This window comes from Phascolarctos cinereus, unplaced genomic scaffold, assembly GCF_003287225.1.
Source record: "Phascolarctos cinereus isolate Bilbo 61053 unplaced genomic scaffold, phaCin_HiC Scaffold_4;HRSCAF=312, whole genome shotgun sequence".
NCBI classification, from domain to species: Eukaryota; Metazoa; Chordata; class Mammalia; order Diprotodontia; family Phascolarctidae; genus Phascolarctos; species Phascolarctos cinereus.
The window spans coordinates 290,914,680-290,975,627 of record NW_027555847.1 but is presented as its reverse complement, the minus strand read 5'-3'; the positions used below and the strand labels follow the sequence as shown (position 1 = coordinate 290,975,627).

Below are 60,948 nucleotides of genomic sequence, written 5' to 3'. Positions count from 1 at the left end.
TCTCTGGCATATGTGTCCTCTCTTGGGAGACGTTTCTCTCATTTTGAAATTAAGCTTCTGTTTGATTCCTGACTCTCCTGCTTCCAGCCTGCTTTGTTCAGCTCTGGCCACCCATAAGTTAGAGGCCGGTTCCATTCAGTTGGGAGATTGTAAGCTCTTTTAGGGCAGGGACTGTCTTATTAATTGTACTCCCAGCACTTAGCACAGTACCTGACACATAATAGATGCTTAATAAATGTTTATTGGATTGGTTTATCCTAGCCACATGTAGACTTCACTTTTAAACAATGAGAGAGGGCTGAATCCAGAGTGCTCCTTTCCAATCTAATAATCCAGTTGTAGAGTACTGTAGGAAACAGAGACCTCCCACAGGAGACTCTGATAGTCTGGACCATCTACAAATTCAGAATTAGGAGTACAGGTCAGTAAGTTTATGAATGTTGGCAGCCTTTCCCAAGCTTAGGTTTCATTCTGTGTACCAAGAGATCTGTGGTCTCCATCCTGGATATTGGTCCTGGGCCACTCACAAGCTCAGGAGGTCAAGGTAGAAATGCCAGGCCCATTTGGCTACTGACCAAGCTTATTCACAATGCTCCAGGAAGAGAAAGAGACATAGAGAGCCAGACAGTCAGAGCCAGAAACAGAGACAGACAGACAGACACACACACACACACACACATACACACACAGAGAAGAGAGAGAGAGAGAGAGAGAGAGAGAGAGAGAGAGAGAGAGAGAGAGAGAGAGAGAGAGAGAGAGAGCGCTAGACAGCTGGAGCCAGAGTCAGACAGAAAGAGTCAGAGAAACAGAGCCAGAGCCAGAGACACAGAGAGAGAGAGAGAGAGACAGAGAGACAGAGACACAGAGAGAGACAGAGGGAGACAGAGAGAGAGAGGCAGAGGGAGACACAGAGAAAGAGAGAGAGACAAAGAAAGAATAAAGAAAGAGAGAGAGAGCCTACCTATTGGAAACCAGAAGGATCAGGCTTAGTGGGAGCACATGAAATGAATGGAAGACATCAGTGGCACTAGAGTATTGGAGACTTGAGTTGCCTCTGCTCAGGTTCCGGGGCCACCTATGTACCCTACACATGAGTTCCTGTACATATGCTCCCCAGTCATGGGCGTTCCTTACCTATGTGACTCTATGTGTCTATTTTCCCACTGATGTTATTACGTGTGTCTGTGGGAGAGTGTGCCCTACCTTAATGGCCAAAATGTTATATTGATACTTTTCAAACTTTCCCATTATTAAATGCCTTTACTCTGAACCAATTGTGTTTTCTGACAGACTATTATAAGCAAACATATCAGAAGAGGTTTGTGTGCTGTGGCTTTAAGGGTTTTCTGACCCAGAGAGTACCTTGAACCTGGGGCGGATTTATCCGAGGAATCTACTCTTCCAGTTCAGGGGTGTCCCCAGGTACTACAGACCATTTGATCTTTTGAAGAAATACGTGATTTAGTGTTGTAAGACCTTAGTGGTCATTTTATAGCTGAGAAAATTGAAGCTACTTCATTTGAAGACTGGCTCAGTCAATGAGGATAAGTGACTTGCTCCAGGTAGTAAGGTTTGAACCCAGGACTAGATCCAATATCCTTCCTACTGTACTTCTCTGCCTCTCTAATCCTCTTAGAAAAATAAAGAATTTATTTCAGAGAATAGCGAATTTAAAAAATTTTTATTACAAAATGAAAATATAACTGTTTATGCTGAAGGTTTTTGGCTTATCTAACTATGGCTTCTCCTTGGTGTTTTTTGAGGGGAAGCATAGTAGATAGAGTATAGGACTTGAAACCAGAAAGACCTTACTTTGAATCCCGCCTTATACACTTACTAGCTCTGTGACCTGGAACAAGTCATTCAACCTTTATTTGTCTCAGTTTCCTCTTTTGTAAAATTGAGATGACAAGAGCACTTACCTTCCAAGATTGTTTTGAAGATCAAATGAGATAATTTTTTCTCTTTTTAAAAAAAATTATTTATTTTTAGTTTTCAACATTCGCTTTCACAAGATTTCAAGTTCCAAGTTTTCTCCCCACCTCTCCCCTCCCCCCACCCCAACGTGGCATGCATTCTGAGTACCCCTTCTCCCAATCTACTCTCCCTTCTATCATCCTCCTTCCCTTATCCCCTTCCCTTTCTATTTTCCTGTAGGGCAGAACAGATTTCTATGCCCCATTGCCTATACATCTTATTTCCCAGTTGCATGTAAAAACAATTTTTAGCATTTGTTTTTATAACTTTGGGTTCCAAATTTTCTCCCTTCCTCCCTACCCACCCTCATTGAGAAGGCAAGCAACTCGATACAGGTTATATACACATGTAGTCATGTAAAACACTTCCATAGTAATGTTGTGAAAAACTAACTGTATTTACCTTCATCCTCTCCCGCCCCCCTGTTTATTCTATTCTCTCTTTTAACCCTGTCCCTCCTCAGAAGTGTTTGCTTCTGATTACCCCCCTCCTCCAGTCTACCCTCCCCTTTATTATCCCCCCTCTTATCCCCTCCCCCCCCATTTTCCTGTAGGGTAACAGAGATTTAGATACCCAACTGAGTGTGTGTGATGTTCCCTCCTTAAGCCAAATCTGATGAGACTAAGATCAAATGAGATAATATTTATAAAGTACTTTACAACCCTTAAAACACCACACAAATGTTAGCTATTATTTCCATAGGAAAAAAATGTACATGTTGCTCATTTAATTCAATTCTCTTTATTTGTTGAATGCCACCATGTTACATGATGCGTCACTAGCTGATTATTCTTTGGGAAACTCTTGTCACCAAATCTTTTGTGAAGTTTATCAATAAAATCCTCTAGAGTTGAGATTTGTTTCTTCTTAGGTTATACAACCCTATATTGTAGCTCATCAAAGTCTATGTCAGACTCAGTAGCTCTGAAGTATCTATTCTGTAGGGTTTCAATGACTCATTGAAAAATATCTTTCAAATAATCTTCTCCCTCCCCATCTATGAGACAAATAGGTGGCACAATGGAGAGACCATGGGAATTGAAGTCAGGCAGACTTAGGTTTAAATCTTCTGGCACTTGATAACTCTACAATCTTGGGGAGTCACTTAATCTCTCTCAGTCCCAATTTACTAATGTTCAAAAAAGGGATATCAATAGCATCTCCCTCACAGGTTTATTGTGAGGAACAAATGAGAAAATATGTAAAGCACTTATTCTTTTCCTCTCCTTTCTTCGCAATTTAGTCCTAAGTTAATAGGGGAGAAAAGATTCCTGTATTGGTTGAGAGACTGGGTTAGATGATCCCTGAGGTCCTTTTCATCTCTAAGGTTCCATAATGTGATGGGGCTGGAGTCAGGATGGGGTAGGGTGCAAATGGAGTGAAACTTCAATTTAGCAGCTACATTTCTCTAAAACTGTAACTGTAAGTGACCAACTTACGTGGTCCATCAAAATACCAAAGGATTTGCATTTTCTAGTTCAGCACTTGATGGGTCCATTGGAGTTCTGGTTTCATCTAGTGGTAGCCACATAAAGCAGCCAGACTCATCTGATCGTCCCTTGGCGAAGAGGTATTTTGGTCACTGCAGAGCTGAGCTAGGGCTAAACTCAGGATTTCTTTCTTTTCTTTGTAGAATCGAAGCTCTTGTCCAGCTCTTCTGGCTTCTTCCAACTCCCTCAGGGCCATCTGCAGCTCTTGAGAGATAATCCCTGGTGAATCTTGTTCCTTCATGATCCAGTCCAGGGCCATGTGACTCCTCATCCTTTCATCTAAAGAATACTGGGAATAGTAGGAAATCACCTCCTGTGATGCAAGAAACAAAACCAGAGCAAAGATAGTGAGAAACCAATGTATGTCTGGTATTTGTGGTTCACATCCTCCTTCCATTTTTCTCTCCTATCCCTTCTGCCGCAAGCCAGAAAGGTTTTTTCTAATAATTATGTTCCACATTGTGCTTATGGTAATAATATACAATGCTTACATGACACTGAGAAGTAGCATAGTGCAGAGGAAAGAATGTTGAGTTTGGAGTTGGAGAACTTGGAATCAGATCCCGACTCTAAATCTTGAAACCTGTTACCTGGGTCACTTGCCCTCTCTGAGACTTGGTTTCCTCATCTGTACAATGAGAGGGCTGAACTAGATGACTTTAAGCTCAAACAAATAACACTCCAGTTGTCTTACTGACAAAGTGGCATGGTAGATAGAGCGCTGGGTCTGGAGTCAGGAAGATTCATCTTCCTGAATTCAAATCTAGTCTCAGACACTTACTAGTTGTGTGACCCTGGGCAAGTCACTTTTAACCCTGTTTGCCTCAGTTTCTTCTTCTATAAAATGATCTGGAAAAGGAAATGGCAAACCACTCTAGTATCTTTGCTAAGAGAACTCCACAATGGAGTCACCAAGAGCTAGACAACAACTGTCTTACTGGTCCATCAACCATTCCTGTCCAGCATGATTCTCATTTTGTTTTATTTTTTAGAAATTTATTTTTTTGTTGTTTTCAACATTCACATTTATAAGATTTTGAGCTCTAAAATTTTCCCCCTCCCTCCACCCCACCCTCCCCAAGATGGCATGCAATCTGATACAGGCTATACATGTGTGTTCATATTAAACATAATTCCACATTAGTCATGTTGCATGATTCTCATTTTATAGCAAAGAGACAAGGAGAAAGCTAATTAGAAGAAGTCTGGGGCAAAATCAGTATAGGAATTAATTCATCCATTCCTATTCCTACCTACCTTTGTGGTGCAAGCCCTCATTGCTTCACACCTGGTCATTGCAATAGCCTGCTGGTTGGTCTCCATGCCACAACCCTCTTCCCACTCCAGTCCATCTTTCTCTCTGCATCAAAATGATCTTCCCAAGACTAAGCTTAACCATATAACTTCCCCCCACCCTGCCCAATTCAATGAACTCCTGGGACTTCCTGTCACCTCCAGGATCAAATATAAAATCTGTTTGGCATTCAACGTCCTTCATAACCTGCCACCCCCACCCCCACACTTTTTGGTCCTCTTAGACTCCCCCTCCCCTATATACTTTGCAATCCAGTGATTATTGCTATTTCTCAAACAAGATACTCTGTCCCCTGACTTCATGTATTTTCACTGGTTTTCCTCCATGCCTGGAATTCCCTCTCTCTTTATCTCTGCCTCCTAAATTCCTTCAAGTCCCAGCTAAAATCCTACATTTTATAGGAAACTTTTCCTGATCCTCTTTAATCCTAGTGCCTTTCCTATGTTGATTATTTCCTATTTATTCTACCTAAATATAACTTGTTTGTACATTTGCATGTTGTCTCCCCCCTTAGACTATGAGCAGGAACTGGTTTTTTTTTTTTGCTTTTTTTTGGTAAAGTTTTATTCCCAGTGCTTAGTATAATGCTGGGCACATAATAGCCAGGCTTAATGATAATAATAACCTGATAAATGTTTATGGACTGACTGACTAAAGCTGGAGCAGAGAGACCTCAGCAGAAGAATGAAGTATCAGCAAGCTTGGAGGTTTATCCAGGAGGGTACAAGTTACTAAATAACTTTATCATTAGTGGAGGGAGTGTGATATTCATAATGGCTCACCTCTCAGACAGTAGTAATAATGAAAAGCAGTGACAATATGTTATGATGTATAAATACTGGCTCTTATAAATATGATCATAGAAGCCTTATGATATGAGGGATGTGGAATTAAGAAGACGAGAATTGAGGCTCTGCCTTGATCACATCCCTGCTCTGTGGCCATGGACAAGCCTAATACTAACTATAAGCTCAAGTTGTGATCTGCATCAAAGGAGGAGTTCCCATACTGGGAGTTCCCTAAAATGAAGACATCATGTGTCTGGAAAAAATAAAAACATATTCATGCTTAAAGAGCTTCTTTTTCAAAGATTTGAATATTAGTCCCCATCTGACATCTCCTTTATGTAAGAATTCTCAGTAATGCCTTTTAACAGACTGTGTAGTTTTTATGAGTATGCTTAAAACTGATGATGTGGGCCGAATGACTTGTTTATTTTTATTTCTATAGACACATGGTATTTATTTACAATGTTAACAAAATTAAAAATTACCATGGAATCATGTTTACAGCAAGTCCAATGTATTTCAAAGTCCTTTTATAAAATCAAAGAGAAGAAGAAAAAATCCAAAGCTTTTGTAAATTACTTACTTCTTTCCCTTCTTTGATAGTCAGAATACTAGGCTTTTTGTAGCAAACAGCACAGAGAAATATTGGATCTAAAGTAAACATCCATTGCTAAATCTTCATCACTTATATTTGCCCTGATGCCAGATGTTTCATATACAGTATGATTTAAAATGCCCAAAAAGAAAAAAAAAACTGCAGCCTTGCTGCCCTGAAGATATTTCACTGAATAAACTTGTGTCACTCACCACGATTTCCCTATTTTCCTCTTCTACTCATCTCATGCCACAAAGATCTAATAGCTATTCTACTGTATGCCAGGTACCGTATTAAGCACTTAACAAAGATTATCTCATTTGATCCTCACAACAACCTTTCAAGGTCTCTGGTGGTGGTGGTGGTAATAAGTATTTATATGGCGCTTACTATGTGCTAGGCACTATGCTAAGTGCTTTTACAAATACTATCTCATTTGATTCCAAAAACAACCCTGAAAGGTAGTTGGCATATTGTAGCCTAAATTTTAAAAAAAGCATCCTGCTATTATTATCTCCATTTTACAGATGAGGAAACTGAGGCAAACAGAGATTAAGTGACTTGCCCAAGCAAATACCTGAGGCCAGATTTAAACTCGGGTTTTCCTTACTCTAGGCCCAGCTCTCCAACCACTGGGCCTCCTCTCTGCCTCTATCACTATCCTCCTTCATCCCTGTCTCATATAAAGAGGTGGGCCTTCTACATGAACAAGTGATCCCATTCCATTCTATCTTCTCCAGCAGATTTCCCCTTCTATCATCCCTATACTCTCACTTATCTTCAATCTTTCCTTGTCTACTGGCTACCTCCCTACTGCCTCCATCCATGCCCATATCCTTCCCCCATCTTCAAAAAGCCCTCATTTGACCCATCCATCCCTATTGGCTATTGTTCCATGTCTCTCCTCCCTTTTGTAGCTAAACTCCTTGAGAAAGCCATCTATAACCAATGCTTTTACTTCCTTTCCTCTCACTCTCTTCTTAACTCTCTCTATAATCTGGCTTCCAACATCATTCAACAGCAACTGTTCTCTTCCAAGTTACCAATGATCTTTCACTTGCCAAATTTAATGGCCTTTTCTCAATCCTCATGGTTCTTGACCTCTCGTTAGCCCCTGGCAATGTCAATCATCCTCCTCTCCTTGATACTCTTCTCTCTAGGTTTTCATGAGACTGCTTCTCAGTCTCCTTTTTTTGATCTTGGTTCAAGCAAACCCATTAACTGGGAGTGGGGGTCCCCAAGGGCTTGGTCCTGAGTCCTCTACTCTTCTTCTTCTAATGATTTCTCTTGATGATCTTACCAATTCCCATGGATTCAATTGTCTATATGATTATGATTCTCTGATAAACTTAACTTAATCTCCAGAATTGCATATCCAATTGCTTATTGGACATCTAAAACTGGATGTCTCACTGGCATCTTGAACCTCAACATGTCAAAAGCTGAATTCATTTTCTTTCCCTCAAACCCTTCCCTCTTCCCATATTACTGTTGAAGGCACCACTGTCTTCTAATGTAGGTATCATTCTCAACTACTCACATTCTGTCCCACTGCCCCCCCACCATATCTAATCTGCTGTCAAGTAACCTCTCTCATGTTTACCCCTTTCTCTCCTCTGATGCTGCCACCACCCTGATATAGGTTTTATCACCTCATGCCTGGACTATTGCAGTAGCCTGCTGGTTGGGCTCCCTGGCCCAAGTCTCTCCCCACTCCAGTCCATCCTCCACTCAGCTGTCAAAGTGATCTTCCTAAATAGCAGATCTAACCATGTTTACTACTGTTCCTGTTCTCCTCCTGCCCCATTCAATTAACTTCTGTGATTCCCTGTCAGCTCCAGGATAAAAAAAAATTCTCTTTTTGGTGTTCAAAGTCCTTCATAATCTGCCCCACTTTGACCTTTCCAGTCTCCTTACCCCTTACTCCTCCGTACATGCTTTTCAATTCAGTGACACAGACCTCTTTTCTGCTCTTGAAACAAGATACTTCCTCTCCCAACTCCAGGCATTTTCACTGCCTCTGCCCTATGCCTGGAATGGTCTCCCTTCTCATCTCCGCCTCCTGGCTTACCTGGTTTCCTTCAAGTCACAGCTAAAATCCTACCTTCTACAAGAAGCCTTCCTGATCCCTCCTTAATGTTAATGTCCTCCCTCTGTTGATAATCTCTATTTATCTTGCACATGTCATGTTTGTACATAGTTGTCTGCATACTGTCTCCCCCATTAGACTGTGAGCTTCTTGAGAGCAGGGACTGACATTTCCCCAGTGCTTAGTACAGAGCCTAGCACATAGGAGGCTCTTAATAAATGCTTGTTGACTGTTTGAAGATGAGGAAGGTGAAAATGAAATTTAGGAAATGCACAGTTAGGATTTTGTCTTTCTGTGGAGCAGTGTCAAAGCAGGCAAAGGATGGTTATAAAAATGAGTAGTCCAAAGGGGCTAGAGGTTTTTAAGAAAATCTGGGGGAACTACTTGTCTCCTCTATTATACAAGTGATGGTTGTTTGGGTATGGATTACCACTGAGACTATATCTCTGTGATAATGCACCACCCCTGGGAAAATGTCCTGATAGACCAGTTCATCTCCTTGGTTCATGCCAAGCCAGCCAATTCTGTCCACCTTCCTTAGGTGGGTATATCTTACCTGTCGAGAACATCTGGTTTCCCGAAGGGCTTTCAGGCTTCCATTCCAGTGCAGTAGCTGGAAAACAATCATCAGCTCCTGCAGAGAGAGAACTATCTGTTACTGACTGGCTTTTGTGAAATCTGAGTGGAAGGGAGAGATTCTCCAACCAGGTGGTGGCAGAGTTTGAGAACACTCTTTCCTCCTCAGTTCCCTGGAGGTCTCAGTGGGGTAAAGAGCATGAAGCTGTCAAAAAAAAAAATCCAAAACAAAAAACAACTCCAAACCACAGCACTTTTCAAACTCCAAAGACCTCAGATTTCTGAAATGTGCAACCCAGCATAGAATATTGATACTTGCAGCAATAGCAGAATTCTAAGTAAATTTCAAAGGAAGTAAATAGTCATAAAAGTAAGTTTAACTGGGAAATCATGGTTCTTATTGAAATATGACTTCACACTTGTCCACGTTCAAGGTCTGGTTGTATAATATTTCTTTCAGAATGTCAGCCACAATTCAATAGTGCAAGGTATATTTATGTAGTTCTTTAAGGTTTATGAAGTGCTTTCTCCGTGATATTCTCCATAGGAGAGGTAGTGCAAGTACTGAACACATAGATGTAAGACTGTGAGGCAGCAGTTGATTGGATGCTGCACTTGGGTTCAGGGAGAAGTGGGTTCAAATCCTGCAGTAAACATTTAGTATCTGTGACCCTGGACATATCACTCAACTTACTCTCCATTTGCAGTTTTGCTTGGTTTGGACTCCAGGAACATGATGCTCCAACCCAGGATAAACAGATCCACCTGAAATCTCATCATGCTGGTCAATTGCATTTTGGATGTTCAACAACTTTTTCAGTTCCCTCCCCCCAAATTGATAGGCTGGGTGCCAAACGTCTCCCAAAGCTTTCCTTTGTAGAGGGCTGGGATCTAAACTTTTGCTAATTCTCCACTTTCGTCACCAGCTCTGCTTCGTTTGGACTTCAGCAATGTTACCTCTCCTCCCCCCACCCCCAATTCCCCACTTTCCTGCTTCCTTTCCTGTGCATCTTTCTTTATTAGACTGTAAACTCCTTGAGGGCAGAGACTTTATTTTTCTTATTTGTATCCTAAGCACTTAGCACAGTGCCTAGCACATGGCAGGCACTTAATAAATGCTTATTGAATTGAGATGAATTTTTCTGAGCCTTAGTTTTCTCATCTGTAAAATGGGGATAAAACCACTTAACTTATAGGGGTATTCTGAGGATCAAATGCATGGAAAGTACTTTGTTAACCTAAAGGTACTATATAAATGTAAATCCACATTTTATGGCCAAGGATACTGAGGCTCAGAGAGGTTGAATGAATTTCCATTTTTGGAAAAGACACTTTAAAGGGGGCATTTTGTCCTACCAAATCAAACACTTGTTTTTATAGTCAATAAGCAATAAGTGTAGTAGGATCTTTGCTAGATCTTTTAGCCAATTATGTGTCTGATAAGAGGTGATATACTGAAATATGTAATTAGCAAAAGCACACCTGTTCCTTACTGTTGATAAACATATGAATTATATATATATGTACGTATAGATAAATACATAGATATATAGATGTTGTTCAGTCATTTTCGCTGTGTCTGGCTCTTCGTGACCCTATTTGGAGTTTTCTTGGCAAGGATCCTGGAATAATATGCCATTTCCTCCTCCAGCTCATTTTACAGACGAGGAACTGGTAAGGGGATTGGACAATTAGTTAGAAAGATATTACAGGGGACCCTGTGCTAGCACTTGACATAGGACAAGGTATTTTTTGGCAACTCCATTGCCGATACACAGTTCTGGGTCACAGTTCCAAGGCAGAAAGAAGTGTTGGTGCTTACAGCTTCAAGGGAGCTAAAAAATAATCCGGAAAGCAGTTTGGTAGAAATTATGTCCAGACCAACATCTCACATTGTATACTAAGATATGGTCAAAATGGGTAAATGATTTAGACATAAAGGGTAATATCATAAGCAAATTAGGAGAGCATGGAAAAATGTACCTGTCAGATCTATGGAAAAGGGAAGAGTTTATGACCAAACAGACAAAAAGTCAGAAACAGACGTATGCATGCCCAAGAAAGGAATTCTAACCTTGGGGGTTGCCTGGGAAGTGGCTCCAAGTTTAAGATTTTAGGAATCAGACTGTTGAAAAAGAGATAGGAATTTCATAATAATAGGCTCTCATGTAATTCTAAACAGCATCCTACATAGACAGCAAAGCCAGTGTGTGGATTGTACAGAGCAGGTTCCAGGGAAGGGTATGGGTTGTGCTGTGAAATTTAGATTATTGATCGATCAATAGTTAAGAGTTATAGTTAATCACTGGAAATACTACAAATGAGTCAGATTCATTTAGATTTGATCATACAGGCCTAAGTAGAAGAGTTTGTAAGAGTTTATGCTCCTCAATCATCTGTGCTACAACCTGGACTTAATAGCCCAGAAAGAAGGAGAGAGATAAGGAAAATGAGTCAATCTAGTCATAAGATGTTTCTACCCAGCACTTGGTCTCTGGTTCTGGGTGATGCTTGATATGGGAGTTTCCAAAGGATGTTGACCAACTCTGTGTTTTCCCTATGGTGATGGATTCTGGAGATCTTGTCTTTTGAGTGAGCATGAATAAGTAAAAAAGCACACCTTCACCTTTGCTATAGACCAATCACATTCTTAGTTTAGTTTGTATCACTGGACCTTATGTAACCAACTGTACAAAAAGCTGCACTGACTGCTGGGTGTGTCTTTGGCTACTGAGGATCCATTGACCACCTTTTATTAGCAATTGCTAGCCTTGCTTATAAATTTATTATGTGTGGAACTTTGTGCTTCAATTTCTCTTTATTGCATATTTTTATTGTGACAGTGCAAAAGCCTCAGAATGTGTATGCCTTCTGGGAAGAGGCCAAAGTACAGGGTGATACAAATCTGGGAGGGACTGTATAGGACCATAAGAGGGAGAGGGAGAGAGCAGATGGTCAAAAGCTAGCCCCAAAGGCAACCTTAAATGTAGATCCCTTCTAAAGGGTACTGAAGAGTTATTTGAAGGATTTATGTTTCTCTACCTGTTGGTGCATTCCTGTGAGCCCTGTACAGTTTCTGCATTTTCTTGTGGGGCAACATAAATGCTTTCCTATCCATACACATTGCTACCTTGAGTGCTTAATTAGGATCCCAGTATAAGCCAGATGTTACAGATTTGTCCTGCAGTAACTCCAGGTAAGAACAGTGAGACAAAGAAAGAAAATGATGGTTTCTGTCCCCAGGATCAGACCTCAACCATGTGAGCCTCGAGTCTTTGGGGGATAGGGAGAATCCTGGATTATACCTCTCTGTGTACATGTTCTATTCCTCTCAGCAAAATGTTAAATCTCATTAGGGCAAGGAATGATTAGGAACTGTTTTGTTTTATTTTTACGTCCCCAATGCCTTGCACAGAGGAGAAACCTAATAAATGTTTTTCAACTTGAGCTTTTAAAAATGTGTCCTCTTCCTAAAAAAAGACTCTCACTGGAAAAGAAATACACATAATGACTGAGTATGATATCTGTTCTACTTGGAATTCTCTGTGTAACACACTCTTTGCATGGTAGACCAGACTAGAAGCTGATCTTTTTAATTTCTCCCAGGGAATTGATTTTTTTTTTTTAGAAGACTGCGGATTAGGCCCTGGGTCTTCCCTTTAGGGAAAAAAATAGCCGTGGTCCTAACTATACCAGACTTCCTGGTTCACTCTGTCATTCATTCATTTTAAGACCAGAAACAACTGGAGTCTGTCAGGACGGAGCTTCCTGTTGTTGTCTCCCATTAGCCACGATGTTTGGCTTTCCAGCTGCCTTTAGGGGAGATAATGCACATGCCACTCCCTCAAGTGTCTCTGAGAGGCCTGGGCTGGCTCTGCACTTCATCAGAAACAAGAAAAAACAAACACTGTAAATTGATAACTTGGAAAACAGGTGGGCATCATCTCCCCACCCAAGAGAACGGATTTAAGAGGACACATGTTTATGGGAGGAGGTTTTTTAAAGGTGACCTGGATAGTTTAGAAAGATATAAACAAACAATTCTTTCTGGAATTGTATTAGTTCTCAAGGACTAACCATCTGCAGAGTCAAGTTAAAGATGCCACTTGGCTGGTTGTAACCTGACCTTGAAGAGACTTATTGTCTAGCTTGGCCTACCCCCAACAAATCATGCCTGCAATCTTCTTCACAACAAACCCACTCCCCCAAACAAAAACTGTTTTCTACGTTTACATAATCCTGAAGCCATGGGGTCATCTCAAATTTCATTTCCCAAACTGGAAAATGGGTCTCCTTGGTGTCTCCAAAGCAGTCAGAAAACACCAGCCTTATATTTTATGCATATGCGCAGGTTTTCCTGAGGTGTTGCGTCCATCAGGGATAGCGAGTTGTTCTTGTTGCAGAAACATCTTTGGGTGGGAGTCACATGCAAATCCAGGGTGATTTCACGTTTAACCCAGGCTACAAAAGAAAGCACTTGTTTCCAAGCATGCAAATGTATCTGATGGAAAGGAAGAATGGGAAGGGATGTGCTTCAGGGATTTTCCTCCCTTGTTGCCAACACAGATCTATTCTATCAGGATGGGGCTTCTCCCTTCTGCATCCTCCAACATCTGGTTCGGAGAATTTGGAAAGCATTTGTTCAATATGGTTCACATAATTACTTAATATTTATAGACAGTATACTACACATCCACCTAGAACATACAGAATATGCACAATCCTTTATTGGCCAATAAAAGTATTAATAAAAGGAAGAATGGGGAACAGACCCTTTCCTGACTCGTAGCACTGGATAGAATCCTAAGAGTTTGTTCTGTTCATCCCCCTGCTTTTGGTGGAATTAACCCAGCCACCTTAGGCAGATTCAAAATAATCCTGGGTTTTCACTGAACAGCCACAAAAATACACACAAGCTGCTGTTTCCTGAAGCATGAAATGTAACTTTCATAGTTGCGGAAGCAGGGTGTCCCTTTGATTTTAGATTGTCAGAAAACATGACCTGTGGTTAGTTGTGCCTTTTGCCAACTCCTTTTGGATTATTACTCTAGCATAGCGTTTCCCCAAATTTCTTGTCGTGAGGCACTATACTACAAGAGCAACGAGTGCCTTACTAGAAGTAGAGAAAGAATGGGATCTAGTGGAAATTCCACTGGATTCAGAGTCAGAAGCCCTGGGATCTAGTCCCGACTTTGTCTCAAACTAGCTATGTGACTGTGGATGAATCACTTTAACTCTCAGCGCCTCAATTTCCTAATTTCAAAAATAAAGATAATAATTTGGGTACTACCTAGTTCACAGGGTTGTGGTCAGGATCAAAATGAGATAATATATGTAAGATATTTAATAAGCCCTAAAAAACAATAAAATTAGCTATTTTTTTTTAACAAGATTCATTATTTTATTGATGTAGGGAGAACTCCTGGTAGGGAAATTTCCTCTACCAATACAGATCAGCAAATGTGCTATAATTTACAGTTCTATGGAGTTGCCTGGAGCACTGATCTGTTACATCACTTACCCAGGGTCACCCACGCAGCAAGTGCTGAAGGAAGGACTTGAACCCTGGTCTTCTTGACTCTGAGGCAAGCTCTCTATCAAGTACTCTATGCTGCCTCTATACATATAACATACTTCAAGCTAGAAGCTGGAAGCTCCACAACCACATGCCCAGTAGACCCATCCCTGGCAGTGTACAACAGGAAACTTAGCAGAGCACCAACCAGCAGAGATTACATTTCATCTGAGACCAGTAGGAAACAGGTACAGCAGGTACAACATGATGACACTGCCAGAAGATATTGGTGGCCCCATAGTATTAAGGTATGAATTGCCCCCTATACATATACCTCCCGGTCACATGTTCCCTCCATATGTTCCTCTCCATGTATGTAATCTTGCCACTGTGAAAAATGATTTTTTCTTAGAAATCATCTCAGAGCTTCCCCATCCTCCTTTCTTTAAAAGTTTAGTCTTTCAGAAGGACATTAAGATCTAACTAAATGGGTCTATTCCTGCTCATTATGTTGCCCACACAGGTCTGGGAGAATGTTGATTCCTCCCTACTGTCAAGATAGGTGAAATAGAAATTGATGTCTCTTTGACCAAGATTAAGTAACTTAAGTCATGTATTCCAAGACCCTCATTTTAATATAACCCACCTCCCAGTGTGTTGACCAATTAAGAGTTGATTGGCATCCCTTGGGAACACCTACTCTTTGAAGGGCATATTCCCCCCACCCTCAAACTGAGCCAGTTCTGAACTGACCCCCTCAGGGGGGCCTAGTTTTTGTTTTTTTGTTTTTTGGCTAGGCAATGGGGTTAAGTGACTTGCCCAGGGTCACACAGCTATTAAGTGTTATGTGTCTGAGGCCGCATTTGAACTCAGGTCCTCCTGAATCCAGGGCCAGTGCTCTATTCACTACGCCACCTAGCTGCCACCTAGCTGCCACCTAGCTGCCCCCTGGGGGGCTGGTTTTGAACTGAACTCCCATGCAATGCAGGTCAAGCCATCTTGAGAGAAATTAAACTGTGTACATATGCACCCTAATTTCGTTTGTCTCTTTCTTAGAACAGACTGTGTAATTTATTGGGGTTCTACACCACATATTTTGTACAGGTATCCATTCTTCCCACTGATAATATGTTTATTCGTCAGAGAGTGCATCTCTTATCTATTTATGAGAAAATGTTCAATTTCTACTTTTCCTACTATAATGCCTTTACTTTGAACTAATTGTGACCTCCGGCGAAATAATAATAAAAGTAAGTATATTGGTGGGGGCTCATGACATGCATGCATATGTAGATATTGATCCACAGAGCACCTTGAACCTGGAGTAGTTTGCCTGAAGGAATCCACATGTAAGTGTCAGGGGAGGGGCAAGGGAGAAGTGCATAAATAAACAGAAGAAAATCAGTACCTGAAATTCCAACATAGTTTTCCCCATGTTTGACTCCAGCATATAATGATAGGCTCCTATGCTGGTACTTGGGTCATCAGCATCATTTATAGTGCCCTTGGGAAAAAGCATGAGAAGAAAAGATTACTTACTGATTTTTGTTCCACAATGAGTTCTCTTTCACCATGTCTTGTGACAGGAACTCCAGAAAAATACAATAGGTTTGATAAGAAGCCACCCTAAAACTAGTTCAGTGGTTGACTTTGGATAAGATTCTGAATCTCTTTGTTTCAGAATGGAAAAGTTTTTTAACTGAGTTTTTCATCAGAATGAAAGTCAATTAGAAGGTTGTTTGATACAGTAGAGAGAGTCTTGGAGTCCTGGTCCTGTAGTCATAGACCTTAGTTCAAATGAGATAATATTTGTAAAGCACTTAACCCAGTACCTGGTGAATAAAAGGTGCTTAATAAATGCTTGTACCTTTCCCTTCCCCTTTGTTTCTGTTATGCCTCTGACGCTTGCTACCTTGGTTGAATAACTCAGTCTCCTCGGGCTTCAATTTTCTTTTCTGTAAAATGAGTAAATTAGACTCGGTGGCCCCTGAGATCTCTTTCAGTTTCAGACTCGCAAGTTATGTAATAATAGAAATCGTTTACAAATTAATTATACGTATACATAAAAATACATATAAAATAAAAACATTCAAATCAATTTGAATAGGCTCTCCTCCCACCCCACTTTATATAACTGCCCTCTAAATGCCTTCTTAGCTGTCTACTAAAAAGACCATTTGAATGATGGCAGTGTCCTGGGCATTGCTAGGAGAAAGCATGAAGTTGATCTATAAAAATTCCTATGGCTACAAGAACCATCCATACTTTCTGTTCATGATTCGTGACTGAGGCTTTCTATAATACTCTGCTGTTTGGTGTGGATGTGGATCTTGGCTTGTATTTCCTTCACGCTTGGATTATTTAAACCTCAGGAAACTAGGTGGATAGGTAAAGGGTAGAAACTGAATTCCCTCAAACCTAGATGGGGGGGAAATAAGCTCTGAAAAAGCCTGTAGGCTAAGTAGATCTAGTAAGAATTAGGCCCTTTAATAAAGACCATCCAGTAGTGAATGGTCAGGAATTCCTCTGAAGGTCAGCAATGGCAGCTTTGTGGGACTGAATAAACACAGCAGCCTACAGCAGGTAGCAGCAAATCCATAGCTTTTGAATGCAATAACATTAACATACTGCTACTGAAATATTTATGCTAGCTTTTAAAAATCCCAGAGGAAATCTGCCCAGAGGTCTGCAAGGCTTATACTTTTTTACCTTAAAAATTTCCATTAAAAAATGATAAATTACCTTTACACTAAGAAATTCCCTAACACCCTCTCTACCCTGAGGGTAAATTCCACACCTAAAGAAATCAAGTTCTATTTCCCTAACTTTGTCCCTCAAAGACATTCATGTGAAATTCACAAGACTCAGAAACAAAGGCCTCCTGCCATCCAGGGTCAAATATAGAGGTCTCTTTGCAGGTTCAGCTACCCTCCTGTCCTTTGTTCCCAACCTTTTTCATCTTTTTTAAGTGATAAGAGCATTTTTGATCAAAACAGCATATGCTAGCAGAATTCTAGAAATAGTTAAACTATATGCCACACGTGTAAGCAGAAATTTCTTTCGGCATGACAGAATCATCTCAGTTAGCCTAAGGCCAAGATTGGAGATCATCCCCTCATTTTACAGATGAAGAAACTGAGATCCAGAGAAGCTGAGTATTTTATCTAAGGACATATAGATAGCAAGGAGCAGCACCTAGATTTGAGCTGACATCTTCTGACTACAAATCTAGAGCCCTGGTGAGGGACTAGGCCAGGGGGTGGGGAAATATGTGGCCTAGAGGCCAAGTATGGCCATCTAAGTCCTCAAGGGCAGCCCTTTGACTGAATCCAGACTTCACAGACCAAATCCCCTTAGTAACAGTCACTAGGCTAATGAAGGGGGAAAGAGGCCTGTGAATGATCATCAATAGACAATAATCCAAAAGTCACATTTATTTTGGATTTTAGAATGAAGTCAGATACCAAAGCATGTGCTGTGTGCACACACACATACACATTTGTGTGTACATGCACAATTCTTTGTATCTGTCCCTAATTTCATCTCCATTGAACCCTACTTTTAGTATCATGGCAGGAGAATATTCCCAGGAAGAGATATCTGCAGAAAAATAATTGACTCCCCAGTAGCTTAGATGTCCCTTCTAAATTAGTGGACAGGAGTTTTGAAAGCCTTCTAGAACATGTGGGCTTGATCCCTTGGCTTAAGAAAGGAGTAAGTACTTGAGATTTAGGAGGTGCATTGACTATTTCAGATCACTAGTTTATTATTTACGGTTTAGGGTACTGAAGAAGCCATTAACAAAATGGGTCTTATGGACTTAGAAGAATTAACACCCATTTAAAAGTTTAAAGAGTTAGCTGGCTTCTCACAGGTAAGATCTGGGCTATGACTGAGGTGAGGGGGAGGGCACACTGCAAAACTATCAGTCTTAATTTCAAGACTGAGAAACTCTCTCTGCCAAATTAACTGTTTTCCCCTAAAATGGGAGCTAGCACCTAATCTCTGTTTTCCTGACTACTAGCCCAGTGGGTTTTCCCCTATCAAGCTTCAGTAAAATAGGAAAGATCAAATGCATGTGGACCTTAAAGAAAAACCCACTTAGAAAGCTTTCTGATGACCCCAAAACATCCCACCATTTTCACTGCTGCCAACTTCTCACCCCTTGTAGATAGCACTTACGCTGGTGGAGGCGATGGCTTCCTGAACGCTTTCTATAATGAACTCTTAGTGATCCTTCGAGAGGGCAGTTCATTGAAGAGGGAATTGATCAGGGCCACTTTGGCTGCATCCCGTCTCGCCTCTGCTCTGCTTAGGCAGCACTGAACAATATTTTTGAAAAGGAGAATAAAAAGGAGTTACCAAGGCCAACAATGTTTTCATTTATCTATTTGTTGTGGTTTTTGGGGGGGAGTGACGGTGGCTATTCTCACACATGGAGCAGTCAGGTGGCACAGTGTTGGTTGAATGCTGGGCCTGAAGTCAGGAAGACTTGAGTTCAAATGTGACCTCAGACACTTCCTAGCTGTGTGATCCTGGGCAAGTCACTTAACCTTGTTTCCCCAATTTCCTCATCCGTAAAATGAGCTGGAGAAGGAAATGACAAACCACTACAGTATCTTTACCAAGAAAACCCCAAATGAAGTCACAAAGAATAGGAGGCATGATTGAAACAACTGAACAACAAAATTCTTACTATTTCCATAGAGATGGTCTGCAATTTTCTATTAGTTCTAGACCTCGTGAACAAATTTCACGTCTGTAGATTTCTGTTATCTACAAACAACTTCAGTGTCTGTAGAAATTTAAAAAAAAAACAGACACAGTACTTTCCCCTTAATACTCTCTTCTCTCCAGGTTTTCATGACACTGTTCTCCCCTGTTTCTTCTCTTAACTGCCTGACCACTCTTCAGTCTCCTTCGCAGGATCTTTATCCGGCATGCCCACTAACCATGGGTGTCCCACAGTCCTCTGTCCTGGACCCACTTCTTTTCTTCTATTCTATTACACTTTGTGATCTCAGCAGCTCCAATGGATTCAGTGATCTATTTCTATTTTACATCTACTTATCCGGTCCTAACTTGTCCACTGACCACCATTTTTGAATCTCCAATTTTCTATTGGATGCCTTGAACTGGATGACTCATAGATATCTTAAACTCAACATGTCCAAAACTTAACTTCCCCCTAAAACATCCCTTCTTCCTAATTTCCCTATTACTGTTGAGGGTACTACCATCTTTCTAGTCCAGGGGTGGGGAACCTGTGGCCTAGAGGCCACATGTGGCCCTCTAGGTCCTCAAGTGCGGCTCTTTGAATCCAAACTTCACAGAACAAATTGTCCTAGTCACTGAGGCTCACAACTTAGGTGTCATCCTCATCTCTATACTGTCACCATCCCCTCCCATATCCAATCTGTTACCAAGTAATATTTGTTTTTTTTTTCTTTCATTAGAAAAGCTAGAGAATAAAAGGAAGAACTGCAAAGAAGAAAAGTGAAAAGGATGTTTATTTACTCTTTCCTTCAGGAACAATTTAAACCTTTGTAATATTTCTGGAATATGCCCCCTTCTCTCCTGACACTGCCACTGCTCTGGTATAGGGCCTTATCACCTCACATCTGGTCTAACGTAATAGCCTTCTGGTTAGTCTCCCGGACTCAACTCAAGTTTCTCCCCACTCCAGTTCATCCTCCACTCAGCTGTTAAAAAAAAAAAAAGACAGTTCTGTCCTAAAGGACAGGTCTGACCATGTCACTCAATAAACTCCAATGGCTCCATATCACCTGCAAAATCAAATATAAGACCCATTGTTTTGTATTGAAAACCCTTCATAATCTGTCCCTCTTCGAGTTTACTGATACACCTTATATGCCCCTTTCCATGTGCTCTTTGATCCAGTGACGCTGGTCTGTCTCCTTGCAGTTCCTCCCACCAGACACTCCATCTCTGGCCACCTCTAAACCGGATTTTCTCTAGCTGTCCCCTATGTCCTCCTTAGCTCCACCTCCTGTCTCCCCTGGCTTCTTTCAAGCCCTTGCTTCAATCTCACCTTCTACAGGAAGCTTTTCATGATTTCCTTTCATTTTAGTGTCTTCCCTCTATTGATTATTTGTAATTTGTCTTGTGTATAGCTTGTATGTACATAGTGTGTGCCCCATTACACTGTAAGCTACTTGAGACAAGGGGGTCTTTTGCCTTCCTTTGTATCCCCTGCACTTAGCACAGTTGCTGGGACGTAGTAGGTGCTTAAATATTGATTGACTAATTGTAATTCCTGCTAGAGTGGAAGACTGAGGCTGTTGGATGCTTGGGGTCAGATGTTCTGCTCTACAGTAGGGCTAAAGCACACAAGGTTTCTGCAATACTTCCAGTACAAATATAGTGAGCTCCGGAGAACAGAGGTCTGTCAGGCTGCCTAAGGGGTGGGGGTGGGGGGAAGGATTGGTTTACAGACCAATTCGGAAAAATGACGCAGGTTAGAGCTTCCTGCAGAACAACAGTGGGCTAAAGACCATGAGTAGCTGCTTCATTTTCAGCATGTGCAAGATAGAGAGATCCAGTTTCAAAAAAAGGAAAAAAAAAAGAAGAAAAAGAAAAAAAAAGGCAATTAGCACGGGAGGGGTTTTAACTGACTCTTAACTAGAAGAGACAGTTCCTTTATCCTTTAAAATTGAAAACATGATTAGAGTTCAAAAAAGTTTATGTAGAAAATTTTGCTGCATTTCCACAATGATGGGGATTGACAAGTTCAGCCACTCCCTAAAGCCTGCTTAGGAAAGTTACAGGCCTATAGCCAACTACCCAGTGAAAATTTATAGCTCTCTCAGACTTCCGTAGCACTGAGATGAAGGACTGGGCAGGTACCTACATTGTTTTGTGTTGTGGGTTTTTTGATGCTCTAGGGTCTCAGTTGTACTCAGAGGTCCTACTTTTCTGCAGCTCAGGGATCTCAGAGTGTGCTAAAAACACATGGTGTAGCTCTTAAATGATATTTTTAAATTGTTCCTGAAGAAAAGAGTAAATAAACATCCTTTTCAATTTTCTTCTTTGCAGTTCTTCCTTTTATTCTCTAGCTTTTCTAATGAAAAAAAAAAGTCCATTTCCATTTACCCTATATGATATTATGGTACAGGAATGTTTGAAAATATAATACCTGAATCCCTGGTGAGCAATTGCACAGACTGCATGGTGAATGATATCGAGTTCCATTCACCATTCTTTGCTTTCTTTTTAATAGGGTGCTAATTTTTTGAATGTTTTGCTAGTATTAAAAGATAACCACAAAAGTAGTTCGTTTTGAAATGCATTTGACTTTACTGAACATAAAATAGAACATTTGGGGTTGTAGGATGGCAGGATCTCATGGAACTTTATGACATTTAATCTAAATAATGCCAGTTTAAACCATCTTTGGGAGAAAGAGAACTAGTAAACACCACATTGATAAAAGAAGCTCTCTCTTTTAAGTAAAACCAGTTAAGTATCAGATCAAAGAACAGGCATACATTTACAACCAAATGGGATTGCTTTAGAGATCAAAGAACATACATCTGAAAGGACAGAATGGGCCTTATACTCCGAGAACATTAAAAGGAACTATGAAGACTTAAAAATATCAAGATTTTTAAAAAGTCATATGTCTCTACTTATTGTTCCAATTTATTAAATCTTCTTTTAATATGGGGGAGAGAGTACACTAATTAATAAACTTATAAAATAAAACAAATTCTGTATCATCAAAGAACTTTTCTTGCTATTGTATTTCTGAAACACAACTACACTTCAAAAAAAGTCTGAGTAAAATTCACCAGTTCCTTCTTTCAACATTTCTGGGAATCAAGGTAAAAGACAGTATTACATTTTTTTTTCCTGAAAGACTTCTCTCTTCCTTAGGGTATTATCCTTCTACTTCCTTTCTCAAATCATAAAAACCTAGTGTTAGACAAGAAAGAAAATGGTTTTGCTATCTTTCCTGTGAAATAGTCTAGTTAGACTACCCAAGCCCAAATGCATAGAGCCAAAAAGACAAAAATCATTAACTTTATTAAATTAACCATTAACCAATCAGTCAGAGGGACAAATTTTTAAAACAATAAAATGTGATAAAACATCCTTTGTGGTGAGATTTCTTCACCTGCAAAAGGAAAGGATCAGACCATATTTCTCTAAGATCCCTTCTAAACAAGAGTCTTGTGTTGATGTCAGCACTGGTCAACTTCAACTTTGAGAATGAGTAAAGGGAAGAATAAATCATAAGATTATTTTGAAACAGTTCCCAAAACACCAATACCCTGCCAAAGGAGTTGGGCTTTCCAGGAATGTATCACATTAATATTTTTTTTTTAGCAAAAACCAAAATAATAGAGGTTTGTAAACTATTCTATGTGTGATAACCACACATTAACAAAATTAACTTCTTTCACATTTTATGAAAGTACAAAGCCAAAATGTTTAATGGACAAGATTGTTTTATTAACACTATCCACTCACTGATGCCTAGTTTACAGTTCTATAATTTCCAACTGGCAAGAAGACCTCCACCAACTATTTATCAGGCTGTTTAGTGGATTCCATTCATTGTTAGATTATAAGCCTCAAGAGTCATTTCAGAGGCTCCCAGTTTTCAATACCAGCAATGTCTTATCTTGAGACTGACTTGTGAAAAATAAATCAATGTGGACTCTTCCAGGGAAGAAGCTCAAAGACTTGTTATCTTGCCATCAATAACATGACAGTATGGTGCAGTGGAAAGGACACTGAATTTGGAGTCAGGAGAGCTGGGTTCAATTCACACTCCTGTGACCTTGGACAAGTCAAGGAATCTTTTTTGTGCCTCAGTTTCCTCATCTGTAAAATAAGGAGGTTATACAAGAGGGTCTTTAAGGTCCCTTCTGATTTTAAATTATTTTTATTATTTCTATGTCCTTTCCTATGTTCCTATGATAATTTTTAAACCCACCTGTGAGGGACAGCACAGCCTAACCATGAACATTTGGCACAGAGGAGTTACGAAGTGTGGGCAAAGTTGCGTAGAATATTTATACATCCTCTGCTCCCAGACCCAGTATGCTAATTCAGCATTTCTTAAACTTTCCAGGAACCAACTAGACAGGACAAAAGACTCCATAATGTAGTCTAATCTACCCACTCACCTTTTATTTTCCCCTCCCCCGACCCTACCTCCCACCCCTTCCTTACTACCACTAGCCACTTACCAAAAACCTCACCTCACCTTGGGAATGAGCAGTGGTAGAGAGCTGAGTGGTTAGAAAGGAGATGAAGAGGGTGAGTAGTAAAAAGTAAGTGTCTGATGTGGTGTAGGGAGAAGTTTTGTATCACTGTGTATCTCATCTGCTTACACTGCCAAAGAGTAGCTCTCTTTGGGTCATGCCACTATCAGAAGCATGATCCTTGGAATCAGAGGCCCTGGGTTCAAATCCTGGCTATCATTTATTACTTGATCTGGGACAATTTACTTGACATCTGGGCCTCAGTTTCCTCATCAGCAGAATGAGAGTGGGGAATGAACTAAGGTCTTTCTGTCTCTAAATCTATGTTCCTTGTCATTTTGCATGGAGTAGGAGGGAAGGTGAATAGAGAGCTGTGAGGATGAATATTATCAGCTACCATAAAAAGGTAGGGAATAATGAGAAAATAAGTAAGGCAGAGAATAAGATTTTTCTTCTTGCTCGTGGGTTGATCTTTTTGCCTTGAAGGAAAACCAGAGATAGTAAGATCTCAAGCTCAGAAATTCTTCCAGACAACAAATCATCATGCTTGATATTTTAGACAAGATTATGGGCCACAGTGGATAATTACCTGGAGAAATACTGCTCTAATCAGCTCTATACTACCATCTGTTTTAGGAGCATACTGAGAAAATGTTCCATCTTATGCCAGATCTCATCCCAAAGGACAAAAGTGAACAAAAGTGAAGTGTTTCTACTTAGCTACTCAACTCCACAAAAATTATTAAGCACCTTGGAAACTGAGGGGATGCCCATCAACTGGGGAATAGCTAAACAAGCTGTGTGGGATATAATTGTAATGGAATTCTACTGTGCTGTAAGAAACGATGAGCTGGGGGCAGCTAGGTGCTGCAGTGGACAGAGCTCCAGCCTTGGAGTCAGGAGGACCTGAGTTCAAATATGACCTCAGGCACTTGACACTTACTAGCTCTGTGACCCTGGGCAAGTCACTTAACCCTGATTGCCTCACCCAAAAAAGAAAAAAAAAGAAATGATGAGCTGGTTGATTTTAAGAAAAATATGGAAAGACTTGCAGGAAATAATGAGAAATGAAGTGAGCAGAACCAAGAGAACGTTGTATACAGTAACAGCAATATTGTTTGAAGAATAATTGTGAATAACAAAGTTATTCTCAGTACTATAAATACTCAGATCAACTATATAGGACCTATGAAGGAAGATGCTATCCATCTCCAGAAAAAGAACTGATAAATAGAAGTGTACATAGTATGGTTTTATGTATATTTATAAATCTGCATCAAATGGTGGCCTTCTCTAGTCTGGGGTGGGGAGGGAGGGAGGAAGACAGTTTGGAACTTAAAATGTAACAAAAAAATAAATTAAAATAATTTTTTAAAAAAATATTGAGTGTCAACTGTGGGCAAGATGTTGGAAACACAAACACAAAAATGAAACAGTCCTTTCCTTCAAGGAATTTACATTTTACTCAAGCGAGATCCAGATTCAAGGTTGAATAAATAGAAGTGAGGAGAGAAGAAAACACTAATAACTGGGGATAAAAAGGGGAAGGGGTTTAGGAAAAGTTTCCTGAGCTGAGTTGATTTGAGCCTTGAGGAAATCCCAGGGTTCTAAGGAGTTCTGGAGGAGAGGGGGAAATATATTTCAGGCTTGGGGAACACCTCTGAGTAAAGACACAGATTGTCATCTAGTTTGTCTAGAATGTAGAGTGAATGAAAAGGAGTAATGTATTTTATATTATTTTCACTAAGAAGGCCATTTGAAATCAGATTATGGAGGACTTTAAATGACAGACCAAGGGGCTTGCATTTAGTAGTTAACAACTGAAAATTTTTGAGTAAGGTAGTAGCATGGTTAGACCTGAGTCTTAAGAATATTGTTATTCAGTCATTCAGTCACATCCAGCTCTTTGTGACCCCATGGACCATAGCACAGCAGGCCCTTCTGTCCTCCACTATCTCTCAAAATCTGTGTAAGCTCATGTTCATTGTTTCTATGACACTCTCTACCCATCTCATCCTCTGCCATCCTCTTTTCCTTCAATCTTTCCCAACATCAGAGGTCTTCTCATTATGTGGCCAAAGTATTTAAATATCAGCTCTAGTATTTTACCTTCCAGTGAATAGCCTGAACTAAGAGCTCATGTTAAAATGAGGTGAACAACAAGCATATAACTATATGCATACAAGACATATACATTATATGAAAAGGCATAGTCAGTATATGAAGTATTGTGTTCCAAGGAAAAGTAATGAGGCCAGTGTCATTGGACCACAGAGTACACGGAAGGGAATAAAGTATAAGAGAGCCTGGAAAAGTAGGAAGGGACCATGTTCTGAAGGGCTTTAAAAACCAAAAAGAGAATTTTATATTTGATCCTGATGGTAATAGGAAACCACTAGAGTTGATTGAGTAGGGAGGTGATGTGGTGAGACCTGTGCTTTAGGAAGGTCAGTTTGACAGCTGAGTGGAGGATGGACTGGAGTGGGGACACATTTGAAGAAGGGAGACCAACTAGGAAGGTTGGTGATGGTGTGAATGAGTGTACCTGCCCTAGAGAGAAAGGGGAATATATGAAACACGTGATGGAGGTAGAATTTACAGGGCTTGACAACTGATTGGATGTGGGAAATGAGACAGAGTGAGGAATCAAAGATGATGCCAAGGTTGGGAACCTAGATAACTGAGAAGATGATGATGTTCCTGTCACTAATAGGAAATTTGGGAAGAAGGGAAGATGATAAGGTTTAGGGGAAATGATCATGAATTCTCTTTTGGATATATTGAGTTTAAGATGCCTATGGAATATCCATTTTGAGATGCTAAAAAGGTAGTTGGTGATGTGAGACTTGAGCTCAGGAGAAAGATGAGGACTGGATATACAAATCTGACAGTCACTTGTAGAGATGATTGAACCCAGGGGATCTGAAGAGGTGATCTAGGGAGATAATACAGAGGAAAGAGAGAAGAGAGCCCAGAACTGAGACTTGAGGGAATAACCACAATTAGTGGTTGTGACCTGGATGAAGATCCAGGAAAGAAGATGGAAAAAGAGCTGTCAGAAATGTGACAAAACCCTAGAGAGGAGAAAGTATCTAGTATAAGAGTATGACTGACAGTGTCAAAAGATGCAGAGAGCTCAAGAAGAATGAGGACAGAGAAAAGATCATTGGGTTTGCCAATTAAGGGATCACTGGCAACTTTGGAGAGAGTAGTTTCAGTTGACTGATGGAGTTAGAAGCCAGAGTGTAGAGAGTTTATAAGTGAGTGAGAAGAGAGGAAGTAGACACATTCGGTATAGGCAGCTATCTCAAGGAGTTTAGCCTAGAAGGGTGCAGAATTGGTAGGTAAGTAGGTAGCAGGAATAGTCAGATCAAGTGAGAGCTCTTAAGGATGACAGATGTGGGCATGTTTGCAGGTAGCATGGAAGGAGCCAGGAGGTGGTGTTTGATGTTTAGGAAGAGTGAGATGATAAGATGACAATCAGCTGGAGAAGATCGGATGGGTCAAGATAAAGAGTACATATTGAGGGGTTTGCCTTGACAAGGATCAGGTCCACCTTTTCATTGGAGATGAGTGAATGAGGAAATAGTGGGCAAAAGATATTTGATATCAGTTGAGGAGAGGAGAAAAGGGATCTCTCAGGAAATGAGTGAATTAAAAAAAAAACCATTTATCAAGCGCTTAGCATGTGCCAGTACTATGCTACACTAGGGAATACTAATACAAAATCAAAGACAGTTTCTGCTCTCAAGGAGCTTACATTCTAATAGGGAGGGGGGAGGGGGAAAACACATATTGGAGAGTTGTGACCAAGGATACATCGTTTTGGAAAGTTACAGGGATGATGAGGTGAGCCATAAGGAGATACTGACATACCCTTTCCAGGAGCAAAGCTTAGTCAATTTGATTATGTTTCCATAACTAGAAAGGGAAAAAAAATGGTGACAGAGATTATGTGTGAAGCAGCCTGACAGTTGATAAGAAGTCTGGGGACTGAAGTGATCTAGATGTAATAGTTAAATGATTCAACCATCAATGATGACTACAGGAGCTTCAGATCAGGAGTTCTGGGCATGAAAAGTGAAGTCCTCCAAGGCATGGTTTCTGCATTAGGAAGAATGATAGTGGGTGAAGGGGAATCCAAGGAGTGAAGAAAGAATGAAGATTAGAAGTGACAAAGATAAATGTAAAAAGAGCAAGACTCTGCAGGAGAAAGGAGGTGATGTAATCAAGAGCATAAGTTAGCCTGGGCAAGTACTTTCACCTCTTCATCAGAGATTGGTGACTTCCACTGCTGAAAGGTAGAAAGAAAAGCTAGTTTAGTGGATCTGAGGAGAAAAGATAGAGGGTGGCCAAGGATATATTGCCTTCTTTGGGGGAACTAGCCTTTTAGGTATGTAAGTATATAGAGAAAGCAAAAAAGGAAGAGGTCTAGAACAAAGAGGAGCTTCTCAGTTATAGAAGAGGGAGGCAGTAAAGATAAGGAGCTCAGATATTAAAGGGCAGAGATAGCTGGGATTAAGAGAGTGAGGGGTGGTAACAAGAGAAGGAAGTTTCATCTCATCAGACAGAACTTCCCTTTGTCCTTTGATAAATTTAAAGCGATTTAATTTAGCTTGCTGTATTTCAGTAGTCCATCCATGGGTCATATTGTGAGATAGCTAGAGAAGCTGTATGAAGTAGTGAATAGAGCACCATCTTTGGAGTCAGGAAGATCTGATTTCAAGCCCTGCCTCTCTCTCATACTCTCTGAGGGACGATGGGCAGGCAAGTCATGTAGCTTCTCAGTGAGCCAGGCAACCTCTAAGACGAGGATTTAGGTTCTTTGAAAGTAGGGGTTGTTTTATTCTTTGTACTTGTATCCCCAGAGCCTAACACAGTGCCTGGAACATAATTGGTGCTTAATAAGTATTTGATTGATTAATGAGTGTCAGGAGTTCTCTACATCAACTAATCTACAAGCATGTACTAAGTCCCTATGTGCTGAGGGCCAGGGATACAAATGAGAAAAAAAGGAAAGATAGTTCCTTTCCCCAAGGAGCTAACAATCTAACGGGGAAAGGCAACACTCAAAAGGAAGCTGGAAAAGGGAGGGGGGTCGAAAAACTAGGCAGAGCTGCTGATGGAAAGTGGAATGAGCTGTAAGTCCAATTTTTGCCCTCAACAAAAGAAGGGTTTAATACTCCATCCTCCAGCACTCCGATCAGAGTAAAGAAGACAGAGGAAGCTGAGGGAGATGGGAAAGCACTGAATAGCCAAGGCTCATGCAGCATGGTGATGAGACTGGAAGTGATGAGTTTATCCTGGGTTGGGCACCTTGCTTCATGGAGTTGAAACCAAGCAGAATGGAGTGAGCTGGAAATCCAATTTCTGCCTATAAAGGAAGGCTTTGGGAGGAGTGCAGAGATGTATACCACATAAATACAAGGTAATTTTAGGAGGGATTCAGTAAAAGCCTTATATAGGAAATAGCACTTAAGGTGAAGGAAGCTAAGGATTCTAAGGAGTGGAGGTGAAGAGGGAGTATATTCCCAGCATTCAGGTGAGCCAGTACCAAAGCACAGAGAGGAAATGGAGTGTCCTGGATGAGGAATAGCAAGGACAGTTTGGCTGGATCATAGTGTTTGAAGAAGGGTAATGTATAATAAAACTGGAAAGATAAATTGGAGTCAGATCATAAAAGGCTTTAAATGCTAAGAGGAAGAGTTTTTATGTGATCCTAGAGGTAATAGGGAATTCATCAAGTAGGGGGTTGACTTTGTTATTCTGGTGCTTTCAGGATATCACTTTGGCAGCTCTGAGGAGGATGGCAGATGAGAGGAGAGACTTTTGGCAGGGAGACAAAACTAGAGTCTGTTGCAATAGACCAAGTAAAGGATGATTAGGACCTGAACTAGCATGGTGGCCATGTGATTGGAGAGAAGGGAAAAAAATATGAGACATTGTTGAGGTCAAGTGCTGAGTCAAAAATTACTCCTAAGTTGTAAACCTGGGTGACTGAAAGGATAATTTTACCTTTGACAGAAATAAGGAAATTTACAAGTGTGGTGGCTTTGAAGGAAAAGCTTTGGAAATAATTGAGTTTGGGATGTTTACAGGATATTTAGTTCAAAATATCTAATAGGGAGTTGGTGATTCAGGACTAGAGTGCAGGAGGGAGACTGGGACTGGATATATAGAAATCAGAGTCATCTTCATAGAGATAATAATTAAGCCCATTTGAGTGGATGAAATGAAGTCACCCAGAGAAAGTATAGGAAGAGAAAAAAAGGAGGACCTGGGAAAGATCCTTGGGGAACACAAACAGGGGTTGGGAAATCACAGGTTCAGACTAGCTGTGTGATCCTAAGCAATTCTCTTTAGGCAAGAAAAAGTGCCAACTTGCACTGATAGAAGAAGTTTGCTCTCCAATGAAATACCAATATATAAACAGACAAACAGATAAACCATTTATTAACGGCTTACTATGTGTCAGGCACTTGCTAAGTACACACACAGAAGCAAGCAAGCCAGTCTCTGCCCCCAAGGAACTCACATCCTTATAGGTGAAGACAACACATAAAGGGGAGTTGGAAAAGGGGCGGAGGGTGCACATGTGGTAGTGTGTGGAAGAGACATGGAGTCTTGGTTCTGGGAAAAATAAGTTAATGGATCATTTATCAGAACCCAGAATCCATGGGGCAGTCAAGGTGCCAAAGGGTGGGGAATGAGGAGGATGAGGAAGATAATCAGAATGTAGAGGGAACAGCACAGAGATGGTTAGGAAAAATTGATGGCTGACCACATCCTCACCTGTGGGGTCAGACATCAAAGAAAGAAAATTTTGCCCTTCAGAAGACAGAAAGATATTAGTGTCCTATTGGAAGACTGAAGTGAGAGAGGAGAGAGTTTGCTCTTTTTTTTTTAAGAGATGGGAGACTCTATTCTTTTAAACCATGAGGGTAGAGAAGCCCCCCCCCAATTTCCTTATAGAAGAGTGAAAAGTGAATAAATTATTTCTAGACCCATAATTATAGAGAATATAAGTCTTTCAAAAGAAGCCCAAGGAAGATAAAAGCTGGAGAAATTGGCATTGGAGACACTAGGGTTTTTTAAAAAATATATTTGCTTTAGCCTGAGGCATTGGCAAAAAGCTGCTAAAAGGTCCTGAGGCATAGAATCTGAGTTTAGGGGATCTAGACAGAGTTAGAAGGAACCTCAGAAACCACGTGGTCCAATTCCCTCAGTTTGGCTGCAGTTTACTGTGGCTGCTCATTAACTCGGAGTGTCTCTCTAGTAGTCTAACTTTGCTTCATTACTCATTTATACCTGATGTATTTACATATGCAAGTTCATACTTAACCCACTATATCTGACAAACCTGAGTTTCTGGAGCTCATGCCAATAGAGTTCAAGTTTCAGCAGTTTCTACTGAGATGAAAAGGCTGGGCTCTATGGTCTGAAAGCTAGGCTAGCTAAGTAGAGATCCATCACCAGAGGGCTGGCCAATGGATGATGACTGATTTGACCACAGAAATTCATCAACAGAATTTGTGACAGCACATATAATTTATTATATTTATTAATACTACATTAACAAAGTCATAGATCTTTGAAGTCCTAAAGTATATCATATAACTGGAAAGAGTTTGCTCTTGAGTAAAAGATGGCCCCTATTTAAATATAATTATAATAATAGTATTTACATAGGGTTTTAAGACTTGAAAAGCATTTTGTGTATGTTAGCACATTTGACCCTTACAGCAGCCCTGTGAGACTGATGTTATTATTATCCTTATTTTGCAAATGTTGAAACTGAGGCACAGAGAGGTTAAATGACTTGCTCAAGGTCATATAATTTATTAGCAGGATGTCTTTTGATCATTTAGTAAAATCTGCACATTCTACAATGACTCATATTTTTTAACCATTGTAAAAATTTAACTAATGAATTGAATTTTTCCCCAAAGCGTGGCTCCAGGAACAAACTAAATCTATTTTCTCAGGACCAGCCTTGTAACCATGGAAGGACACATCATCAGCCAGCTGGTCATCTGATACAACTTCTTTGGCCACAGTAATCCACAAAACAAAGAAAAAATAAAAATGACCTTCAGTCCTACCTACTCAGCCTCCTTCATATTGCAGAAAAGGGACAGAAAGTACTCGGAATCATAGCTTTTTTCAAATGTTAACAAGCTTTAAAGAAAAAAATATGGGTTAGACATATGGCAAGAAGGTGACATGAGAAGTGGCCATCCAGAATGCTTTGTTGATACCCTCTTGATGCTAGGAGAAATCCAGGAAAGCCTCTAATATGTTGGGTGGACCTCCCCCCTCTTTGAGCAGTGACCTTTTGGGAAGACATGGACCAGAGTCCACAGTATGGGTAGAGACATGGATGGGTTGTGATAGGAATTCCTGAATTGATGAGATCACAGATATATTTGAATAATTTAGGAAATATTGAAAAGGGAAGAGGTTAAAATTTGCAAACTACAGTGAATTGGACCTCAGTTCCCCTCTTCACCTCAAATAATAAAGGGACTGTGATTGAATATCTAGAATGAGAAGCAGTGATCACAAAGACCTGCATAATTTAATCAAGAACAGGTCACAGCAGACTAGCCTCATCTCCTCTTTTTAACAGGGGTATTAGACCTGTAGATCAGTCATGGTATGCCTACATTTCAGCAAAGCATTTGACAAAGCCTCTTATGTTATTCTTTTGGACAAGACAGACGTGAGCTAAGTGAATATAGCTAGAAGTGATAAAGTGGCAGGACCCAAAGTCTGGTTTGCTCCCTACTTTTACATCCTACAAAACAAAGGATGGAGTAATGGCATGGAAGATGGCTAGGTCATTAATGATTTTAAACTAACTTGGAAAGAGGGCTCTAATAAAAGGCAATGGCATCTGTTACTGGCTTTGGCCTGTTTACCATGTAAGGTGTGTCTTGTTGATTTTTAACAATAACTTAAATAAAGGCATAAATGATATATTTAGCAAATTTTCCAATGACATCTAGCTGGAAGGTTGGTGAATACATTTTGTGAAAATAGCTTGCTCCTAAGAATGTCAATTAGTTAAAATGTTGGGACAAATTTAATAAGATAAAATTCAAAAAGGGAAATCTAAAGTTGTGCACTTGGCTTTAAAAAAAATCTCAGAAGTACAAGATTGATGAGGCATGACTAGAAAGCACTCGTCTGAAAAACATCTAGGGACTTTGGTGGATTAAAAGTTCAATATAACTCAAAAGTGCAAAATACAGCCAGGCTTCATTAAGAGAAAAATTTTAGGTTTCATTAAGAGAAAAATAGGGTCCCGAACAGGGGAGGGAATGGCTCTACTGTACTCTACCTGGTCAGATAACACCTGGAATATTGCATCCAGTTACAGGTACTGCATTTTAAGAGTGGCATTGATAATCTGGAGAGTATCCAAGGGAGTACATGCAGGATAGTGAAGGGCCTCAAGATCATTCTATATGAATATTGCTTGGAGAAACCGGAGGTGTTTAGCCTAGAGAATAGTAGACTTAGGGAGGACATAACTTCTTTCAAGTAATTGAGGGGCCATGGTGTATAAGACTTGTTTTACTTGGTCCCAGAAGATAGAACTAGGAATGATGAATGGAAATTACAAGGAGGTAGGTTTCAGTTCAATGTAAGGAAAAACCTTCTAATAATTGGAACTATGCAAGGATGGAACTGTCTGCCTCAGGGAGTGATAAGTTTGCCACCACTGGTCTTCATGTTGGACAACTACTTATTAGGAGTTTAATAGAAGGGGTTCTTTTTTTAGGTACCAGTTAGACTCGTTAGTCGCTTCCAGGACTAAGCATCTGTGATACAAATAGAAACCTAGATGCTGCTCTTTATGGGGAAAAAAAGGCTGTTTAGCTAACTTCTTAACCAGTCAAGCCTGCAGCCAGAATAAGAGTAACAGTATTTATGTAGTGCTTTTTAGGTTTGCAAAGTGCTTTAGAAATATGACTGCATTTTATCATCACAACTTTGGAAGGTAAGTGATATTATTATCTTCATTTTACAGATAAGAAAACTGAGTTGGATAGAAGTTAAAAAGAGTTGCTTATCTTTTAAATATCTGAGATGAGATTTGAACTCAGACTTTTCTGACTCCAAGTACAATTCTCTATCCACTTTGCCACTGCATATGATCATTTCAGAAAAGTCTGTCATTACAGATCCTTATGATAACAATAACAGGGAATAAGAGATTTCATTTCCATGGAAAGCTCAGAACTAAAGATCAGTTTCTTGCTGACCACAATTGAAGACAAATGTATTTGGATGTGAGTTCCCAATAGCAAATTCTATTCTAGGGAACTTCTAACATGAGGGAGGAGAAAGAGAGGGAGGAGGTGACAGGGAAAAGAGGCAAAATAACTACATCTTAGAAGACATCAGAATTCTTTTAGGTCTTTTTGAGTGTAGGTCAGTCATTCCAGTAGTCAGATAGGTTTTTCTCCCATTCCAGAGTCAGCATATCAATCAAATGGACTCTATTCCTGGCTCTGGTCAATGTTTCCAACACCTCACTTTCATCTTGAGAGCAGGGATTTCAACACAAGGAATGGCACAATCCAGAGCACGTTGCTAATTGTAGCCTTTTCAATTCTTTAAGACCTTGACCACTTTTCAGCCAGAATATTTGCATGTGTTCCAGTTTCTCTAATCCTCGGACAGTAGCATGTTTTTCCTTCCAGATGGAGGTTGTGAAGGAAGGATAACATAAAAAGAGTGACCTGAATTAATATGCTACTACTCTCTCCATATTTCAGGCTGCAAACGTGTTGGGGATACATTGGAATTATATTATGTGAGCAATAGGGAGAATAGCAGGATTGGGGGGGGAGGGGACAAGTCCATGAGCCCAATTTTCAGAGAAAGCACAGCAGTTCTTGTCAACTGAAAGAAACGTTTCATGCACATGGTAGGTCAGAATGTTATTTTTATAATTCAAACCACCTGGTCTCATCCCCCCACCCCACCCCCACCCCATCCCTTATGCTATTTCTACACACATACATTGAAGACAGTTCCTGGTAACTATTACAAAACCACGTGGGTCTCTTTTTCTATTCTTTTCTTTTTTAAACTTAAGGTGAAGACAAGATGAATTGACTAGGAACTGAGATCTTGGTTTATTTTTACAGTTGTTTTCTTACCCTTTGATATAAAAGGGCTCAGCTCTGATTAAGCCAAATGCTTGGGTGCATAAGTTTTCACACAAAGCAGATAAAAGGAAAAGGGTTGTGTATGTGTGTATAAAAGAGGGAGGGGGAGAGAGAGAGAGAGAGAGAGAGAGAGAGAGAGAGAGAGAGAGAGAGAGAGAGAGAGAGAGAGAGAGAGAGAGAATATGCTGAGGTGGGGAGGGAGGAATGGTGCTTTATTTCCAGCTCAGTGGCCAGAGTCCCCTAAAACTGGTGAACTGGAGAAGTGGAACCCTCCTATGGAGTTAGCCCCAAGTCCCTATTCAGTGTGGGGCCTATTTTCCCCCAAGCTTTTCTCTCACTGCACCCCACTGTTCTATTTGGAGGCAAAGCAGCTCTATTCACTTTACTTGATAGGAAAAGATTAGCCTAAAGTTTCTGGAGGGGTTGGGAAATGAAATATTCTCTGTTGTAAAAAAAACAACTCAGACCACCAATTTCACTGGGCTGGCCACTCATTAGAGCTGCCAATTAGCCTATACATGACTTTCAAATGTTCAGGGAATAAGCCAGACTACTCTCCACCTTTGTGTCTCATTAACTGCAGAACAGCATGCTTTCCTGTGGAGATTTCCACCAGGAAATGCCTCCTCTAGCAGAAATGTTACATTATATAGCATGTTGCCAGTCAAAGTAAAGGTATCCTAAGTGCACAGAGAGGGAAGTGGTCATGGGTGATTTCAAGGAGAAATTTTGGCATTAAAACAATATGAGGACTGGGCTACACTCCTCAAAATGTGCAGCAAAATGACTGGAGTCCCTTCTTGGGATATGGAATGTTTGAACCAGGCATTATTCAATAATTCATTGAAAAATAAAGCATCAGAATGCTATTTAGTCAAGTCTACCAATCATCTTTTGTATAATCAAATTTTCCCTTAGCCATGCCTCTCCTGGGAAGAACTTAAACATATAAACTCAGTTTATTGTGATTTAAGTAGATCCTTAATTCACTGGTCACTGAGAATAATCATCCAATGTATATAAGCATATGTTTTCCATCTATAGCGTCATCATTGCCTTAGGTAACTTGTTCCTTAAAACCAAGTTTTTGTCTATTAGGAGACATGTCTTTTGGTTAAGCCTTTTTCTCTTTCCTTCTCAGGATCTGTGGTAAAAATTGATGGTTTGAAAAACTGTATTGGGGCTAGGAATCAAAGAGTGCTAAGGAAAGTAATCACCTGTTAGAATCTTGGCTTTGTATGGAGCTTATTAGGGCAATCCCCTTCTCTGAGCCTCAGTTATCTCATCTGTTAAAAGAGAAAACTAGTTCTTTTTCTGTCCATCGATTTCTTAGATCAGTGGGTTCTTAAACTTTTTGGACTCAGGACCCCTTTATACCTTTAAAAAGTATTGAGGCCCCCCCAAGGAGCTTTTTTATGTGGGTGATATTTTTTGATATTATTTTGATACCATTATGAAAATAATTTTGACCCTGAGAAAACCCTGAAGGGTCTCTGGATCCTTAGGCATCCCTGGACCATACTTTGAGAACTGCTTTCTTAGACTATAATTACTGAACACAAAACATTGGGATTAAAGCTAAAATATTCTTCCAAACATCTGGATACTTGGAAACATCCAGAAAACTGGCTTAAATCTTAAGTTCTGATCCACATATTTATAAATGTTTTTGTGGCACAGTGGATAGAGTCCCATCTTTGATACATACTGGCTGTGTCACCTTGAGAAAGTCATTTAACTTCTCTGTGCTCTAGGCAACTCTCTAATAAGGTATAGAGATGTTGACCTTCATTGGTACAAGGAATTTCTTAGATCAAGGAAATCACAGGCCCAATTCCCAGTCCCTATCCCTACCCAATCTTTGATGAAATTCTAGAAGAGAAATGCTACTAAATATCTGGATTAAAATGGAAACATTCAGTCAGTTATCCAGATGTTTCCCAGTACACAGATATTATGAATGAAAATAAAGATGAGTAGGTCACATGGCAAGAATGAGAGATAACTAATGGACAGCCCGAATTCTTCATTGACGTCCTTGAGAGCTCAAGAGAACTTGAAGAAGACACTCGGGTTTGGACTCCAGGTGACAAACTTGTGTAAGGACATTGCCAGGGAAATAAGGGTAGTGAGGCATGGAAAGTTTGTGATCAGTCTTGTCAGAAGAAATATACACATCCAGGAGATTACAGATCCACTGGAGTATTTAACGGCATGGTGTGATGGAAAGAGAACAGCATCTGGTGACCCCTGTTTTACATTGAATTACTAATTCTGTAAGTTCCAGGGAATGAGACCCTTCCCACACTGGGCCTCAGTTTCTTCATTTGTAAAATGAAGTGGTTGGAACAGAGGATCTTAAAAGTCCCTTCCAGTTCTAACAGTCTGAAAATTGGCACATCATGTGAACTCTGCCTAACTTGTCAGCACCAAAGCTATTTGTCATCTATTTGTTTCCTAGAAAGCAAAGGAGGCTCTAACTTTTGCCAGTAACTATAATACCTTAGTGAATAAGCACCCCATGCTTTTCACATAAATTCAGCTATCGCTATGATTCTGAGTTATAGTCACAGGATGAACTTATTAATTCAAATTTATATTATACTTTGCTTATATACATTGTACCTACTAATAATTACTCAAGGGAGTTTTTGCTGTTTTCCCTAAACAAGAGTAAAATTCATTCATCTAAATCATCCCAGCAGACTTACTTGCAGAAGACCAGGTCACTGCTCTGAAAATAAAGGTTGAATCGCAGAACTTTTAATCAAAATATAAAAGTTTCAAAAAATGAAGATAAAATACTTAATGACATTCCCTTTGGTACTGAAAACAAAAACATCTGCAGGATGGCTTTACTTCTGAGTTCAGCAAGAGGGGAGCCAGAAGCTGATCTGATGGCCCTTATGTTGGTCTTTTTGTAGTAAATGGAAATTACTGTACAGTTTTCATGGACATGGTATGTGGTCAGGATGAGAGTGGGGGTAAGAGAGCAGGCAGGAGGAATTAGCTGCCCAGACAAAAATAGCATGAAGCAAATGCAGGAATTTCTGGTTGAGATCTTTAATATCAGGGAATGGATTTTAAAAAAAAATACAAGTTTGTATCTCAGATCTGTAAAGTTGTTTTTTTAAAAATTCTTCTGAATCAATAGGGAAATTTTTAAAAAAGAGAATTATTCACTTTTCCCTCTTGCTATAATGAGCTCTGGGAGCATATGATTCAATGAAATGTCTAAATAGAAGGCTTGGTGTGTCTTTGTCTTTCTAGTTTTGGGGGGGGGGGTGGAGGGGTGGAGGGGTAGTTAATTAACCTTCACATACATCTACAATTTACATTTGGGTGTGAAACGTCCTTGTATAAGAACCAGAGTGTTTTGGTTCATTCTAGTCTTTTCACTGCTTTACTCAGATTAGTTGCAGGACTAAAGCCCATCTGCTCAGCCCTCATACCCTTTCCCTAAAGAGTGAATGGACAGAATTTCTCACAGCTTTTAAGCAACTGCTTGAGAAAGAGAGGGATTAATCCCAATATCAATTCTAATAGTCATCCCTCCAGTAGAATCACTTTGGCTTACTTGAACTACAGGAGGGGATATCTGAGGCCAAGTAAGACGACAGCTACCATACATACTGGTTCCTGCATGTCTCAGTATAAAAATTAAGAAGCCATTGTAAAATGCTTTGCAGTGCATAGGGGTGACATTTGATTAGGTGACAAGCATTGCAGGAATGAGAATGTAGATTGTGAGAGTCCAACTGCTGGCAAAAATATGATGAAATGTTATATGGTGATAATGGCATGTAAGATGGTTTCTGGTACATGAAGAAAAGAATGAGAACATAGCTTTAGAAGATGATTTCTCTGTTTTCCTTTTCTACCTCATATTTCTGCTGCCAAGTGGGTAAAATGACTCATTTGGGCAGGTAAAAGTCAATGCTTGAAGCATCTTAGATTCACAAAATTCTGGACATTTTAAGTAAGGATGTTAATGGTCCTCCTGAGAACTTTATGATGGGATGATTTAAACATATGGAAAACAAGACTCTGAAATAATCTTGGGACTCACAAACAGACCTCCCCTCAGAAGAGTTTAGCTCTTGTACTTCAAAAAAGCCATTTAAGACCATGACAAAGACATTCAACTACTTCCCAAGGGAGACCCTATCATTTTTGCAGAGATATTTATGGGATTTGGGAGATGATTGGTGATTCTCAAGCTAGCAAAATAAAAATAGGTGGAATATTCCCTTAAATACACTCAAAAAACGTGGTGTTGAGCTGTCAAATGCATTCGATATTCATGACAAATTATAGTGTAACAATGTGTGTATTCATTTTATATGAACAGATATTTACACACATAATACATGTATGCCTACATATTACTTAATATGTATATTTTTTGCAGCCAATTTTTGCTTATAAATGATCGTGGGAGACAAGGTAAGTATGGATAAATAAAATCCATAGAGAGTCATAAGCTATTCTGTAGGCAATGTTTTCAGCCTCTTCAATCACAGCTGCTAACAGCTGGGTAACAAAGTTCACATATTTGAATTTTACCTTTTCCTCCCCATTTGTGGAGAGAAATAACCACTCTATGAAATATTTAGACACTAAACTCTTGATTATCTGTCTTCATTTATAGATGGACCCAAATGGGCTTTTAAAGCACTTCTACTTGGTCATGGGCTGCAATTGTTTTTTTTGAGGGGGCAATAGATTTTTCTTTATAACTTCGTAACCTAGGGGAAACCATACCATAGGTTTGCATTCTCAGAGAATGGTGCTGGGGGAGCAGAGTAAGGTAGCCTATGATTAAAGTCATGCTGTGGCTCACCTCTTTTCCTCTTTCCCTATCCAGACTCAATATTTTTAGGCCCATCGAGGTTTATTATTGAGTCATTTCAGTTGTGTCTAACTTTTCATGACCCAATTTGGAGTTTTCTTGGCAAAGATACTGGAGTGGTTTGCCATTTCTTTCCCTGGTTCATTTTACACATGAGGAAACTGAGGCAAGCAGGGTCACACAGCTAGTAAGTGTCTGAGGCCAGATTTAAACTCAGTTCTTCCTGACTCCAGGCCCAGTGCTCTATCCACTTAGCTGCCATACAGATTGGATTATAATGTAGGTTAAATAAGAGCAAATAGTTATATGAGGCAAGACAATACAGTAGAAAGAGCATTGGCCTGGAGTCAGAGGAAACGGGTTCAAATCCTGCCTCTGATGTTTTCTACCTGTAGGCAAGTCACAACTTCCCTGGGCCTCAGTTTCCCCATTATTAAATGAGAGAGATTGACTTGATGGTTTCTTAGGTCCCTTCCCACCCCAGATCTCTGATACTATGCAATGCTTTAAGGTTTACTAAGTAGTTTATATAATCTCATTTTAACCTCACAACAACTCCATGAGGTAGGTATACTTATTCCCATCTTACAGATGAGAAAATCAAGGCTCAGGGAGGTTGACACATGCTAGTGGTCACAGAGCTAGCGAATGTTGGAGGTAAGACTTGAATAAGTTTATATTCTATCTACTACCCACCACAGTGCTTCTCATACCCTCAGCATAAAAAGTATAGCACATAATTTTCATTTTATTACATAGAAAGACTGTAATATTGGTAATAACCTTGTCTTCTGATCTCAGTGTTACAGAGGGTCCTACTCCATTCATGATGGAGATGTCTCTTGTTGACAAATAGATTAGCACTTCTTACCTGGAAGTTACCAAAACAGCTTCCTCCAGGGAGGGTGACATAACTTACAAATGGAGGCCCAGGAGATGGCAATGACTCATATACCACCAAACCTTCACTTGGGAACACAGCTTTCTGCTGCTGTTTGCTTTCCCAAAATTCCTGTAGCATTGATACAACATTCACTGGGAAAAAAAATAAGCACAAATAATTGTTAGATATAGACATATCTTCTTTTTTTTAAAGTTTTTAATTTTAGGCAATTGGGGTTAAGTGACTTATTCAGGGTCACACAGGTAGTAAGTGTCAAGTGTTTTGGTCTGAGGCCAGATTTGAACTCAGTTCCTCCTGACTCCAGGGCTGGTGCTCTATCCATGGCACCACCTAGCTGCCCCTAGACATATCTTCTTAACACACTGATCTTTTTTCCCACAGAATTTCAGTTAGAAGGGACATGAGAAGGCCAACCTAATTCAAGAATCCCTTTCACCAACAGGTCATTTGGTCATTTGGTCTCTACTTGAAGACCTCCATGAACTCCTTGCCCTCTGAGACAGATCATTCCTCTTTTGGTTAACTCTGATTATTCAGAAGTTTCTCTTTACATTGAGCCAAAAATCTATGTTTTGCAATCCGTTGCTTCTATTTCTACCATCTGGAGCCAAGCAGAATGGAATAAATCTTCCATTTGACAGATCTTCAGATCATTGAAGTTAGCTACTGTGTCTCCTCCTAGCCTTCTATCTTCAGTTATTTTGTTGCTATTGTTCATCCTTCCTTCCTGAAGAGGACCAAAGACATCACATTGCCTTGCTTGTGAAATTTTTTTAACCTATCCTTAACCATTGAATGGGTGTTGCCTCAGAAAAACTGAGACCTGGGAAAGACTTTAGCTTAAAAAGGCCAAGGTTTCCCATTGCATCCAAGGCCATCTCCAGTCATCCTGATCTATATCTTGACACTGGACCCAGATGGCTCTGGAGGAGAGAGTGAGGCTAATGACTTTGGACAGCCCTGCCTCACTTAAATCTAATTCACTTGCAAATCAAGACATCACATTCTTGATGTCATTGGTCCTTTTTGAGAACAAAGGAGAAACAGCAACAAGAAATGAGGCATAGTTGTGCAGAAGTCATCAGTCTCACTCTTTCCTCCAGAGTCACTGAAGTCCAGTGGCAAGGCAAAAGTCAAGATGACTGGTGATGGCCCAGAAGGCAGTGGGTGACTTTGGCCTTTCTAAATTAAGGTCTTTCCCAGGGCTCAGTTTGTCTGAGACAATGCTCATTTGGTGACTAAGGCCTAGGTAAGAATTGGACAAAAGATGGCCTAATTTATCATCACAAGAATATCAATTGGGAGGGGGAGACACTCAAAGTTTCTGGCCAGAACAGAAAAAAATTGCTATTTATACTCATTCTAAACCATCAAAACCTAAACAATGAGCCACAGAGGCTTGGGTTGGGAGCTATTACCAGCCAGTCAATAAAAGCCAGAGCGATTTGGGTTGAAAGGCATAGTCAACTAGCTCCATTTGAAGCATAATGGGCTATTTTAAAGCCTGGGTGTTTTTCAGAGCTATATTTCAAGAAATTCAAAAATCACAACTACACAGGACAAAAAGTAAATTGTCCCAGCTTTTAAAGAAAAGAATAATAAAAACAAATAATAATAAATAATAAATTAATTAAAACAAAAATAAAAAAAACTAGCCCCCAAACCCCAAAATATATTACAAAATATAAGCGACCAAAAATTATATTCCAATGGACAGAGCACCCACATGTAAGGATATGACACCTGAAGTGGAGAGAGGGATCATCCGTACTGAAAGAAGGAGGAGGAGGAGGAGGAAGAGGAAGAGGAACAAAAAATCCATTCCTGTCAGTCCTGAGGGATTTGTGGCAGTGTTCTATTCCCTTAAGCTTCCCAATTCCTGTCATAATTTGCCCACCCTCCATGGGTTTTCTATCCTCATGGAGCTTGGGTCTTAAATTTCCAAGGAGGCAACTAGCTAATCTGAAAAAGCAAATCTATGTCCACGCATGGGTCATTAAGGAACTAAATTTTTTTTACCTCTTAGGTAACCCATACATACATACATACATATACACACATCCATATATACAGACATACAGACACACATACACAATGGCCTTATGGAAGTAATGCCATGCCTATCTAACTATAGCCTATTCAGTCTAACTCAGAGATTTTAATGATGAAACCTGCAAGCCACATAGGAGGGTCCTTGTGGTGCCACCTATAACACCCATTAAGTAGCTCCACCAACAGTGGTAAGAGTTGTTTCTAGCAGCATATTAGGCCCCCTGACCATGTAACTAGATTTTTCACTTTTTAATTTACCACAGAATTTGCTATAATAATATTATACTTTTTTGTTTTTGTTACATTAGCATTTCTATATACAAAAAATATAAAAAAGGGATTATACTTGTGAAAGAGCAAATTTCTATTTCATGTAGCTTTCTTTAAAAAAAAGTATATAATATTACTTTCAAAGCTGTCCTGCTTATCTGTGTTTCCTTCTGGGCTTTCTTATGTTCTCTACATTTAAAAAGGCTTCAATGACCCTCTTTTCTTCTGTTTTTCATTTTGGTGACACTATATTTAGCTTCTTCTTTCCCCCAAAATCTCCTCCCTCACCCAAATTAAAAAAGAAAAGAAAAACACAATCCTTGTAACAAATAGACATTGTTAACCAAAGCAATGATATATATTTACTATGCTTAAAATGTATATCTCATTCTGTACATTGGGTCCATCAGCTCTTTTAAGGGACAGGTATCATGATTTATTATACATTGGTCCTCTGGATTCACGGTTGGTCATTGCTTTGGTCAGAGTTCTTAAGTCCTTCAAAGGTGATTTTCTCTACAGTATGGTTACTGTGTAACTTTTTCTCCTAGTTTTGCTCACTTCATTCTTCATCAGCTCCAATAAGCCTTTCTAGGTTTTTCTGAATTCATCCTTTTGTCATTGTTCAATTGTATTCTATCATCATATCTACCATATCATACCATAATTGTATTCTATTTATATCTATCATATCATACCATAAATTATTCATAGCATAAATCATTATTTAATTGATGGGCACCCCTTAAGTTTCTAGTTCTTTGCTACCACAAAAAGTGTTGCTGCTGTGTATATTTTTGTACATGTGGGCCCTCTTCCTCTTTCTTTGGTCTCTTTGGGGAAATTACTTAGTAGTGTTATCACTGAGTCAAAGGTATGTACAGTTTAGTGACTTTTTGGCTATAATTCCAAATTGCTTTCCAGAATGGTGAGACCAGTTCACAGTTCCATCAATAATGCATTCCTGGGCCTTCCATAATCGCTCCATCAATTGTCATCTTCCTTTTTTGCTATCTTCTTTCAATCTGATGGATTGTTTCAATTTGCATTTCTAATGTGATTAGTTGTTTGGAGCATTTTTTCATATGTTTTTTGGATTTCCCTTGAGAACTGCCTGGTTTTATCTTTTGAGCACTTATCCATTGGAGAATGGGAATTTTTAAAAATACAAAAAATTGAGGCTGGCTCTTGTTCAGTAAAAGAAGTAGGTGCCTAGCTATTGAAAGACCATACATAACATGAGAAAAAAGATTGAGTTCTGCCTATTATGAGTATAAATAGGATTCTTTTGTTGGAATCCATCCTATTGGAAGGAATTGCTTTTGTTATGTTTAATGATTATATCCTAAAGTATTGATGGCTAGAGCTGTGCAAAAAAAAAAATAGTCAGCAGTCACTGGATGATTTTTCATCTTGGCAAAGCTAAGTAACGTTCCTTTTAAAAAATCTAAAGATATTTGGTTACTTAACATCCTGGGAAGCTGACAGTTGACTATGTAGACAGTGTTTTAAAGAAACCAATTTAATCATCTTCCAACAAAGTGAGATTATCCTTACCCCATGCCATAATTCTTCTTTCTAGTCACAACAATATATTGACAGAGAGGAGGACATGGAGGCAATTATGATAGGTGTACCTTTTCAAGGCAGCTCTCTGCAATAGTACAACTTTTCACTTTTGCTCCTCTAGTGAATCTCTTTCATTTTCCAGGTCTATGAAAGAATAACTATCATTTATATAATGTTTTAATGAGTATAAAGTGATTTCCAAATATTATCTCATTTTTCCTGACAGGAACCCTAGAAATTAGGTGCTATTGTTACCTTCATTTTACAGGTGAGGAAACTGAGGCAGACAGAAGTTAAATTAAGGGTCATTAAGTTCTAAATTGCTTAATTTTACTTTGAGAATTCAAAAAAAGAGGAATTTAAAAAATAGCAATGGGACAAGATAGTTTAAAAATCCATTTCATTTAAAATTGGAAGAATAGATCAAAGTAAACCTAGGAACAGATCATACCATAGAGACCACTAGAAGATGATTATTACATTCGAATAGAACAATAACTTTCTCATGTATTTTACACATCCAATTTTTATTATCATTATACTTAGCATGATAATTACATGTGTTAAAGATTTGTATTCTGATTATTTTTTTTTGTAACCTTGATGAGGGCAGTTAGGTGGCATAGTGGAAAGAGTACTGGACCTGGAGTCAGGAAGACCGAGTTCAAATTTGGCCTCAGGCACATGCTAACTGTGTGGCCCTGGGAAAGTCACTTATCCCTGTTTGCCTCAGTTTCCTCATCTGTAAATTGAGCTGAAGAAGGAAATGGCAAACCACTTCACTGTCTCTTCCAAGAAAACCCCAAATGGGGTCATAAAGAGTCTAAAACAACTGAACAACAACAACAACCTTGATGAACTGGTATCTGAAGCATTGTATTTATTAGTATTTCTAAAGTTGGAGCAATAAACTTATTACTTGACTTAGCCTCGAAAAAATATTAAGTGTGAGACTATAATATTTATTGAATATTATGGAGAATTACAAGAGAAGCTGAAATATCAGTACTTGGTAAGCTGAAGCAGTAAAATAAATGAAACTATAGCAAAATTTTGTTTTTAACTTTTTGCTACTAATGGATTCAGAAAGACCTAAGATCAGATCAAGTTCCAGAAAATGCAACTCCAAATCCTACAAGCCTAATTAGTTTATAACAGGGTTGTCATTCTGTTTCCATAATAGTAATGTTATAAGGAGGTTCCCTTGTATTTTAATATAAACAAGTTAGGTTCTTTGTAATAAATAAGGTACATGTTATCCCCAGACATTGCAGAGTTTTTAAATTGTACACCAAATCGAAGGGCTTTTATAAACGGGATGTATGTTATAAGCAATCACAATTAATTTTAGGTATGAGTACAATGAGGAATTTTGTGGTGAAAGCATGAAATTCTGATAACACAAAAATGTGGGGTTTTTTTTGAAGGGGCAAATCTAAGTTACATTAGTATTGTTATACTACAGGTTGAAAGAAAAATGAGCTTTTCAATTATTTTGAAAAATATTCGCCCTGCTTCCTTCCTTTACCTCTGGCTCGCTATTCTAGAGCTAATAATTACTCGGGGCAGCTAAGCAATACAGTTTTGGTTGAAGTTCTTACCTAATTCAAGATGAAAGCAAGAGACAAGAGGGATATCTTTTTAAAGGAGGTAATCTTTTTTTTAAAACATATTTCCACGTTAGTCATATTGTGAAAGAAGAAACAAAAAGGGGAAAGCCGCGAAAAACAAAAAACAAAAAAGTTAAAATATTATGCTTCTATTTATATTCAGACTCCATAGTTCTTTCTCTGGATGTGGATAGCATTTTCTATCATGAGTCTTTTGGAATTATCTTGGGTCATTATATTTGCTGAGAAGAACTAAGTCAACCATAGCTGATCATCACACAATGTTGCTGTTACTAGGTACAATGTTCAGGGAGGTAACCTTTCTGAAAAAATAATCACAGAAAAAAGGGGAGGCAGTAACAAGATATTAAACGAATTCTACAATGTTACCCACGCCAAGTAATCTTTTTATGACACAAGTACAAGACCTTTGAGTGAATCAAAAGGGAGACAACATCATATTGGATGAGGCTGAATTCAGTGAGCCCTAGAGAAGGGTTAGAAAGAAGAGCCCAACTTTTGATGAGACTTGTAGAATGCAAGGCCACGAGAAGACCTTTGGAGCCATGGGAGCAGAAGTTCAGGCTGAGGCAGCCACCAGGAATCAAGACCGTTTAGACAGGCTAGTTATGAGGAATGTTAGTACAGAAGCTATGTTGCTGAAACCTTCTTAGGCTATAGACCCCAAGGCCATGCTCCTGTATCTTCTTTCCTCCCCCAGCTGTCCTCTGGAAGCCTAAAGCCTTTCTTTCCGGGCACAGGATAGTATGTTTACCTTTCTTTATTTCAAGTGTTTCCTTTGCCTTTATAAACAGTGTTAACCACAGGTCTTTGTTGGACTGGCTGTACTTATTGGAAATAATAAGGCTGTTGAGGGGAAAGCATCATAGAGAAGAGAGAGAGATTGAGCTAACACTGAATTGTTATGCCAGGGCACTGTCTCTTACTGGGGGCCCAAGGCCAAGAAAAAAAAAAGATAGAGAAAATTACAGATCGTTTGATATAACTTTCTAGAACTGAAGAGCATTTTTACCAGGAAACCAATCTAGAACAATAATAATAATAATTATGATGATGATGATGATAACAATAACTTTTATATTGTGTATACTATTGATCTCACAACAACCCTGGAAAGTAGGTGCTATTTTAACCCCCATTTTACATTTGAGGAAATTGAAGTTAAGTGACTTGCCCAGGGTCAAACAGGTAGTAAGTGTGTGAGGCTAACTTTGAACTGAGGTCTCTATGACTCCAGACCCAGTGTTCTATCCATTGTACCATGTACCTGCCTAAGGTTGAAAGGGATTTATATATATATTATATAGTATGTGTGTACGCATGCATATGTTTATATACATACAGACATGTATATAAATATATACATATGTGTATATACACATATATTATATATTTTTAAACTTTTGTTTTTAATTTATGAAATAACACAAGCGTTTCCATAACATAGGAGTTTGAAAAGGTTGGGAAAATAACAGGGCTACTAATATAGGGGGAACTTACCAAATAAATGGTCTATTACATGGCTGCAGGTTTTTAAAAAAATGCCATAGTTTGACCACAAATGTATGAAATGACTACTGAGGACCTGAATAAGCTATAAATCATGATTTATTTATATAATATTTGAGACTTGCAGTTTTTGAAAAACTATGTGTCTCCAATATTTCCAACAGAAGCCTTGCCACAATATCCTCACTAGAGACAGAAGTAACAACCATTTATATTTACATAGTACTCTCTTTACTTAATAAAACGTGTTCATTGATTGATTAATTTCCTAAAAGTACCATATAGCCCACTGAGTTGGTGCCCTGAATTTTCATCCCAAAGTTACTGTAGCTAAACAAACCCACTCTGTAGCAAAGTCAGTTCTCAAATTCTCATGACCCCCAGGGAATAGGGGTACCTCTTCATTTTTAAAAGCTGTATGGTTTAGTATTTGAGGTGTTGTTCAAAACTTCTCTCGTCACAAGCAATAGCTGTCAATGATAAAAACCAAAAATAATATTTTATATTAATAACAGTAATTATATTATACTGGTATTTATATTTAATATTAATATTAGTTCTTATTGATCCAATATTATTATACTAACAAGAACATTAGTACTAATAGTATTGACACTACTCTCTAGTATTCAGTATAGTTGAGAACAATGGGCATTCAATAGTAAAGGACTCAATCTCTTAGTACCTATTCTCAGACTATAAGCATTATAAAACTAAAAATTATAAAATATGGTTTGTGTTTCTATCAATCTTAATAACAGGTTATTGTTTTTTAAAATGTGGTAATCTGATAACATAACTGTGCATATAGTTTCATGAGGAAAACCTAATTGCTTTGGCTAGCTAAACAGTTCTGTTAGTAGTATTGTTACTAGGACTTACATTAAAGCCCTACTCTGATGCCTCATCATGGTATGGAAATGACCTGAATGTGTTCTCCAAGGCTAGAAGAATTGAGCATAGGCTCTGAATAGTCCAACCAAACTGGAAAGACTTAGAGTTTGGGAAGATCAGCTGAGTGAAATTTGGAGACATCACCAGGATTGTTTCAGGGTAATGACTTTTTTTCAGCAACTGTAGTCATCAAAGACTATTTATTTAGTCATAAAGGGATGACTCTTTTCTCTGGTAGAAGAAATTTCTAGGATGCATGAAATCATAGATCCCTGATTTAATGATGTATATAAATGAAGATTGGGCATTAGACTGATCCTTGCTGTAGAGATAATTCTTTCTCAATCCTTTTGTAAATGTCTTGAGAAGAGAACAGTGTCCTCTCATTAAAATGCTTTGTAAAGCAAGCACCTAGGTGACACAGTAGATAGAGTGCTGGTCTTGAAGTCAGGAAGATCTTAATTCAAATCCAGCCTTACATGCATACTAGCTATGTGACCACGGGTAAATCATTAACCTCTCTTTGCCTCACCTACCTCCCAAGGTTGTGAGGATCAAATGAAATAATACTTCTAACGTGCTTAACATAGTGCCTGGTACATGGTGGGAGGGGGCACCACCCTCCAAAAAAATTTGTACAGGGAAGCCATCTGCACCCAAAGAAAGTTAGTAGGCCTTTCTTGCTAACAATTAAAATGCTGATTCCTCCACAAAGCCTTCCTGGATCCACCCTATACCTCAATTCCTTAAATATTTGTTAAATACCTACTATGTACAAGGCATTGAGCTGAGTATTGGTGATGCAAAGATCAGTGATTCAGCTCCTACCCTTAAAGAGCTTACATTCTACTGGAGGGGTAGAGGAGTGGGGTAGAACCACACACATGAATATGACGCAAAACAGAGAGTGACTGAGCTTTAAAAAATATCCACACAGAGTATTCAATGAAGATTTGAGTAGAAATAAATATTTTTATCACATTAAAAAAAATCATCCTCCCATCCTTGTAGCCACTTATTGTACTTTCTGTCTTTCAGACACTTTTTATGTTTTACTTTGTTATAAGTTATTTGTGTCAATGGCCATGCTTCCTTACGAGATTGGTTAAACTCTTGAGGTCTGAAATTCATCTCTGCATCTCCCCCAGTACTTTATTCAATAAATGTCTGAGGCATGATTGGATAAATGGAGACAAATGAAGGTATTATTACTGACCCGCCATTACTGAAAGATGTGCTTTGAGTAGGAAATATAGTAGGATGAAAAGAACTTGGTTCTAATTCTAATTCTCCCATTAACTGCTTTGGATCAATAGTTCATTTTCTCTGGGTCTCAGTTTCCTCATCTGTGAAATGAGGATAATAATATCTGCCCTACCAACCTTACAAGGAGAGTATACAGATCAAAAGAGATAATGTATTTGAAAGGTCTTGGTAAACTTAATATTCAAATGCAATTTACATGTAAATGATATTTGAATGCAAAGCATTCCATATCTATTACAGGGTGCATGGAACTTCTGGTGTGGAAACTCTCTCCACCTCTGTGGCTTGGCAACTTCTTTGTAATTTATAGTCTTAAAGAGTTGTGCATGACATTGAAAGTTTTAGTGATTCATTCATGGTCACACAGCTCATGTCAGAGACAAAGCTTGGAGCTGAGATTTCCTGACTCCAAATGTGTCCTCTATTTTCTATGCTCTGCTGCCTCCCACATAGTATGTAATGGTGATTAACTGATGTTTGTTGAATGAATATTAATTTTAGTTTTATTTGGCCATATCAGTTTGTTTAAATTCTCTTTGGTAGAGTCCTTTTGTATGTTTGATGGATACAAATGACCCATAAACATTTTGTGCTTCAATAGCCTTGTTTTGTTTTTTAATGAAAAAGAGGCAGAAATTCTCAATTCATACTTTACTGAAAAAAATGAGGCCCACAGTATTGAGCTTTCTCTTCTTCCCAGTTCTGGACCTCTAATTGCCATTACATCATTTTGATTATGTCCTTTGCTCCAGCCTTAGAGAAAGAGATGGCCCTTCTCCTTGCCAAGGCCATCTGCTCTCCTTTTGCCCTTGATCCCTTCCCCTCTTGTCTCCTCCTTGGGCTTGTTGTCCCTTTGATAATTCTCTCTTTTCTTAATTTTCTTTCTTTCTCTGTTTTTCTTTCTCCTTCCTTCCTTCCTTCCTTCCTTCCTTCCTTCCTTCCTTCCTTCCTTCCTTCCTTCCTTCCTTCCTTCCTTCCTTCCTTCCTTCCTTCCTTCCTTCCTTCCTTCCTTCCTTCTTGCCTTTCTTTACAATGTTTTAGTCATTATACAAATTGTTCTCCTGGTTCTATTCATTTCACTCTTCACAGTTCATAAAAATCTTTCTAGGCTTTTCTGAATCCATTCCTTTTGTCATTTCTCAAGGCTCAATAATACTCCATTATAGTCGTCTAACATATTTTGTTCAGATAGCCCCCAATTGATGGACACTGCTTAGTTTCTAGCCCTTTGCTACAATGAGAAGTGCTGCTATGAATATTTTTCTACATATATGTCTGTTTCCTCTTTCTTTGGTCTCTTTGGAGTATATTTGTGGTTGTGATATCATTGGACCAAAGATTATATATAGTTTAGTGAGTTTTTTATTTTATTTATTTTTATTTATTTATTTTTTTTAGGCAATTGGGGTTAAGTGACTTACCCAGGGTCACACAGCTAGTACATGTCAAGTGTTTGGTCTGAGGCTGGATTTGAACTCAGGTCCTCCTGATTTCAGGGCCGGTGCTCTATCCACTGAGCCACTTAGCTGCCCCTAGTGAGTTTCTGAATATAATTCTAAATTGTCATCCAGAATTGTTGCACTAATTTACAGCTCTACTAACAGTGAATTCATATGTCTGTTCTCACATATCCCCTCCAAAAATTGTAATTTTCTCTTTTGGGACATCTCTGCCAATCTGATGGGTATGAGATGGAATTTGGGTTGTTTGATTTGCATTTCTCTTGCCATTAGCAATTTGGACTATTTTTCCACTTATCTCGTTGGTAGCTTGCTTTTCTTCTTTTGAGAACTAATCATATACTTAACAATATGTCTTTCTGACATTAAGAAAATGATTGATTTAGTAGTCACAGTCAAAAATGAGTGCCATAATACTATGACAACTATTCATCTTAGTGAAGTTTAGATTTTTTCCCCTTAAGGATGACAGAAAATTGAGTGTATTCATAGGTAGAGGGGAAGAAGTCAGAAGATTGGGAAAAAATTGAAGATTAGAAAGAGAGGGGATGATTGATGGGCCACTCTTCTGAAAGAGACAGGAGGAGATTTGATCAAGGTTACACGTAACTTTGTAAAGAGCCTGGTCTTGGAAAGAAAAAGCCTCACCTCTTCATGGAAGACTGGTATAAAAGAGGAGAAAATGGGGGGTGATCTCAAGGAATGTAGAGAAAGAAGAAAAATAATCCCAGAGCTAACAGTCTCTATTTCTCAGTAAAGTATGAAGTGAGGTCCTCAGCTATGAGGGCAAGAGGAGATACTGGTGCAAAAGGCTTTTTAGCATGGGAGAACCTAGCCAAGTTTCCAGTGTACATATCCATCAAAAACACAGAGGTGCTGCGACATTATGGTGAATCATTGAAGACAACTAGATGGCTCAGCAGATAGAGTACTAGGCCTGGAGTCAGGAAGACCTGAGTTCAAATCTGGCCTCGGACACTTACTAGTTGTATGACCCTAGGCAAGTCACTTAAACCTATCTGCCTCAGTTTCCTCATCTGTAAAATGAGCTGGAGAAGGAAATGGAAAACTGCTCCAGTATCTCTGCCAAGAAACCTCCAACGGTGTCACAAAGAGTCAGACACGACTCAACAAGAAATGTTAAAATATATGTATATATAATACCCTAAAAAAATCATGAATCCTTTGAAGTATTGAAGTAAGAATAAAACTGTACTTGGAGTCAAGAAGACTTGAGTTCAAATCTGGCTTCAGATACTTATTCATATACTGTATAACCCTGGGCAAGTCTCTATTTCTGTCTATCACAATTTCCTCATCTATAAAATGAGAATAACAATAACACCTCCCAGAGCTGTTGCGAGGATAAAATGTGATAATATCTGTTTTTGCAAAGGCATGATATAAATGATAGCTAAATAAAAATTGTAACTCAAATAGCACATTTCATGGACAAAAGATAAAGTGGGTATAGAGATTTTAACAATTGTTGACTTTGTCAATTTTAAACTTAAAGGAATTCTGTTGGGGACTGGATTTGAGGGGGAAGAGTGGGAGAAAGAGTTGTTTTAACTACCTTGACAGACTAAACTTAAACAAGCATTTGAACATGGAGAAAATGTTTTGAGTTAAAACTAGAATCTGAAATGTATTAAATAAAGAAGATTCTTTTATGAAAGACCTCTAAAGTTGTCTTACATTTCTTAAATCAATCTGTAGCACATAATCAGTAAAAACCATATCATTTAAACAGAAAAATCATAACTTAAGCACTCACCCTCATGCAGCTGCGTCCCATTATGGGCTGTAACTTAACATATGCATTTCAGAAGTTGTTAAAAGTGAGTTCAGGCTAACAAATCTATATTGTTAAAAACCTTCAGTGAGAAGAGACAGCAGGGTAGGAAGAAGGCACTAGGTTTCACCACAAGGCTGTTGTCCAATACTTATATTGTATTATAATCTATTTAGCCTGATTTTTAAAGGAATAAATAAAAATCACAGCAGACATTAGCATTACGATTTTAGGATAGCTTTCCTTAAAGCTGACTCTTTTGGGTCAGGTAGGATGAATTTTTTCTGGGGCTGAAAAGTTTATCTCTGCCCAGTGATATATTTATTCGGGAAAAAGGAGAAAAGGAAATGTGCTTAATGTTCTCTGATTTTTAAAATATATGTCACATATCTGAGTTGAGTGGAATGAAATCAGCATCCTTCCTCTTAAAAATTCAAATAGCTATAAAAATAAATATATGAAATCAAACGCAAATACATTTTGGCTCATAAGAAATCCTATAATGTGGGAGTTAAAATGACCAGAATTCAAATTATTGTAATAAAAATGTAATCAGTGTTCTAAATTAGCTAGCAAGCACCCTGAGGTTTATTGCTGGTTTCACACAGGCACACTTGATGTGGTAATATCTAATACTGTATTTCTAAGGGTTTTTCTTCTTGATTACTTGTATCTCTCAATATTTTTTCTTTAAATGAAAAGACTAAAAGTATATAAAAAAGCTGACTCATAAAATATGCACATTTAACGCACACTTCGCTGTCAGAGAATTTTTGTTATCTTATAGTACATTTAGTGAAATCCATGATTAAAAGTCTGGTCCCAATCCTATAGAAGAGTAAAATGTCTTTTATTTTTAAAATAAAATGGTTACCAACTTGAGATAAACAAATCTTCCAGACACTTCCCAAATGGAAAAGTTTATTCACCTTAACTATGTAAACACATTATGTCCAAGAAATAGTTATATCTTGAATAGATATTTTTATTTTACTGTTGTATTAATAGAATCGGGGAGAAAAATATTAATGACATTGTGATGATACCATTGACATCTATACAATTAAAGGCTAGCTTACATCCAGAGAAGAGAATAATTAACATGCCCTAGCTTTGGGCACAGACTGCTTTTCCACTAGAGACATTGCCATGGAAACTTGGTGGCCCAGAAGTGACTGCCTGTCAGTGGACAGGCATTACCAAGAGTTCTCTAAGTTGCCATGGCTTTTGACGTTGAAAGACTTATGCAGGGAAGTAGTTTCCATGAGAGAATGATGGGAGGGGATCAGGATGGGGTGCTTTCTGGGAATCTATTCTAACCCATCCACATATTGGACACAGTGATGGCTTGTGATTGTTGTTCTCCGGAAAGCTATAAGTGGACAACAATGGAAGTGATCACATTGGGAAGGGAAGACAGTGTTGACCACACTCAGATATAGGTGGGTGAGCTGGGACTAGCCAGAGGAAAGGCATGCAACCCAGGCTGAAACATCACATAGTGGTTTATGTGACCATCTGAGTCTCATCCACCACTACCCCTGAAGCAAAGAGCAGCTTTCATTTACTTATCCACCACTTATTTTCTGCTTTTCTCTCCAAGGGGTGAAGGGAAATAAGTTCCAGGCACTATGCTAAGTGTTTTGCTTTAAAAAAACAAAACAAAACAAGTATCTCATTTGATCCTCCCCACAACACTGGGAGGCAGATGCCATTATTATGCCCATTTTACAGCTGAGGAAACTGAGGTCAAGTGACTTTAGTATCTGAGACTGGATTTGAATTCAGGTCTTCCTGAGTCTAGCCCAGCACTCTATCCACTGAGCCACCAGCTGCCTCTCCAATCTGGTGGGAGGAGGGATATGGAAATGAAGAAAGTCATTTGTTCTCTTCCTGGCACATAGGCAATGCAGCTAGCATTTTGGAAGGTGTATTTTTTTAATTGTTTACTTTTACTACTATGTTGTTTTTAAATTTCTTTTTACTTTTGCCTCCATGCTTAGGTAGCTAGGTAGACAGAGAATTCCCCAGCTTTGCCAAATAAATATTGAGAACCTAATAACTACTACCAGGAATTACAACTGTAATCCTTTTTCTCAATATGGAAGACAATTTTGACAAGAATATGGGCATAGAAAAATTAAATGTGACAGATGGAAAGCAATTGTATAGACACTATCACTTCAATGATCTACTGTTTTGTCTGTGTGGGTGCCAAGTCTGCCAACTCATATCACAATATTTTTTTTTAAGAAAGTGAAAAAACTATGCTCCTATTTGTACTTAGAGTTCATTAGTTCTCTCTCTGGAGGAGGACAGCATTTTTCATGAGTCTTTTGGAGGAAGAAGAAGGAGGAAGAGGAGGAGGAGGAGAAGAAGGAGAAGGAGGAGGAGGAGAAGAAGATGAGGAGGAAGAGGAGGAGGAAAAGAGGAGGGGGAGGAGGAAAAATGAGGATGGGGAAGAGGAAAAAATGAAGAGGGAAAGGTGATCATGACAAAGAGGATGACAGATGATAATGATGATGACAATAATATCCCCAGGAACAACAATTATGGTTTATAAAGCACTTTAAAGTTTGCAAAGTGCTTTACACAAATTTTATTTGATTCTCAGCCCTGTAAAGTAGGTGCTATTATTATCCCAGCTAAGCAAATTGAGGCTTAGAGAGGTTAAGTGACTTGCCCAGGGTCACACAGCTAGTAAATATATGAATCAGGTTTTGAACCCAGGCCAAGGTAATTCGAAGTGGAAAGGGCCCTAGTAATTGGAGGAATAAAGGAAGGCCTCTTATTAACTTCCATTTGCAACATGAATAGAAACTACTCACTTTGTTATTTTTTTCTACCAACATTAGTGAGAAAAGCCCATAACTCCTGGGTGATGAATATCTAATATATCACTTAAAGGAAATGCTATGCATTGCACTGTCCCACATCAGTAGATTGAGAAAAGAAAATATTCTCAACATATTTCTGCTTGGGGGAGAATAACAATTCACATTCACCTCTGTGTCAGGACAAGTTGCTTTTTCATATCTTAACTTTTGAGAAAGTCCAGATTTACCTGCACCCCATATCGAAAGACCTGGAACTGATGATTTAGAGTAGGAGAAAATAAATTATTTCTAAGGTTCCTTCCAGCTCTAAAATCCCATATTTAGAATTTAACCCCCTCATTTTAGAGATAGGAAAACACTCTCACCACCCTTACTACTTTTCTTCAGCTGTGCCTCACTAATAAAAGAATACTTGGGCTGTCTTTTTTTTTTTTGTCCAATAATTTCTCCTTTTCTTATGTGGGCCAGGGGTTGGAAACCTTTTAAAAGTGTTGTGTCAAGCTATGACACTTTTTGTGGCATTAGGGGCTGGGAGATGGGAGGTGGAGGAAGAGAAGGAAAGGCCGATTGTCCAGTCATTGATTGGCAGTTGGAGAAGAGAATTTACACCTGTTCTTGAGTCTCCCAGCTGGCCTACTGAAAGCAGCCCTTCTGGTGCAGGGGCCAAGGCAGTGAGCCCAATAGCAGCAAAATGCTCTTTGGCCAAAGAAATTGGGAATGCATGTGCCATCTTTGAAAAGCATACCTTCTTTGTTTTCAAAGATATATAGTTATATCTGAACCTGCTATGATTCAGCACCAAAAGCTCAAATAATCTTTTTCCCATTTATTTCATGCCCATGATAGCTGGATGTTTCAACATTATAAAGACTTTAAGTATAAAAATATGCCCTGCTGGTCTTCTAGCTACTTAGGTATTTATCAGAATAAAGAAATCCATGGGGCATAGCATTGGTTAGCAATTTCATTTTTTCACAACTCTAGTTATTCATGGCACAGTGGCAAGGCATTTAGTCGTATGTGACTGTTGCTTCCCCTCCCTTCCCCATCTGATCAAATTTTAATTGTATGTTAAAAAAGTATAATGTTATGCCCTGGAAACATCGAGGTGCCCTATATAGGGAATGATGGTTTCCTGGAAAGCATGTTTTCCTTTCCCTCTTGCCTTCTACTCCACTCTCTACCCTAAACTGCTGATAGTTGTTGATTTTGCTTGTAACAAGGAGGTAGGGTCATGCTGTTTCAATTTCTATAATTCTCACAGTGAGTCTCCTGAGTCCATAAAGGACTCAGAGCAGACTATGGGATCATGATGCTCTCTGTTACCTTGTATACTTCCTACTACCCCAAACTCTAAGCTTGAGACTCAGAGAACACCTCTCATGATCGGGGCCAGCTGGATCACCCAAAGACCATTTTCTCTTTTATTAATGAATTTTACTATAATGGAGGAGAGGGAGGTTCCTTCTATCCCTTATTACTTCAAGTAGCTTGGAATGCAGGCAAGTACCAAATGCAGCTGTTGACAAGTCAAGATGAAATAATGCCTGTCACATTTTGCTTAAAGGGCAAAGTAACCTCCAACTTAATTTAGAAGGAAAAAGTTGGCAGAACAAAACAATGTACCTTTTAAAAAAATCTTTCTCTATTGCCCCCAAATGAGTAATTTAAACAAAAATGACACCTGGCAAGCAACATTGTTCAACTCTCAGAAATCTGGATGCCAAACTGAAGACTTACCAAGGAAGACAGAAGCTGCATAACTACAGACGTAAAGAAGAAATCTGTAAATTATTGGACTACAAAAATTGTTCCACATGCCATTTGCCTTTCAGATAGCTCTCTACCTAAAGTCCAATCTCACCAGCCTTTGTAATATGAAACCTACTGTAGATAAGACAAAATATGCAGATAGTCTGCTTTGGAGCAGGATATTAAATTGGTTCCAGAAACCAAGTTACATGACAAACAGTTTAATGGCATTGCTAAAACTGGAAGACTTGATTTCATGATTATCCATTATTAATGGAAAGAAAATCAAACAGATTCTGAATAAGCTTTTGCCATCAGCATGGGGCAATCTCATGTTAATGTTTTGGAGGGCAGAAATCTCAGGTAATTTTATTGGCCTTTTAATTACAGAATATAATTTCAAAATTGGTTACAGAAAGAAAAAAAAAAGTATAGAGGTGACTGATTTTTCCTGAAAGTTTTTGCAGTATTCAAACATATTAAAAAGAAGTGCCCAATTTACCTTCATAGCTGAGTCATGAAGAAGAAAAATTAATCCTAAAGATTCAGGCACTAATTATTTATTATTTCAAAGACACTTTCAGCTGTACTCTCACAATTGTGAAATAACTTTTTGCAAAGTTAATTTAGTTTTTAAAAGAACTCTAAATTACTCCTATTTTTCAAAGAAAGATTTCTAAAATATTTGTGAAACACTTCACAGGCAAAATAATCCAGTAAGCAACATTCCCATGTGAAAGGAATCATTTTCCTGAAATCAGGAATGAGTTAACTATCAGTTATACCATATCACCGAGCTACAGAAAGACTTAAGAGAAACAAAACGTAAATACGATGTGACTAGAACATTTTAGAACTATTATCTCAACAGTCAAAAAACCTCTTTTCTTCTGTACTTACAGTCTTTAAATACAAGATCTGGGTCTCTGTGAGGCAAGACTTGGGCAATGATGTGTTTCAGGGATTCCAAGGTTCTATCCATCTTGGCTCTGCCTTTTCGAGACTGCACGCACAAAGTGTCCTCATGCCTGAATTATTCCAGCCCTGTACTGAATTTGTGCAGTTCATTGATGCACTGGATTACCAAAGAATCTCTTTTAACGTGCCAATCAGACATTGCCCAGAACCTAAAGACCTCTCAGTAGGCCCTCCTCCCTGGCTCACTTATCTTTGTTGTATGCTGAGCTAATTAGCTACAAAGGCTAGCTGACAGGCTAGCTCCAACCGCTTCCTTCTGTTAAACACACCCACCTACAGGCTAGCTGGGGAAACTAATCATATGAAAAGCTTTTCCCTTTCCTTCCAAATATTGCCTAAATGGACTGAAGCAGACTGATTTTGGCTTTTTATTGTTGTTAAATTGTGGTTCTGCTTCTTGCTCCTCTTCCCTTAAGAGGTTGAAAACAAAATGTAAGATCTCTCAACTAAATTCCTTACATATCAAATGTAAAAAGTCCCTTCCAGTGAAGATGAGTATAACAAATATACTCATTCAACTTCTCATTTTGCGAAGGACTATTATTATATGTAAGCTAAAGGGGCAGCTAGGTGGCTCAGTTCCAGACACAGTGCTGGGCCTGGAGTCAGGAAGACTCATCTTCCTGAGTTCAAATCTGGCCTCAGACACCTCCTAGCTGTGTACTCTGGGCAAGTCACTTTGTTTATCTCAGTTTCCTCATCTATAAAATGAGCTGGAGAAAGAAATGACAAACCATCTTTGCCAAGAAAACCCCAAATTGGGTCACAGAAAGTCAGACATGACTAAAACAACTCAACAACAGCAAAATTCAGGAAACGATAGGGTAATGCTTGCTGTTTGAATTCACAAAAATCAACCCCAGAAGCCAAGTTCTCCTGCCATAACCATAATCAGTTCTGATGGCTGGACTTATCTCACAGTTGGTCAGGGTATATATTCTCTACTATTAACCCTTTAAAGGAAAATCCATTCACTAACTCCCTACAACTATTTGGAATAATTTATGGGTTTCCAAAGTGGGTGATACTGCCCCCTTGGGGGTGCTGGAACAATGAAGGGGTGAAGGGGGGATGGTAGTGGGAGTACTCTCAGGTGCAATTAGGGGTTGTTGAATAAAAATAAGGGGGCCATAGAAGCATAAGGAAAGGAAAGAAAAGAGGATAAGAAAAGTTTGAAAAACCATTTGTACATGTTTCATCTATTGTGTAATAGGGTCAAAGTCATAGTGGTTACATTATTTTCCAAATAAATACACAAAATGCAAGTTATAATGCATCAGTGGTCAAGTCTGCTAAGAGGTCTTAACAAGAAAGTGTTGGCAGGCCAGTATGTCATACATTGTCCAGGATCAGCAGGAATATATGCAAGTAATGACTTGTTTTATAATACAATACTATAGGGTTACATGAGTAATTTTTTTTTAAAGGGGGCAGTAGGCCAAATAAGTTTGGGAACTATTTTAGATATAACTTTCATCTTTTCACTTTCACAAGGATGACGCTTTCTAAAGAGAATTAGCGAATTTGAGAAATTGAGAATAACTAGGATGTATTTTGAAAGGAGTTTGTGAAAATGATATGAAGCTCTGAAATGATAGATCAGATGAGTCAGTAGAGAGAAATCCCATCTTTCCTCCCCACTGTCTTATACCTCACATAACAGCCTACTTAGTAAAAATCTGACTGAGAAAGGAAGAGGAGGACTTTGGGATTATGTTGCAGCAGAAAGGATCTAGGATTGAGAAAAAGATGTGAGACACTGGAGTAGGGGGAGGGAACATGGGGCCTTGAGGCCACATGTGGCCTGCTAGGTCCTCAAGTGCAGCCCTTTGACTGAATCCAAGGATTCATTCCAAGTCACTTCACTCTGTTTTCTTCAGTTTCCTCAACTGTAAAATGAGCTGTAGAAGGAAAGGGCAAACCACTCCAGTATCTTTGCCAAGAAAAGCCCAAATGGGGTCAGGAAGAGTTGGACACAACCGAAACAACTGAACAACAACAAACAATAACAACAACAACCAATCAGATTTTAATGCTACTTGTGGAAAACACATCCTTATACCACATAATGAGTCCACCTCCTTTTCTGAACATACGTTTCCTAAATGATACTTCTTATGATACATCTTGAATATAGATCAGCCCTACTTTAACAAGTACACTCATTGAAGTCGCCCACTGTCTTAAGCTAAGGATCTCCTTTTTTTCTTAAAGAGCACAGTGGCATTCCAACTGAGCCTGCAACTGGGGTTGAAGATGAAAGTAGTAGAGACTACAGTAAGGGAGTACAGTGGATTAATCCATGAAACAGAGAAACCTTATGAAGATGAAATCAAGCCTAGCAGCAGAAGGACTCCTTCAGGACAGATACCACACTCAGCAGTCAATCTCATTAGGATTCTACAAAGCAAGGAGTGA

The 60,948-nt window shown here is 39.0% G+C and overlaps 1 protein-coding gene across 1 annotated transcript; it reads right to left on the bottom strand.

Annotated features, from left to right (window-relative positions):
• Positions 1-2,560: 2,560 nt before the first annotated feature.
• LIX1 (limb and CNS expressed 1) lies at positions 2,561-58,719 on the bottom strand. Its single transcript, XM_021007262.2, is given in 7 exon segments — positions 2,561-3,780; positions 8,811-8,888; positions 15,754-15,849; positions 18,528-18,574; positions 18,577-18,667; positions 40,485-40,648; positions 58,453-58,719. Coding segments are annotated over 7 exon segments (846 nt in total). The 5' UTR covers positions 58,535-58,719; the 3' UTR covers positions 2,561-3,492.
• Positions 58,720-60,948: the final 2,229 nt, after the last annotated feature.